Source organism: Euphorbia lathyris, chromosome 1, assembly GCF_963576675.1.
Source record: "Euphorbia lathyris chromosome 1, ddEupLath1.1, whole genome shotgun sequence".
Taxonomy (NCBI): domain Eukaryota; kingdom Viridiplantae; phylum Streptophyta; class Magnoliopsida; order Malpighiales; family Euphorbiaceae; genus Euphorbia; species Euphorbia lathyris.
In genome coordinates this window covers 91,698,364-91,770,452 of record NC_088910.1, presented here as the reverse complement: position 1 = coordinate 91,770,452, position 72,089 = coordinate 91,698,364, and the positions used below count along the sequence as shown (strand labels likewise).

Below are 72,089 nucleotides of genomic sequence, written 5' to 3'. Positions count from 1 at the left end.
CTTCTGACTTCTTTGATTAGGCACTAAATCCCAGACTTTATTTCTTTTGAATTGATCAAGCTCCTCTTGCATTGCATTTATCCAGAATTCATCATTCTCAGCTTCTGAGAAGTTTCTTGGTTCAAGAACTGACATGAAAGCTACGTTGCTGAGATATGTCCGAAGTTGATTTCTGGTCATCAGGGTGTTCTCAGCGGCATCAAGAATGCTACTTTCAGAGTGTCCTCTTGGAACCTTGATTTCCTTTGGCAATGTAGTGTCTTCAGAAGTAGGTGTTTCAACAATCTCTACAGGTTTGAATTGGTCAGTGAAAATGATTTGAGGTTCGTTTTTACCTTTGGTCAGCCCTTGAATTAGTGACTCAGCAGTTCCACTTTGGTCAGCAGATGTTGAGTATGTGTCATCTTCAGTTGATTTCTTTGCTTTTTCTACAGGGTCAGTTTCATCGAACTCAACGTGGACAGACTCTTCTAAGACATGAGTTCGTTTATTAAACACTCTATATGCTTAGCAAGGCTGTCTTTAGTATTTAGAATAAAACATTTGCAACTAAAGGCACGAAAATATCGAATGTTGGGTTTTCGTCCTTTCCAAAGTTTGTAGGGGGTTTTCTTTAATATAGGCCTGACTAGAGTCCTATCGAGTATCTAGCATGTTGTGTTGACAGCTTCACCCCAGAAATACTTTGGAAGCTTATTCTCACTCAGCATTGTCCTGGCTATTTCAACCAAGATTCTGTTCTTCCTCTCAACTACCCCATTCTGTTGAGGAGTTCTAGGAGTAGAAAAATTATGGTCAATGCTGCTGGCTTCACAGAATTCATCAAATTGTTGATTTTTGAATTCTCCACCATTGTCACTTCGGATGTGAGCTAATTTTAGGTCTTTATTATTTTCAAGTTTTCCAACTAACATTGAGAACATCTCAAAGGCTTCATCCTTGCTACTCAGCAGGATGACCCAAGTGTACTGAGAAAAGTCATCTACAATGACCAAAGAAAATCTCTTACCACCCAAGCTCAGCGGCTGGACTGGTCCGAAAAGATCCAAGTGTAGTAACTCTAATGGACGCTTGGTTGAGGCTACATTTTTACTTTGAAAAGATTTCTTAGTTTGTTTTCCTTGCTGACAAGTATTGCATAATTGATCATTCTCAAACCTGAGTTTGGGCAATCCCTCAACTAATTGCTTTCTTGCTAATTTGGCAAGGAGGTACATGCTCACATGACCAAGTCTCCTATGCCATAGCCAGGAATTATCTTCCTTTGACACTAATCATATATTCTTTGAAAACTTCTTTTCTAAGTTTAGCATGAAAACGTTGTCAACACGAGGTGCAGTTAAAATTAACTCATTTGTTTTACCCTCGAATATTTTACACTCAGTGGCATCGGATACAACCTTTCTACCACTGTCACACAGCTGAGCTACGCTCAGTAGGTTATATTTAAGTCCTCTGACTAGGGAGACTGACTCAATAGTAGGATTACCACTAACAGTTCCTGGCCCTACTATCTTACCCTTTTTGTTGTCTCCAAAACTTACATTTCCTCCTCGTTTATGCACAAGTGTGATGAACTGAGTTTCATCACTAGTCATATGCCTTGATCATGCGCTGCTAATGTACCATAGTTTTGACTTCTCAGCATACCTCAGGCCAACCTGCAATATAACTAGTTATCTTTAGGTACCCAAGTCTTTTTGGGTCCTCGTTTGTTAGGGTCAGCAGGTGATACATCATACTTAGTTTTATGACAACACACATTGATAGTGTGGCCATTCTTCCCACAGAAGTCACAATAGAACTTTCGTTGGGGATACCTTACTTTCTGGTCAGTGTCACGGGGCCCATCCGAAGGCCTAACCAATGCCTCGTGTGGCGCCGAGGTTTCCCCGAGTCTCGGCCAGCCAACACCATCCGAAGGGTCTATCCCCTTTTAACCGAAGGCATCCCGTCAATTCATATATCTGTAATCCTTCCTGGGGGGGTTTATCGTGGTTAAGCCTCCATATGTAAATAACTCGCACTATGGGCCCACCCAAAGTGTCCGCCTGCATTCCACCCGAACGGAGACATCCGCCTCCCTTTCCGAAGGTCAGATGCCCGACTCTCCTATTCCCTAGTGGACTAGGGTGGATCACTTAAACCAGTGCCCACAACTGGCCCAGGGGTTGGCGGAGATCCGACGCCTGAGACCCTGTCCCCCCCCCCATAGTGTTTCTTATACCAACTCGGGTCATCCTATCGCTGGACACACATATGCTCCATACACCACAACTTATCCAAAGGTACGTCTAGAGGTTCCCGTTTGTTCTAATCTTTTATGGAGATCCCTTATAGAATATATTAAGCGTATAGCCTTTGGATCATGCGGGGAAAGTTATCCCATTTGATAGAATTGGCGTGGACATAGTCCATGGGCCTGATCTTCCCGCCGCTGCCACAATTCCTCGCCGATGGCCAGATCTTCCACAATTCTGCCGCAAACCTTCTGCGATGCCTTTGCTATGCCCATATTAACACCTTGGTCCAAGCCACGGGCTGAGATTTGCCTACGGCCAAATCTCCGCCCGTGACAATCAGCACCTTGGTGCTGAGCATGCCAACACACTTTTGTGATGTGTCCTTTCTTCCCACAGAGGTCACATTGAACATTCCGTATGGGGTTCCATCTCCACTGACTAGTACATGAGTACTCAGCGTTGTGATGGTAATTCTTCTTATTCGGAACCTTCAGCTGGTTCTGAATAGTTGTGATGTCCTTTCTCAGTTTCTTAGAATCTGATTGGACCTCAGAGACAAACCGATGCATGATTTTTAAATTTTCATCTTGCCTGGTGTTGTCTTAGAGAAGATGTTGAAGGTCACTGAGTTTGACCTCCTCAATCTCATCACATCGCCTGCTAAGTGCTCGTATTTTCTTGTTACACTTTTTGGAAATTGTGTAGAGATCACTCAGGGCATTTATCATTTCATTTCTGAGCAAAGGTAGAGACATTACCTCAGTTGAGTGTTCCTCATGGTCAGACCCCCCAGAGAGGTCAGCTTGCTCAGAACGGCAGAGGTCAGCAGACTCGTCAGCCATGAAACAGATGTTCACTGACTCAGTGGCATCAGCTTCAGACGAGGTTGACTCATCACTATCACTCCACGTTGCCATCATTGCCTTTCTACTGCCCTTCTTATCTCTCTTCAAGGTAGGACAGCTTGACTTGATGTGTCCAGTTTCATGACATTCAAAACAAGTAACGGGCTTTGAGTTGTCTTTCTTGTGTCTGCTGTCACTTGACTCAGCTTTGTATTTGTCACTTTTCTTGAATGACTTTTTGTTGTGTCTGTCGTTCTTTTGAAACAGTCTTTTCATTTTTCTGGTGAACATGGCCATTTCCTCATCATCTGATTAGTCAGCATCAGTTGAGTCAGCTTTCATGACAAGAGATTTTTGCTTCGTGCCTTTAGACTTTTCTTCTGCTTCGAAATTCTTCATAGAGATCTCATGGGTCAGCAGTGATCGGATAAGTTCATCATACTTATAGGTTGACAGGTCATGAGCTTCTTCAACAGCTGTCTTCTTTGCCTGCCAACTTTTGGGGAGACTTTTTAGAATTTTCTTCACCTGTTCTTCCTTAGTGAAGTTCTTGCCGAGTCTCTTGAGCTCATTGATTATCTTGGTGAACCTTGCATTCATTTCAGAGATGCCTTCATCATCATTCATCTCGAACAGTTCGTACAAACGCATATGTTGATTCACCTTGGACTCCTTAACCTTGCTGGTTCTTTCGTAAGTAACCTCCAGCTTCTTCCAGATTTCTTATGCTGACTCACAACCTGAAATCTTATTGTATTCTGCAGCATCTAAAGCACAGTGAATCATGTTTATAGCCGAAGCATTGTTTTGTAATTTCTTAAGGTCATCTTCTGACCATTTAGCCTCGCTTTTGACAGTTTTTACACCGTCAACGATTTCATAAGGAACAAAAGGGCCTTGGACTATAGCCATCCATGCACTCATATTTGTTGCCTGAATGAAATTTTTCATCATGTTCTTCCAGAAGGTATAGTTAGCTCCGAAGAACAATGGAGGCCTTGAAATAGACAATCCCTCGGGGAGTATCTGAGTTGTTTGATTTCCTGGAAGGAAACGAGTGCTATTCTCAGCCATTACAGGGATCAGCTCAAGATAGTTTTATCTTGATTAGTGAGTTGTTGAGCTCTGATACCACTTGTTGGTCCCGTGTAACGTGATAGTATTAGTTCCAAGGGGGGGGGGGGGGGTTAGGAACTATTATAAACTCTTTCTCGTTAATGCTGACTTATTTAAATGTTTACCACTTTAACTTAGTAGTTACGTCAGGACCGCTGAGTAGAATTAAGACAACTTTAGTCAGCCGCTGACTAGAACTATTTCAATCGTGAGTTTAGGAAACAACACTTAAGTCAACTTCCAACTCAGCCCTCAGATTACACAACTCAGCATTCAGATTACTCAACACAGCATATACAAGTTATTGTTTTGTTGAGTAATATTTAGCAAGCAATATATATATATATATATATATATATATATATATATATATATATATATATATATATATATATAAAGAGATAAAGGGTTAGAAGTTACTCAGCAAACTTATCCTGGTTCGGCCTCTCCGCCTACGTCCAGTCCCCGAAAATCCTTTCGAGCTTTTTGAATCCTCTACTGAGCTCTTTAAAGGTAGAGCACAAACCGTTTACAATAGCAACTGAGTATGCAAGAGTACCGTCCTCTATTCGTCTACTCAATCCTATCTCTACCACTGAGTACTATAACCGAGTACTCAGCCTTTCTCTACCACTGAGTACTATAATCGAGTACTCAGCCTCTCTTTTCTAACCTTTTACAAATGATAAGAAATTGTTGTTGATACAACAAAGAACACTTTAGATGAATAAATCAATCTAGACTTTTACACAAAAATAGGAGTTAGTGTAAGAGCTTGCTTTTTCTTTTCAGACAGCTTCTATTTTGGATTTTCCAAATGAATTGACTTGATGAAGATTTTGCTTGTCTGTCTTGTAATGATTTAAGTATGAAGTGGCCTTTTATAGTGATGTGTGAGGCATCAATTATTTGCATCCCGACATAGCCGTTGTGGGGAAACGTTCTTCTTTCGTCATCACTTGGTCAGCACTCAGTGCTGCAAGCCAATCATGTCTTCTGTCTTCGTCAGGTGCCTGGTTTGTCTTCTTGTAGATGTCAGATGGTCCATGCTCCTTTTCGAAAAGTCTTCCAGACAGATTTCCGTGGCTTCTGAACATTTCAGAAAATGGACAGACTTTGTCTTCCAAGTTGACGGATCATTGATGTTGACCTGACGATCACTTAGCTTGACTCAGCAGCTTCGCCTTCAAGCTTTTAGAAGAAGACTTTTTCTTTGTCTAAGCTGAGTTGCACTTTACTCAGCTCTAGCTGTGTGTCTTTCATCAGCTGACTTGGTCTTGACTTTCTCTTATACATTTTTAGTTTCTATTCTTATGAATCAGGTTACTCAACATTGAACAAACACATTAGTACAATTAAATCAAAGCACTTAAATGTAATTGTGTTGGAATATTTTATCATGTAGATCAATTTAAATAATTTTTTCAAATCAAAATCATGTGGGAAGGTGTTTCAACAATCCTTATGTACCGTAAAACAATCTCAAGATTCTTTAGATTTTCTGCTTTTTCCACTGAAAGATTTTTATCCTTTTTACTAGAATAGTTGGTCCAAGAAATATTTTGAAAGAATAGAGTTCGGACATTTCACGAAAAAAGAAAATGAAAAACCAAAATTTTGATCAATCAAATGATGAATTTAGAGTTGTCATTTGCCACTTCGTTTTAGGTTTCCAAAATCTCATGATCGATCCTGTTCTTTTAAAATTACATCTATTGTTGATTGAAACCGAATAAAAATTAGTGCTTTCTACATAAAAATCATAAATAGGTATAATATTACAACTAAATTATATTAGCAAAATTAATACTAAATATGTCACTTTTTTATATATTATAAATAAAATATGATTTTACACTCTAATTTAAAAAAAATATAATATAGATCCAAATTCTTAAACCCTAATCATACTTTATAAACTTTATTCCTTATAATATATTAAAAATAATGATTTTAATTTAACACAATCCAAATTATTATTTGATATTAATATTGTAAATAATTTTTAAAAAATGAATTTCTACGTAGATTTTCCCAAACATTGCGGGAAAATGAACTTTAAGTTGTGGGCTCAGATCTAACGTGGGCTGTTGGGCTGTGAACAGTGGAGAGATGGTGCCTAAAAAACTTGTGATCATTATTCAATGGAGCATTAAGAAAATTTATGATCATTATTCAACATATATGCAACCAAACAAGATAAACCTTACATATAATATAACTCTACGTTTTCCATTCTTTAAGTTACATTTATTTTGTCCCATTCTCTTGGACAAAGCATCTCAACATTATTAATGTATACTATAAATAATTTATTTAACATAGGGGAAAATACAAATAAAACCATTTTGTTCGTAGATAGAGAAATATAGTTTTATTTTTATAATGTTAGTCATGGGCTGTATTGACTTTGATTATGTGATATTTTAATTTACTGACTTTGGTAATCCAGCGCGCCTTTTGGTGATATATAATATGAACTTGATAATATATTATGTTGATTGGATGACATGTCAAACAATGTTAATAAAAAAAAATTGCTATGTAAGAAATATCACTTTAAAAAAAATTAAACTATATAAAAAATTTCTTTTATATTTTTCTCTTAAACGAATATAAAGCTCGGAGTTTTTTAAACTAAGTAATCAAAAATTTAAATTCTTCTAAAATTTAAAATAAATGTAATTTAAAATATGGTAGGATTTTGTTACTATTTTCAAATGGTGTTTATCTGCACTGTATCAAGATAAGCATCAAAAGGGTAGATGCTATGCTTACTTTGTTTTTGACAAAGTAAGTCTTACTTTGTTTTTCCTATCATTGGATGAACTTACTTTGACAAAGTCTACCATCATCCAATGGTAAAAAAATACAAAGTAAGCTTTATTTTGTCAAAAACAAAGTAAGCATAGAAGGCACCGAAAGATAATAATAAAATTATTTTTTGCTTAACTTGATGAAATGGTTGGTTCTTTTTAGACATGTTCAAAGGCCCACTGGCCCGTCCAACCCGTCCAACCCGTCCAAGCCCGCTCTTCAAAGACTGGGCTTAGATGTATATGTTTCGTAATAGGTCCGGTCCGGTCCAAGTCCGCTTAGACCTGCATATAGAGTATGTTGGGTTTGGGATTGGGAAAATTACACAGAAATTCATTTTTTAAAAACTATTTACAACTATATCAAGTCATAATTTTAGATTATATCAAATTAGTAAAATCAGTACATTTAATATATTTTAAGGATTAGAATTTATAAATTAGAAGTCTAGAATATATTTTCTAGAGTTTAGGATTTATGAATTGGAGTCTAGAATTTTTAAATTATAGTGTAAAATCATAATATATAAAGAATAATGACATATTAAAAATTAAGTTTGGTGATATGACTTAGTTATAATTTTATAGTTAATTATGATATTCATGTATTTAACCCTTTGGGATTTATCTCAAAACCCAGGCCCAGCCCGGTCCGAAATTTTAATAATAATTCTAATTTAATAACTTTTATAGTTTAATAAACTTTATATTTCAAAAATAAAAATTTTAAATTTCTTCAACATAAAAATTTTTAAACCATATATTTTTTTACAATTGGTGAACATATACATATTTTTGTTACTATTTTATTTACTACTATCAAAAAAGTATTTTTTTTTTATTTAGGATTGCGTTAATTGATTTTTATTGAAATAATTCTCTAAAATTTAGTTTATTGTATTTTATTATTTATATTTATAGTATACTTTTTTAGTTTAATTTTAATTTTTAAAAAATACAAAGATATTAGTTGGGTCAGACCGGGTTGGGCTTAGGAATTAGTTCTTTTAGCTTGGTCCAGCCCGGTCCAAGCCCGGCCCGAGCCCAATGTAAATATAGTGTGGGCTTAGTTGGGCTTGAACAAAGTAATTATGTGACAAGCCCGGTTAGGCCCGGCCCAAGCTCAGTCCGACCCAACCCATAAACAGGTCTAGTTCCTTCGCATAACACACAACTCATTTATTATTAACTTTATGAAACATTCAATGTACTCTCTTAAATTTTATTTTATGTTATTTATTTATTTTAACTAAATTATTTAGATCATTTAAAAATATATATTATTTAGATCAAGTACTTGGGTTCTTAGGTTTTTATTTCGAATGTTGCTGAGAACTGTTTTTTGATAGTATCAGTTTATGGATCCGTTTGATTTATCCGTTGTTTCTTGTTGCTATTTGTTGTTACAATATAATATGTAAAAGTCAAATAGAATGTCTCTAATCAAACATCTAAAACTCTTCTTTTTAATATGAAAAGCCAAACAAAACGAGAAATGAATTAACAAAGACCTCCTATGTCTATCTACTAAAAAGCTCTTGTCTTATTTATCTAGGTTTGAGGTATTTTTCGATTTTTAGTCGGTAGATAAGCTTCTTTTTGCTTTTTTTTTATTGAAATTTTTTTCGATCGATCTACTATGATAGATTTAGTAGTTTCTTCTTTATTTGTTTTTTTTCCCCATATATGGATGGTTGTGATCTGCCTCCCTATATGGATAGTTATAGTCTGTCTCCTTATATGGATGTTATCATGTTTTCCTTCATGAAAAACAGAAAAGTTTTATCCATCATCAAATTGATCTGATTCATTGGAAGATTGGAAAAAAAAAACTATGAAATCGATTTTGAGTGGAATGTATTTCTCGCTGTTGTGTCTCAAAGACTATCTATTATTGCTCTACTATGATAAAATGCATATTCAAGTTCATTTGATGTAATTTTAGATTAGGGTAATTAATTTATTAGTCCCTATATTTTGACAAAACACACTGTTTAGTCCCTGTATTTTTAAAAACACATGGTAAGGTCCCTAACCTTTTTTTCAGTGAACTGTTTAGTCCTTCCGTCTGTTTGTAAGATTTTTTACCGTTTATGACTTCGGAAATAACTAAATTACCCTTTACTGTTTACCTTCAAACTTTAGAAGACGAAATCCAATTTAGAAGAAGAAGCTATTTGTATGGAGAACACGAAAAAGAACAGACCCAATGCTTACGAATTTGAACGATTAAGAAGAAAATCAAGAAGAAGAACACTCAAAGTTGATTTCAGATGCATTAAAGTTTAAAGGAAAGGAAAATAAGAACGCAAATCCAAATTGACTAACAAAATCTTCATGAGCGTCTAACGGCAGGGACTAAACAGTTCACCGAGAAAAACGTTAGGGACTAAACAGTTCATCGAGAAAAAGGTTAGGAATTTTATCATGTGTTTTTTAAAAATACAGGGACTAAACAGTGTGTTTTGTTAAAATATAGGGACTAATAAATTAATTACCCTTTAGATTATAATATTTTAACCATTTATACATCGGTCAATGAAATAAAAGAAGCAGTATAACATTAAAAAAAAAAAAAAAAAAAAAAATCAGAAATCAATAATGACTAAATAAAATAAGTATTCAATAAGCACCCAACAACTTGTCTGGAACAAACCATCAGAAAAAACATAGCCATGGCTACTTTAATTGTGTACATGCATTATACTTACTAATGATTTAAAGGTTCAAATTTATTAAACTTTAACTTTATTCAAAACTCCACATGAAAGGATCTAAATCTCATAATTATACAAAGTTGGAATATTATTTTCCGAAATATTAGTAATACGGAAGAGAAAACTAGTTCACCTTGCATTATACATGTGTATTTCTAAATGGTGATCAACCATGATTGTTTGTTTCGATCCATGTTCATTGCATCAATTTAATATGATTGAATTTATTGTATTGTGCTTTCATGCTTTGGTGATTTCTCTGATGACTAAAGTAAGACAGAAAAAGGATCGAGGCGACGCCATTGACCAATAGATTTGTGTATATACTTTGATTATGGAGTCACGTTCTATTTATAGGGAGCCCAATAACAGAACCGCCACATACTTTAGATTTCACAGAGTATAAGTGTCATATTTTTAGTAGTATACATATTTTAGATAGTCAGTAATACCTTCCTTGATTTTAAAGTGATTATCCATAGAAGACTCAAAGAACGTCTTATTGGTCCATGTATCTTGAGAGATTTATTCATATTTAGTTTAATCTCACGGCCTTTTCAATATTATATATCTCTGCACGTAGATTCTGATATCTTTCAAATGATATTAAATTTGTTACTGATAACATACAATTATTATTATTATTATTATTATTATTATTATTATTATTATCTCATATAAAAAAATGAATATTTATTTAAAATAAAATATTATGTAGGTTGGATCCATATATAAAGTTATTGATTTTTTTTCATGTGTGACATGGGAAGGGACACATATTTATTCACATGGTCACATATAATAAAACACCTATCTAGAACTGTAAATGAATCGATCCGCTCATAAGCGGCTGGATAAAAAGTCGATATCGTGTTCGGTTCGATTTGTAAAGTAATCGAGTTTGAGCACAACGAAGCTCGGCTCGATTATATGTTTATGAACAAACTCATGAGTAAGCTCGATCATAATGTTCATGGACATGCTCATGAGTAAGTTTGGTTCGGTTATTCATTTAATAAAAAATATTTCTATAAAAGAAAAATGTTAAACAACATAGTTTTGTGTTAAAAAAAATCAAATCAATATAACTAATTAATGATTGGTGGTGAATTCTTGATCGGTGTCCTTCCCTGTGGGGGGCGCCGTTGAGATCGGCAGGGGGAAGCTCCGATGCCAAAGTCAGTATAAAGTAATAAAATAAACTGTAAGCACAACGTAGGGTTAAGGAGAGCGTGAATGTGTACCTCAATAGCTTGGGATGCAAGCTATTTATAGTCATGTAGTTGTAACTCTTGGTAACTAGAAAGTCTCCATTAATGCTTCATTAATTGCGGTTACTGATCTTATTCAAGTATGACTGTTAGCTCATTAATGGGTTATTAGTTGCCTTTATTGGGAATCGGCTCAACCGTTCGATGGGGGCGGATCGAGGTGTGATGGCGGGTCTCCCGTATGTTTGACTACGGATAGCGTATGGAGGAATCTATGTGATCCGCCATCCATGTGACTTGATTGATACGCCATAGCTTTCTCGATCCACGTGATACGCGATCGTTTGGTTAATTTCCCTTTTAGTCCCGTAAATAATATCTTGATGTTATCAGAAGCCCTCCCCCCCCCTAAATGATGCTAAAGTCCTTTAGGGCTTTTGATCTTCTTGGCGTGCTGTAAATAGGCGTCACATTGATGGCTACTCTGTCCCAGGCCATCCACCGATTGACAGGTGTCATGGACACTCCGCTCGAGGTAACTGGCGCCTATCTTTTAAAACTCCTTTCTCTCTCTCTTCCGTTTTACTTTGTCATTTGCTACAGCTTTTGATTTCTTCCTGCATTTTTCCAGAGCTCTCCCTGTGTCAAGACCTTCAAGTTCGTGAGGCTTTCGACTTTTCATATAAGTTGATTTTTCCATTCCGTTCGTTTTGGCTCTCATCTCGATTTTATGAGTTCTTCCTCCGGCTCTACTACCGAGCTCTTCAATTTAACTACTTCCCCTGAGTATTCGCTCAGTTTAACATCTTCTGAGAGTACAAACTCTTCCGAGAGTACTCCGAGTTGCGATTTATTGGAATTGCGTAATACTGTGAGGGAGCATAGGAATCGTTGTTTTGGATTTACAGAAACCCAGAACTCTTCCACCACGGTAGCCCTATTGCTCCGGTGATAAACTTTAGAGCTGTTTCTGGTATGGAGGCTTCTTCTTCAACCCCAACTAGGAAAAAGGGGCCTCGTGCGGAGATCACTTCATCTCGCATGAGTCCCATGGATCTTGCTAACTTGGCAGATCGTTATCCGTGGATGAAAAATTACGAGATCGTATTGGCGGATGCCCATCAGCGACCCGCATGTCCCCCTATGCCATTTCTTTCTGTGTACATAAGTCACGTCGAAAGGGGCTTCTGTCTTCCTCTTCCCCGAGTGATAGGAGATATCCTCGATTTCTTTGGGATCATGGTTAGCCAGCTGCATCCGAACGGCTGGTTAGACGTGGCGTTAGATTGTTTCTTAGCTTCCAACATTGGGGTAACCCTTGCTCCCCGGGTCTTCCGATCTCTCCATAAGTCCTCAAAACGTAAAACTGAATCCTTCATAACCTTTGTTAAATTTAGAGGCTATTCGCCGTTTAGTGATAAGATGTCAAATGTCCATCTCTGGGACGAAAAGTTCTTCTTCGTCAAAGTGAATGAGGGCAAATCTCTGGGATTCCCAATGAACTGGAACCACAAGCCTCAATATATGGCTGGGGATTTGATTCTACTGACCGATATGGAGGAAAAAGTGGCAAATCTCATGAGGAGCGTCAAGACAGATTTCTGGACATACGTCGATGCTCTAGAATTTATGATGAGCGATATTCCCTTGGTCCACCGAGTGGGGGCTGAGATTACTTACGTGAAGACAAGGGCGGCTACTGCAGGCGGAGGGAAGTTGATGGCGGATGCCTCGAGAGCTGGGAAGCCTAGAATGGATTGGTTCGGCATTAACCAAGAACAGGTATGGTTTTTTTGCCTTTCTCTGCTTTTTGCTATGGGTTTTGATCTTTGCTTCTTCCATGTAGGTGGTCAAACCTGACTTGGGGAAATATTGGTTCACCAAGTATGGTGATAAGGGGTCTCTAGGGAACGAATTGGTCGTAAATAAACTGGATGAAGCCATTGGCCAGCTCGGAGAAGTGCAAGAGAGTCAAAACAAGTTCTCTAGATCCGCCCATGCTAAGATGGGAAAGAGGGATCTCCTTTCGGTAAGTTTTTCCTTACTTTACATTTTTGGATGAAAGAGTGATCTCTATGAGGGAGACTTTGTTTCTAAATGATTCTTTTGCTTTGTCAGGCATATGCTCATATACGCGTAATGGAGGCGGATCTACTCCAGGGGGGTGGCTGATAAATCTACCATAAAAAGCCTGGAGAACGAAGTGGCCGTGGTCAGTGCGAACGCCACTGCTGCCATTACTCTCAATGAAAGCAAGGATGCTGAGATCCATGAGCTGAAGAAGAAGATGGCAGAAGATGCCCAGAACCATAAAGCTGCTTTGTTGAATACAGAGATTATGGCTGGTAGCCGCGCTTACTAATATAGCGAGCGGATCATGGCCTATGTTAGACTCGCCTACCCGGAGATTGATTTTGTTGATCCAAACTATGTGGTCCCTGAAGTTGAAGATGCTATCAGATATGATAGAATGACAAATGCTCATGACTTTATTCATGGTCAAGTCCGGAATGAGCTGAAAGGATTGAACAAGGAAAGTAAGCCTGTTGTCAACCTTAAAGCGGATGATCTTAGCGAGGAATCGAAAGAGGCGGGTGACAAGGTTGACGTTGCAGAGATTGATAGCACGGTTCCTCAGGCGAGGATTGTTGATACGGAGAGTGAGGCTCCTCTAAAGGATGCGTCTTTAGAGAAAGATGGCAAGGAGGATGCCATTGTAAACGTTTAGCTTTATTGTAACTAAGTACAATTATTATTTTGATGAATCATTTTGACCATTAATTTCACTTTATGCTTTATATCTTTTAGCAAGTAAATTTCTAGGTTTTAGGACTTGTTTTGATTGAAGGTAGGTGGCCAGCCATACCTCGAAGTATGAGCCTTTTTTAAGGCTAGAAGCTTTTATTCCCTTTGAGGAAGTTAATCTGCCCTAGGCGATCGATTGCTTCCTATCTTTAAGGTAAATCGGTTGGTGACTTCTGTCATTCCATTAGATTGAGGGTAATATACTGAGGCGAATCTATTATGGATGCCTTGATTTCCACAAAAAGACCTGAACTCATCGCAGTTGAACTGCATCCCATTATCGGTGATAAGTGTGTGGGGAACTCCAAATTTTCCAACAATATTGTCCCTTATGAACTCGGCCATTCGCTCTGTACTTATGGAGGAAATAGCTTCGGCTTCTACCAACTTTATAAAGTGATCAACGGCTACTACCACGTATTTCCTTTATCTCTTCATGGGGGGAAAGGGACCGACAATATCGATACCCCAAGTGGCGAAAGGTCGTCCTTCGATGATGGGACTTTCTAGATGCTTAGCCGTGTGAGATTCATTTGCATGGACCTGGCAGTTGTGAAAGGACTCCACCAACTTCTGAGCATCAAGTTCCGCAGTAGGCCAATAGAATCCAGACAGCCTGGACTTCTTGAGAATGGAGGCCGATGCTTCATGGGCTCCACAAGCACCTTCATGCAACTGTCTAATGATCTCCTATCCCTCTTCTATCGTAACACACTTCAACCAAGGCTGGCTAAAAGATTTTCGGTACAGGTGATTGTTTATTATGGAGAAGTATGATGCCTTTCTTACCGTCCGCCTGGCTTCTTGTTTGTCTTGAGGCAAAGTTCCATCCGCAAGATACTGCTGGATCGGCGATCTCCAATCTCCAACGGCGGATGTAAGAAGAGCTATGACTTCTGGGGCGAATGCCGGTCTGGTTTTCACTTTGAATGGGCACTGTAGATCCGCCCACTGATCTTTGCTAGAAGCCAGCTTAGCCAAGTGATCTGCTTCTGTGTTTGATCCTCGAAGTACATGGACCAACTCCCATTTTGTTTCTTTGGTTTCCAAGTGGGTCAATAGCTTCTTGGCCTCTTCTACATATTTGACCAGGGTTTCATCTTTTACATCAAAGTTTTTGATTGCCTGGTTGATCATTAGCTTGGAGTCGCTATAGATAACAACCCGCTCCGGTGTAATATCCTTCAACAGGAGTAGCCCCAGAATCAAGGCCTCGTATTCTGCAGAATTATTTGTCGTGGGGAACTCTAACTTCGCGGCATAATGTAACTTGATGTAATGAGGTCCCTTGATCACTACGCCTATTCCAGAACCTTCCGCTGACGAAGCCCCATCGGTGTACATCATCCATTCTTCCAACTTTGGCTTAGGAAGATTAATGCCCTCTTCAGTGAATTCGTTCACAAAGTCTGCCAAGACTTGACTTTTCAAGGTGGATCTGCCTTCATAGCGGACGTCAAATTCGCCCGGGCGGATTGCCCATTCCATTAATCTTCCTTGGGCTTTTGCAATACCTTCCTCATAGGTATGTTGGTGCGGACGATGACTGTGTGAGCCTAAAAATAGGGTCTGAGGCGAATTGAGGTGGCGACCACAGCCAGTGCCATCTTATCCAATCTTGAATACCGAGTTTCAGCATCTTTTAGGACTTTACTTACATAATAGATTGGATATTGTTGACCACCTTCCTCCTTGATCATGACAGTGCAAACTGCTTTATCAGTGATAGAAACATACATGTATAGATTCTCACCTTCAAGGGGTCGGCTCATTAGAGGCGGTTTTGTGAGGATACGCTTGATCCCTTCAAAGGCTAGTTTGCAATCTTCATTCCATTCAAATGCTTTCTGCTTCTTAATCACCTCATAGAATGGCAGACATCTTCGAGCAGAGCATGAGATGAATCTGCCAAGTGCTATGATCCGCCCGTTGAGGCGTTGCACCTCTCTAACATTTTATGGTGCTTTCATATTCAGTACAGCTTTGATCTTGTCTGGATTGGGGCCTACTCCTTTCTGGCTGATCATATATCCCAGGAACTTTCCATAAGTTGCCTCGAAAGTACACTTCTTTGGGTTCAGCTTAATGTTGTGGTGGCGGAGGACTCCCAAGACTTCTTTTATGTCCTCTGCATGCTTTTCCATTGTGGTGCTTTTAATGATCATGTCATCCACATACACCGAGAAGTTATTGCCCTTTCTTCCTTCGAATATCTTGTTCATCATCCGCTGGTAAGTTGCTCCAGCGTTCTTGAGTCTAAAAGGCATAACCTTAAAGCAATAGGTTCCCTGGTGGGTTACAAAGGAAGTTTTGATCATGTTAGATTGTTCCATGGGGATCTGATGATAGCTCGATTTCACATCTGTGAAGGAATATATGGCATGTCCCGCAGTTCCGTCAACTAGAATATCAATGCAAGGCAAAGGGTAGTTTTCTTTGGGACACGCCTTATTAAGGTCTGTGAAGTCAATACACATGCGATATGATCCGCCTGCCTTCTTAACCAGGACCACGTTCGCCAGCCACTGTGTATAAATAACTTCCTCAATGGCGTCTGCCTTTTTCAGTTTAGATATCTCCTCCTCGATCACTTTATGTCTCTCCGGGCCATGATTCCTTCTCTTTTGAGCTACAGGAACCGCATCTTCAGCGATATTGAGTTTGTGAGTGATCACGTCTGGACTAACCCCTGTGAGGATCTCATCCTTCCATGCGAACACATCTTTTGACTCGAGGAGAACCTTCGTAACATCATCCTTGATTTCAGCTCTCAATCCTTTAGCGATCCGTACTTGCTTTCCATCCGCAATGAGGAACATTTCTGTATCTCTGAGGGCGGCTGTGACAAGCTCATCTTCTTCCTCATCCTTAGATTGTGGGTGAATTGATAAGCATGCAGAGTATGTCTCTTGAGCCACTTTTTGATTCCCGCTGATCATTACTCCTCCTTTGGCCGTAGGGATGTACATCGCCAAATGGCGTATCGATATTAGAGCCGCCACCTCTGAGATAAAAGGGCATCCCAAGATGATGTTGTACACCAATTGTCCGTCCATAATGGAGAACTCAAGATCTCCAATCCATGCCTGATCCTCACTCGCCAACTCACATTCTAGAGTCACTTGCCCCTTCGTTTGGATCGTGTGGCCTGTTACTCCCAAAATGTCCACGATGGTGGTCTCTATTTGGATAGGATCAACTTTGAGTTTGGCGAAGGCTCCTCTAGTGATGACGTTGCATGAGCTGCCTGTGTCTATCATTACTCGCTTTATCTCCCATCCTTCTACCATCATAGTGATAACGAGGGCATCTGCATGTGGAGGAATCGCAGGACCAATGTCTGCGAATGGGCGATTAAGTAATGCTCTATCAAGGGCGGTAGTTCTCGATTTCTTGACTGAGGGCTGATATCATGGTCCGCCAGCGATGACGTTAATGACACCTTTAGCCTTCTTTTTTGGATCATCTCTTGGCTTATCACCATCTCCTTTCTTGTCATTCTGGATGAACCTATCCAGCTTTCCTCTCTCAATAAGCCTTTCAATCTCCTTGGCCAGTTCCCAGCATGCGTCTGTTTCATGGTCATTTCTCATGTGATATTTGCAATAATTTTTGGCGTTTCTCCCCGTATTGGTGTACTCCCCCCCTTTTGGTTCGGGGTATGAAATGCTCCACTTGTGTTGGCTGTTTTCTAGACACATCAGCACTTTGCTTTTGGAGGCGTTTAATGGTGTAAACGATTGTGTATATGCTGATTTGTTCCTGAAGCCCCTCCGCCTACTTCTGGAGGACGAATCGGGGAGCTTTTCTTTTTCTTTATCCCATCTTCGGGATTCGCCTTTCCCTCTTTTGGGAGGAGAAGCAGATTCTCTTCGGATATCATCGACTTCCATGAAATCCTTACATCTCTCCATTAACTCTGCGGTGGTTTTTGGCTTGTACCTGATTAGATCTTCTTGCAAACTTTTGCAGGTCGTATTCTTTATCACTGCTTCCACGGCTGTGGAGATGTCCACATCTACTACACGAATGCATAACTTATTGAAGTTATTGACATAATCTCTGAGAGACTCATCTTCCTTTTGCTTTAACTCGAAGAGCTTTCGCGATGAAACTACTAGCGGGATACTCGCTGCGAACTTCGCGCAAAATTCTCTGCTCACCTGATTCTAGCTATCTATCGACCCTGGCGGGAGAGATTGGAACCAATCATACGCCGGTCCCTTCAGTGTGGTTATGAACATCCGGCATAACACTACTTCGCTGGCGCCATTAAGTCCAAGCAACATGCGAAACTTCCTTGCATGAGCCTCGGGATTATCTTCCCTTGAGTAGCCGGGTATGTTTGGGATTTTGAACTGCCTATCAGTTTCCTCATCTTCGATCCGTCTTGTGAAGGGCGATTCTCTATTGGCAAAAGGATTGTGCCTTGCATTCTCTTCATTCTGCCTATGTATTTCCTCCCTGATCTGCTCGGCTATAGAGCCCTGATTCCTTCTTGGGCGTCTCCTACTATGAGATCTACTCTACTGAGAGGAGGAGGAGCTAGATTCTGATGAGGGATCTGATGGTGACCTTCTTCCACCTCTGCCACATCCTCTTGGTGGGGGACGTCCGCCTCCTCCTTGATCTGGTGCTGGCAGCGGTATCTCCTGGCGGGGTGATCCAGCTCGGCGTCCGCCCTCTCCTCGCTCTGGGGGTGGCGGTGACATTCCCCGGCGGGGTGGTCCAGTTTGGCGTCTATGGTGAGAACGTGATTTGGATCGTCTTTTCTCACGAGATCTGGTCAGCCTTCTGTTTCTGCGATCAATACGTCCCCCTTGCGGGTGACCATGATTCGCGGCCTCATTAGTTTGCACTTGAACAGCCTGCATTCCAGTTTGCACCGGAGGGATTCGAGGTCCGCCAATAGTGATTCCGGGATTCACCGTGTTCCTTGGGGGAGCCTGATCATTCCTCCGACTTCCCTCTGGTACGTCCGGGAATAACCTTCTATTTATTGGTATATCACTTGCTAGCTCTGGGTTGACGACCACCGAATCCGTGGGTTGAGAGAGTAAGAATTCCGAGTCACGATGAGCGCCTGGACTGAGAAAGGCGGCTTGCCATGCTGAAGTGGTCGGCCTAGGTGGGCGACGGTTCAAAGGGGGGATATTCCCTGTTGTGGGTCCAACTAAAATGGGATTCTCCAGGTAGGCCCTTAATCGATCCGCTATAACTGTCCCGTGAATGCTTCCCACTGCGTCTGCACAAATTTCCATAAAAGAATCTGGCGACATTTCCCTCTCATCATGAACAGTCAGTGCATCAGGATCAATATGGTCGGCGCTTGTTTGGGGATTGACTGAAATTGGTATTGATGGTGTTGTCGTTCTAGTTGAGGGGTTAGACCCCCCACTTGCCATTTTTATGATTGTGAACTAAGTCCTTTTTTTATTAGAACTTCCACGCTCACTGCACTGATTGATGACTGGTGGTGAATTCTTGATCTGTGTCCTTCCCTGTGGGGGGCGCGTTGGGATCGGCAGGGGGAAGCTTCGATGCCAAAGTCAGTATAAAGTAATAAAATAAACTGTAAGCACAGCGTAGGGTTAAGGAGAGCGTGAATATGTACCTCAATAGCTTGGGATGCAAGCTATTTATAGTTATGTAGTTGTAACTCTTGGTAACTAGAAAGTCTCCATTAATGTCTCATTAATGGCGGTTACTGGTCTTATTAAAGTATGACCGTTAGCTCATTAATGGGTTATTAGTTACCTTTATTGGGAATCGGCTCAACCGTTCGACGAGCGGATCGAGGTGTGATGGCGAGTCTCCCGTATGTTTGACTACGGATAGCGTATGGAGGAATCTATGTGATCCGCCATCCAGGTGACTTGCTTGATATGCCATAGCTTTTCCGATCGTCGTGATACGTGATCGTTTGGTTAATTTCCCTTTTAGTCCCGTAAATAATATCTAGATGTTATCATTAATAAAAATACTTAATGAGTTGTTTGCGAGCGAAATTCATGAACTGAATTAAGGGTTAATTACAAATAACTATCTTATGCTTTGGCTTATTTGCAGACCAGTCCATGTGGTATTTTTTTTTACAAACAAAACCCTATAGTTGCAAAATTTTACACGTTTTTTTACTTTGCCAAATTTGGGTAATAACGACCTCAAAATGAAAATTTTCAAGAATTAAACTTGTTTGACATCATATTTACTATGGAACCATATTTTTAATTTTTCAAAATTATCATTTTTGGAGGTTTCTTTCTCTAACCATTATCTTTCTTTCTCATAAAAAAAACAACACCTAAATGGCCTCAAACCTAAAAAATTTAGAGTTGCTTAAAACATAATTTAACTCTTGAAAATTTTCATTTTGAAATCGTTATCGATCAAATTCTGACAAAGTGAACTCAAATGCGAAATTTTGCAAACCACAGAATTGCGTTTGTAAAAAAAATACTGCAGGTAAATGTGTGCAAATCGGTCAAACCAAATGATATTTATTTATAATTAACCTATGAATTAATGGACTGTTCGTGAGCGGTCTCATAAACAACTCGTGAACAGCTCACGAACAGAATATTGAACTCGAGCTCATCAATTTAGGTCAAAGCTTGGCCGGATTACAGCCGTACTTCGATTGCATAATTGAAAAGGAAAAGAGTTGATGGGATATTTGGAGTAAGCAATGGGATTAACTTGTGTAATCCAATAAAAGAATAAACGCCACAAAAGGACAGGTTTGGTAATCTCAAACCTATATAGATATATAATTAATATTGTAAAGCTTTTGGAATAATATAGGCTTAATGGTGCCCGTTATGGTTATTTTGTTTTTTACAAAGTACCGTTACTTGGTGTGGTTTTTACAATTGGATGATGGAGCATAAAATTCATCCAATGGTGAAAATGAGCACCAAGTAACGGTACTTTGTAAAATTCATCATTTCCCTCCTGAACTTATCCAAAAAACTTGATTGGCCTCTAAATTTTTAAATTATTCCGATAGCTTCCTAAATTTGTATAAAATATTCAGTTAGCCCCCTGAACTTGCATAAAATGTAATCAATTGATCACTCGGTCGTAAAAGAGTAAATTAAATGCGGAAAATGTATTCCACACATCTTAGAATGTTATTACGTAATTCCAAAAGAAATTAAAAATGAAGTTATTACTTGCTCAACTATACCACTTGTCTTCTCTAATATTAGAACTGCATACCCCGATTTTGGTCGATTTATTTTTTTAAGACTCGTACAATATATCTTCCGTATTTAACTTACTTTTTTGCGACCAAATGATCAATTGATTACATTTTATGCAAGTTCAGGGGGCTAACTGAATATTTTATGTAAGTTCAGGGAGCTATCAGGACTCTTTAAAAGTTCAGAAGGTCAATCAAACTTTTTGAATAAGTTCAGGTGGCAGATGAAAATATAGAAATTCAACTGCTCACTTTCTTATTAGAGTTGGAATTATTGAGCAAACACACTATAACTAGAAAATCAATGTTGTAATATTTGGACCGGTAGGTCTTCTGTTTGGGTCTTTATGAATTTATAAATCTTCAATGGCTCAGTTTCAATCGGATCAATTCGGAACTTGGTGGTCTAACAGAAAACCGGAATAACCCAATTTTTTTATTTTTCAAAATAAATTAAAAATAAATAAAACCTAAAATAAAACGATTTCAGAGGTATTTATATCTATTACAACGCTTTAAATATATTACTTTTAAATGGTGTCTATGAAATGATGTTTTTTGAACTTAATGTTAATTGTTTGTCATTTTAATAAAAAAGAAAAAAGTAAAGTCAAAGTAGAGTTATTGTCTTTGAGAAAAAAATAAGCAAATTAGGAAAGATGACTTTCCCTTTTCCAAAAATATCAGCGTTCCTCCACTTAGGGGTGGGCAAAAAAACCGATCAAACCGGTAACCGAACCGAAAACCGGTAATCCGAACCGGGAAAAACGGTTAACCGAACCGACGGTTTTCTTAATGGTTAAAAAAATAAATGGGCATCGGTTTCGGTTTCGGTTTCGCATAGGAAAAACCGCGGTTAACGATTAACCGAACCGTTTAATAAATATAAATTTAAAAATATATATATTAATGTATAACCTATATTATCAATGTATAAGTTATGATTCAAATTCAATATATTATCAATATATAAGTTATTATCAGTACATTCAAAAAAAAATAAAAGTTATGATCCGTATATTTAATATTATAACATAAACATATATTATATTAATAATATGTAAAATTAAAAAATAAAACAAATCAAAAACCTATTAACAAAAACAAAACAGTAACAACGCCTCCCTCTCTAACCCTATTTTCTATTCTTCTTCTCTCTCACTCTCACCCATCGTTTCTTCTTTTCTTTTTTTTACAAGAACAGTGCCTCCCTCTTAGACAGTTGCCGCCGACCACCGCCTCTCTTCCTCTCCTTTCTCACACCGACTGCGCCGACCGCCTCTCTTCCTCTCCTCTCTCACACCGACCGCGCCGCCTCTTCCAATTCCGTCGTCTCTCTTCCTCTTCTCCTCTCTCACAGCGCCGCCGTTTCTCTTCCGATCTCGCACCGTCGTTCCGATCTCTCACTGTTGGTGGTTGATTAAGAGGTATTTCTGCTACATAGCTCATTTTGCTATTTTGCTATTTGTTTGTTTGTTTGATAGCTTATTTTGCTGTTTGTTTGGTTGTTTGATAGTTTATTTTGCTGTTTGGTTGTTTGATAACATGCTAAGGTTTTTGTCAATGAAAGTTTTTATTCATAACTAATTCAGAGCTTTTATTTTGGTTCCAACAAACTTTGTTATGTGATTCAAAAGGAACCTTTGAAGGAAGTTTCTGATTTTTAGTTTGAAAACTATGATCAGGGACAGGAAGAGATAATAGTAAGTTAGAAACTTTATAGAGGAAAAAAAAGGAATTTGAATGGGACGTCTTAAATATTTTAACAGGTCATGTTAAATTTATTCTGTAAATTTGAGAAATTTCAATGAGTTTGATTGTTCAAAATGACTAAGTTGTAGTTGCTCCAACTTATTGGTCCTATTCTGCTTTGTTTAAATATCAGATGTCTAGCACGGAAGACAATGATAAAACTAAAACTACCGGCGAGGGTACTTCAAATGCTCCTCCGTTAACGGTGGAAAATCTTGAAAAAACTACATCTAAGGATATAACTCAGGAATACACTGCATCTAAGTAACATGAATTTAGTTACTTTTGTTATATTAAATTTAGTTAAAATTTGATATTTAATTTAATTATATGTATTTTTTTTTGTAGAGGATTCTTGTGTCACTGATGATCATCCTCTTTGCATAATTGATGATTGATGATCGAGAAGATGTGATGAATAGGGATTGAAAAGATTTGATGAATTAATGTTGTATTAAGTACTTTGACGAAATATTATTTACGTTTCTTTATGTTTTAAATGTAAACTTGATGGATTGTTTTTTAGTTCGTTGTTTATGTTTGAATTCTGAACTTCTATATGAATTCGTTTCGTTTGAATTATTCTTAATGTGGATTTTTTTTAATATTGTTTAAAAATTTAGGTTTGGATAAAAATTATGGTTAACCGTTGATTTTTGGTTAACCAGTATGAATTGGTTAAAAACCGTTAACCGAAAAATCTAACCGATATTAATGGTTAACCGGTTGTTCGGTTAACCGATTTATCTGGACCGGTTTCGGTTTATAGGATTAAAAAACCGAAGGTAACGGTTCGGTTAATTATTTTCCTTATTGGACCGGTTAATCGAACCGTGCCCGCCCTTACCTCCACTGCCAAAGCTGGTGACAAACAACCGCAAAGATAATAGCACCATGCTCAGGCAAAAGCAAACCTTTAACTCCATCTATAAACCAGTCATGTCCAGGATAGTCAAAGAAATTATTCAGCAAATGGCTCGGAATAATTTCCTTCCACATTTTTTTGCTCTTCTCACAATCTCTAAGAGTATGGCAGGCAGTTTCAGCCTGAGCTTTGCATCTACTGCAGGTATCAGCCTCCACTAGATTGCATCTTTTCCTTTCCACGATCGTGAGCAGTCTGTTTTTAGCCCCAAGCCATAGGAAACTCCTGATGCGATAGAGAACCTTCAAGGCCCAAATGCTCTTCCAAGCGACTGAAGGAGGAGAATCTAAGTTGATATAGAAAGCCTCAAACGCATATTTACAGGAGTAGGCCCCGTTATTTGTAAGGGACCAACAATGACTATCTCCATCACCCTCCTCACTGCTCACTTTAACTTCCCGAATCTTCAGGAGCGTTTCCAGATTAAGGTAAGCTTCAAAGTTCGACCACATCCAATCTCCCTCTGAATCCACCACATCAGCAATACTCCTATTACGAATCTCTAGAGGCGGCGGAGAAGTACACTCCTCTAATAAAGGCTTCACCCCTAGCTAAGTGTCATTCCAAAAACTAATGGATCTGCCATTACCCACCGGAAAAACCAATCCTAGAACAGAACTCAGAGAACACTGCACTGACCCCTTTCCATAAGAAGGAATAATAAGGAACTCTCTCTTTTGGCCCCCCAAAAACCTTATCCTTTCTATATTTACCACACAATAACTGAACCCAAAGAGCCGACGGGGATTGCCACATTCTCCAAAGAATTTTCATTAAAAGAACTTTATTATTGTCTCTGGCTTGTCTAATCCCTAACCCTCCCCTATTTTTAGGCTGGCAGACTTCCTTCCAAGGAACCAGATGGACTTTATTCCCTTCTTCTGAGTTCCCCCATAGGAAACGACGATTGATCTTATCAAGGCCATTAAGAACAGGTTCCGGCAGCTTACAAGCTTGTATTAAGTGAGTAGGAGCAGCACAGTTCACAGATTGGATCAATGTAAGCCGGCCCGCCAGAGAAAGGGAGTTAGCTTTCCAATTTGCACACTTCTTATTAGTTTTATCAAAGATCTCTTTAAACGAAGCCTTTGAAACCCTATAACTGTGGAGAGGAACCTCAAGATAATTGGCAAAAGCCTTGGTTAGAGGGATACCTGAAATCTCACTCAACTTCTTACCTACACTTTGGTTCATGTTTTTCGAGCACAACATCCTAGACTTCTGGATGTTAAGCTTTTGACCGGAAGCAGAATAAAAGTTAGTAAGGATATCCATAATCACACCAATTTGCTCCTCACTTCCATCCACAAAGATCATCACATCATCAGCAAAGAACAGATGAGTGATCAAAGGGCAGAATCTATTAATGGAGACCGGATGAAGCCTCCTAGAGCTAACAGCATCTTGGATAAGATGAGTGAGCCTTTCCATGGCGATAACAAATAAGAACGGTCTCATGGGATCCCCTTGACGGATACCCCGGGAAGGAGTAAACTCCTCAGTCATATCCCCATTAATCAAAACTTGAAAGACATGAGAAGAAATGCAAACCTCAATTAACTTTCTCCACTTGTCTGGAATCCCAGCTTTCTCCAAACTACCTTGAAGAAAACTCCAATTAATCCGATCATAAGCTTTTTCCAGATCCAGTTTAAGAGCCACAATTCCTCGCTTACCCTTCTTTACCTTCATCGAATGAACCATCTCTTGAGCGATAACAATGTTGTCCATCATCTGTCTTCCCGGGACAAAACTTCCTTGATTCTGGCTAATAATCTCATGGAGAATACACTGAAGTCTATTAGCCACAATTTTAGTAACCACTTTATAAATCACATTACAAAGACTAATAGGTCTCATCTGTAAGAACGAGGAAAGCTTCTCCACCTTGGGAATCAGGACCAGAAGAGTTTTATTCACAAGCCTAATATCATCAGAGCCTTCAAAAACTCCTTTAATAAAACTGTAAACTCCCTCCTTAACAGTCTCCCAATGCTTATGATAGAAGTCAGCCGGGAGCCCATCAACTCCAGGAGCTTTAGAAGCACCAATGTTAAACACAGCCTGGCCAATCTCTTTCAGGTCAGTAGGGCGAAAAGCTTCCATAACCTTATCCTTACAAATAGTCGAAAACGTAGAAACAGCCAGAGCACAATCCAAGTCCACCGGATCTTCTTTAAATAACTCTTTGTAAAAATTGAGGGCCAAAAGACGACTCTCCTCCTCCTCATAAACCCAGGTACCATTCGGATGTTTAATAGCATCAATCCGATTTCTCTGTCTTCTAATAACCGTAGAAAGATGGAAGTACCTTGTATTGCGGTCTCCATCCTTGATCCAGGTTTTCCTTGATTTCTGAAACCAAAGTAACTCCTCCTACTTCAGCACAGCTTCCAACTCATTCTGGAGGGATCTAAGAAGACAACTCAGACTATGATCAAACCTGATCTCCAGGCTACGTTGGATACCTTCCATTCTTCTCAGAATCTTCTGCTTCCTTCTGATAATATGGCCAAAAGTGTTCTTATTCCAGCTCACCACATTGGTTCTGAAACCCTCCGTAGCCAGTAAGACATTAGAATGAGGTTTCCAATTATCATGCACAAAGTTCTTAAAATTAGGGTGAGATTCCCATGCCACCAGATACCTAAAGGGTCTCTCCCCTCTCGGCCGAGGAGCTCTCACCAACCTGAGAAGGATCGGGCAATGATCTGAATGACAGAAGGGGAGATTTAACACGGCCGCCTCCGGATAAAAGCTCTGAGCCATGATATTAGCATAGACTTTGTCCAAACTAACAAAGGTATTATTACGCTTCCAGGTAAAATTATGGCCCGTAGCACCAAGATCAGTTAAACCACACACATCCATATCCTTCTTGTGATTAAGACACATATTAATATAGTGATTCCCACCCCCTCTCTGATCACTCATAACTTCAATATCATTGAAATCTCCGGCAACAAACCAGGCCTCCACCATATTCGTATTGAAAGAAAATAAGGCCTTCCAAAGACGTTTACGGTTGACCAGAATCGGATCCGCATACACAAAAGTAATAAAGAGGGGTTTATTACCAGGGAAGGTAACTTTAGTATGAATAAATTGTCTATCTAATTTGACGATATCCAACTGAACCAGATTAGGCTTCTAAAAAAGCCAAATACCACCAGCTCGGCCACAAGCCTCAGACCTGACACACTTCCAACTTCTAAATAACTTCACCACATCATCAGCTTTAGCTCCGCTGATCTTTGTTTCCAAAAGAGCAAAACACGAAGGGTTAAACTATTTAATCAAATCCTTAACATGGATACGGGTCGCCTTGCTTGCCGCTCCTCTAACATTCCATACAAACAAATCCATCAAAAGAGGACAGCAAAACACAGGCCCAACCAACCTAAACCAGATATTTATTAGGGGCTCCTGCGAGCCTAGCAGAGGTACCTGCAGACCCCCTTTTCTCTATGAACCCAAAAGAGGTTTGGCTAGTCTTATGACTACCCTTAAGTTTCTTCATATTCATTTTATTGACCTTGATGGTTTTCCCATTTCTAGCCTCAATACTGATTTTAGAAAAACTAACTTCTTTATTTAATTCTGAACCTTGAAGAATTTGAACCTGAGGACAAATCTGGGACTCTTCTTTGGACTCAAACAAAGGGTTGTCAGTCTCCACATTATTCTCTACAGGATCAGCAGGTTCTAAATCTGGCATTTCCAACTCTGATTGATCATCAATAGGACCTGGGTCTTGCTCTCCATCCACCGGAAGAACCAAAAGCGATATCCAGAACATACCTTCAAAGGGATGTCAGTAGCCACACTTTCCTTAGGGTTGGAAATCTCCTTCTCCCCATAATCATTCTAGATATGGACCTACTCATTACTAATGTCAGGAGGGAGATTATGGGCCACTGGAGCGCGAGTCCTTCGTCTCCCAGATCGCTTTGCCACCATCCAAGGTCCGAAATTCCTCACATCCTCATGGATATCCTCCTCCCTAGCCTTGACAGTTTCCCCTAACTCTACAGTTACCTTCTTCCTTTTAGGGCATCCTTCAAACGTATGACCAAACATCCCACATTCATAACAGATATTATGGATCCCTTCATACTCAATATAATAGATTGTATGTTGAAGATAGAATTTAGACAGAAGGGGTTTTGCTAGGTCGATATTAATACATACTCTAGCAATTTTCTTTAGAAATATTTCATTGTAATACTCAATCGGGAGACCCGAGAATCTTACCCAAGTCAAAATCCTATTCACCGAGTAATCCCTAGGATTAAAGTTAGGAACCCAAGGTCTTATGGCAAGAACATGATTAGATATAATGTAGGGCCCCCATTAATGACCGCTTCATAATCCTCAGCTTGTGTAAACTTAATTACATAGTAGTTATTCTCCAAATCAGTGATATTAATTTTTTCTTTTTTAGCCCACTGAGACCGATTCTCTGAGCAAAGTAACTAAATCCAATTTTTTTACCAAGGACCGTTACAATTAAGGACAATTTCCATTTAGAGCGGATGGAATGTTTGTCAGCCGAGGACAAACGAATCACAGGACACAAAGGGTCATCTTGCTCCTCATCCTCCATGTCTGAGTCAGATAAAAACCCCTCCAAATCATCATCCTCCACCCCTCCATTTAGGGAATTATCCTCCTCCACAACCCCCAATACAGTATCTTTCCAAGTCATCTTCATATTACCCGAAAGCGCACCTCCTTGCACCCCATTAGTCATTTTTTCCCTACCCCTTAATTTGGGAGCAACACGGGAGTCCAATGATAAATTAATTGCCTCCGTAGGGATCCCTGCGGAAGCCTTTTGCACATTACATAAAACCAAATCCGACTGGCCGGACAAACCGACCCCATCCCTTATACTCTCATCGGCAACACCGCCAGAGCTGCTGCCATTAAAGACGGTAGAACCAGCCTTAGGCACCACAACCATACCAGTCACTGTGTTCACAATGCCCCTTAAACAAACAACCCTAGCCGGCGCCCCCACCAACAGACCGCCGACCGAACCCTCCACCCTCCCTTCCCTTGCGCTGCCGGAAGACGCCTCCCCAGAAACTGCAACAAATCCCTGCCTCCCGATCGGATCCGAAACCCTCACCCCAGCCAAGGAAAACCTTGCCTCCTCCGCCGCAAGGGCCGACCGCACCGCTACCTCAATCATCGGTCCTCCGCCCGAACTCGACCGCTCCCTCTGCTCCCCCTCACTTTTCTGATCTCGCTGGTCTCCAATCACATGTCTTGCCTCTCTCGACTTCATCGATATTTTTTATAATCTGACACTTCAATTATTTACTCGAGGCGGCGACTATGGAGAACTTGCTGCTCATATTTTATTTATTTAATTATATATATATATATATTATTTATTTATTACGTCATCTGGTCTGACCAATTTGGATCATTTGGTTGAACAATGACCTATTACCTAATTATAAATCCGGTTTAAACAACATAGAAGAAAACACACTACTTGATCCATGATAAGTGTTGTGTGTCTTGTGAGTCCCACAAGCAAAGTAGGAATGTGCTCCACTCTAACTGAGTCAATTTTTAATTTATTATAGGCACTTTTATTAATTACGTTCATAAACTTCCAATATCAATTAATATCTTTCGATTTATGCTTTCTACTAAAAGCATTTACATGTGAAATGGGAAGAAGGTTCAATGAAAAAAGAGTAATTCAGCAAGTCATACTTTCTCATGTTGGAGATTTCATTTTTTTCTTATGTTCCCTTTCTTTGTGAAGCGAATATGGTCCTCCGACAATCATGTTAATGATCACTTTTAGCTTCTCTATTTTAACTTGGCTATCTTCTCTTGCTAGAATTTCTTTCAATCCGAAAATTGAACAAAACAATCTAGCTTTCCTTTTTCTATCAATCTTTTTATTACCCTCCCTAGCTCAATACAGCTTTCCATGTCATGACCATTGGCCCTATGAAATTTGCAGTAAGCCGTAGGGTTTCTACCATAGCTCCCACCCAGCATATGGATATGATAATGATATCCCACTTCACATTACTCTTTTCTACCCACATAAGTATCTCCTTCTTAGATGTGTTCAACAAGGTCCATTGTTGCGACTGCGATTGGGTTTATCCTTCTCAGATTTCTTGTTGTTCTTCTCTGAAGATTCATATCTAGATCCATTGATGTTTGCTTTCTTTCTTAATATTTGACCCTTCGTCCATGTTGATCTCATCCAGCTCTACAAAATTTTTGGCTCTTTCCATCAATGACGTAAGGTCCGTCAGCTTTTTCAAGATTATCTCCTCTCTTAACCGCTCACATTTGGTGTTCCATAGATGGATTCCTTCGTTGTCATGAAATCCACCTTTTGGGTGTTTAAGCACGTCTTGTTGAACATATCTACATAGTCTGTCAAAGAATCATCCTACTTTTGGCAAAAATGATACAGAGTCCTGTAAATGGTGGCTGGTGGATGGAGGCAATAAACTTCGTCCAAAACTCCCTCTTCAGTTGCTCCTAGCTGCTAATGGATCCTACATCAAAGGCCTAAAGGTAGTATGATGACGGCTTAATCGGGGTGGTTGAAGTTGTTTGCATAAGGATGCCTCTTTTGCTACACACACATCCATCAATTCTTTGTAGTTCCTAATGCAAACAATTAGATTTGTGTCTCCTTTGTACTTTGGGGTTGATTAATTAAGTGTGGTGCCATTGGAAAACCTCCATTGGGATAATACATGTACGAGTTCATTTGCAGAAGCATTTGGGGTTGATTTATCATCTGGGTTTCCACTTTGATCCCCATGTAGCACTGGACAACTCGCTCTTTCAGGCTTGTCTTCCGCAGTTCCCTTGCTCAATTCATCGCTTTGTCTTGCCTTTTTTTCATTGTTAGGAGTGTATTGATTATTTTCCTCCCTTCTAAATTGATATCACGATTCATCATCTCTCCCTACTTGATCGCCCATGGTTATTAATTCAAATCCTTCGCCCATATACTCCCTTATTTTAGGAAACAAGATCCTTGGAGGAATATTAACACCAAACGCGTCAAAACTTGTAGGAGTTTGCATGTTTAGATTAGCAGGGGACATCTCTTGATGTAGCCTCTATTGGTCCCTTAGTTATGTGAGAATTAGTTCCAAATAGGGGAGGGTTAATGGAACTATTAAGGATTTAAAAAATTCTTTATGTTCTTAAGCATTTCTCACAGCACACAACACAGATCAGAGTACAGATGTTTAGAGTCCAGAGACAGTCTTAGTTAACGTGTAACTAAGATTGCTTCTGTCCTTGATTCAGAGAGCAACATTTAGAGGGCTTCTGAATCATACACATTAGAAATAACACTCTGGTTAGATTAGCAGTTTCAGAATAATGAGCAAGCAAATATACAGAGTAAGAGTTAGAAAACAATACTCAGCAGATTTATCCTGGTTCGGCCTCCTGCCTACATCCAGTCCCCGGAATTTGTCTTCTGAGCTTTAATCCACTACTGAGCTCTTTCTAGTAGAGCACAAAGCCTTACAATAGTTGTTGAGCCAATTACAGAGTACCTTCCTCTATAATTCTACACTCTGACTAACTATCCACCTCTGTTTGCTAAATACCGAACAAACAGAGCTTCTGAACTATTCTAGAAAATTGATGATTTTGTTCTAATTCTAAGAACACATTGAATGATCAAAAAGAAAATATTACACAAGAAATGTGGAAGTGTTTGTGTAAAGCAGTTCTTGCTTTGCTCTTTGAAACTTTAAGAGATAGTCGCCCAAAGCTTTTTGCTTGAAGATCGTTCTTTTTCTCTTGTGTGTATGTGGGTCCCCAAGGTTGCAAGTGAGATGACTATTTATAGTTGACACTCAATGAGGGGCTATTTCGAATTTCAAAATAACCGTTGCGAGGGAAAGTGTGTAGCTGTCGTTTTCACTTTCTAGAGGGTAGAGCCTTCAGCCAATCATTTTGTTTCTTGTGTCCGTTGATTTGTCTGTTGCGCTGTTGATTAGAGTTGGTCAGAGTCTGTCTTCTTTGTCTAACCAAATCAGGTAAAGTTTTCAGGTTAACCAGGGGGCAGGCCGTCTATGGTTCTGAAGCTTTCCTTATCAGGTATGGGCAATTGGCAGATGCGAGCAAGTCAACTCTGTCTCTGTTGATCGTTTGTTGATCTTGTCAAGCGTGGCTTGATTCTTACCTTCTAGAACACTTTTGATTTATAGTTGCTAAGAGATTTTCTAGATCCTTCTATGATTAAGGCTTAGCTTATTTGATTCGCAAGCCTTCTTGGTGATGGGCTTTGTTTAAGCCTTTCGGCATAAGTCAAATATCTTTGAACTATTTCTTAAAATTAACCAAACACTTGAACAAATACATTAGTATAAATAAATCATTTTTATCTTTTCATGTGTTTATTACTTATGGAGATATTATATTAATATTTTTATCATAATCAAAATCTATGTGGAAATTGTGTTTCAACAGGCTCTACCACGAAAACGGGAAGGGACCCGATTTTTTCATTCATCGGGAAGGGACCCGATTTTTTCGTTCATTTTTCTAAAAATTATTGCGTTTTACTTTCCATGCGAAATTGATAACCCCGATAGGAGAATTCGTGCAACCATTTTTTAAAATCATTTTTCAAGTGGTTAAGAAAATCTCTTTCTCACTCTTATTTTTGAAAATAATCCAAAAATAACAGTGGGGAGCAATTGATATAACCATAATACACGTAACCCATTGTCTACCTAAATAATTGTACCCACGTTCAGTACGATATTTTACTGATAGCTTACAAGTAACTTCCTCCCTTATTCCTATAAATAGGTTTCAGTTTGAAGGAGAAGGGGTTGGTTTTTAGAGAGAGATAAGCAACATTACATTTTTCGAGATCTAACTTAAGCATCGGAGCGTTTGTGGGAAGACTGCTTCCCACACTGTAACAGGTACAATCATCAAGCAATATATGTTGGTCCCGTGTAATTAGTTCCAAGGGGGGGTTTAGGAACTAATGTACCTTTTTTGCTTAATTATGCTGACTTGATTTAATTCTTTAAATAACCTTACTCAGTTTTGGTCAGCAAGGTTGAGCAAGATGTAAGACAGCTTTAGTCAGAGGCTGACTAGAACCGTTTTACTTGTGAGTTGGGAATTAACACTTAAGGTCAGCTTCCAACTCAGCACTCTGATTACTCAGTGTCAGTTATACAATTTATCCTGAGCGATTTAACAAGCAACACATACATATATATATATTGAGAGAAAGGGTTAGAGATTACTCAGCAGTCTTATCCTGGTTCGGCCTCACCGCCTACGTCCAGTCCCCAGAATCCTTCTAGGCTTTTTCAATCCACTACTGAGCTCTTTAAAGGTAAAGCACAAACCGTTTACAAAGCAATTGAGTATGCAAGAGTACCGTCCTCTATTCGTTTACTCAATCCTACTGAGCGCTATAACCGAACACTCAGATTTTCTCTACCGCTGAGCACTAAAACCGAGTACTCAGCACCACTCTCTCAATCTTTACAATTGATACAAATTTATTCTTTCTAGATGAAGAACACTTTAGATGAATACAAATTCACTCTAGACTTTTACACAGAGATTGGATTTGGGTGTAAGTATTTGCTTTTCTGTTTGTATGTGCTTGTATGTATTGTTTTTCTTTTTGTACTTCGGCCAAGGATCCAAGTGATGAACTTGTCCTTTTATAGTAGAATTTGATGCTTCAATCATTTGAATTTGGACATATCCGTTGAATTCAAACGGTCTTCTTGCGTCATTCATTGGTCAGGATACAAATTTGTAGGCCAATCCTGTCGTCTGAAATTAGCAGTCATCAGGCTTGTCTTCTTGCTCCAGGTTCGTCTTCTTGTGCCAGTTTTGTCTTTTAGCCAAATGCCAGTTGACCCATGCATCTCGAGAAGGTCTCTTGGGGTAATTCCAAGGCTTCTGAATTGGTGCAAATCTTTGTCGGATTTTGTCTTTTGGTTAACGGATCATTGGCGCTGTCCTGATGAACACTCAGCTTGACTTAATAGACATTGCCTTCGATCTTTATCTTTGGCGAGGCTGAGTTACGTTCTACTCAGCTTCTTCGGTCAGCTTCGTCTTCAAGCGTTTGTTCTGAAGAAGACTTTTCTTCTATTATACTGAGTTGTGTTCTACTCAGCTTCTGTGGCTTATGCTGACTTCGTTCTGTCTTTTTTATTTCTGTTCTCATTTATAATTATACTCAACATTGAACAAACTGAAGGAAAATAAGGCTAAGGTATAGCAGCGGAAATATAAAATTTTTAGCCTACTTCCTTTTTAACCATAGGATCCGTTAATCGTTATTTCATATAAAGAGGGATAAGAAGAAATACCTTTTGAAGAACAATCTACCGTTGTTAAAGAAGCGCCCACAATTCTTCTCCGAGTTCCCAAGCACGAAGTAAAACACAGTGAGGATAAGTAAGAATCAACCGTATGAGATGCAACCAAAATAGATTGCCTCTAATTAACCAACACAAGATCAAAGAGAAAAGGAGATGAATGAAATTAATCAATCGACGGAAGCCGTATGAATTCTTGTCCACGAACTAGGGGATGCGAATTCACTTTCTCTCTCTAAAGGAGTATTTCGAAAATCACCAAGAGGGGAGGGATAAGGCTTAGTCGAAATTCACATAAAGAGGGGGTATATATAATTACTTGTATCTAAACCCTAGTTAGATAGGAATAGGTTACTTAATAGGAATTCAATTCGGAATAGGATTCCCAATTATTATCTCATTATATATCTAATATATCTAGGATAATAATAAATAACCTAATTGGATAATAATAGGAGTATATTAATCTAATTAAAACTCTTAACTTAATTATCTCTTAATTAATTTAATTCATATTCCTAATCAAATTAGGATTAATGGAATTAAAATAATTCCTTACTAATTATATATAAATTTCGGCCCCCTTAATTAAATGGGCCTTACTGGGCTCATTTGGGCTTCCATCTATTAATGACATCCATCTCTCTTTTGGTTCCAAGTCTTATGTGTGATCCATTAGGTTGTTACTACTTCTGGCCGTATGCAACTATTAAATTAATTTCTTCAAGAATTATATTTAATCCTTGCATAACGGAATGATGTACTGAGTATGTTATTGGCAAGTCTGTAATCATTCCCCCAGAGTTCGTTAAGAAGACAGGTTGATTCTGTCGTTAACCCTTCCGTATTAGTTACGGTATAATTCGATCCTTTATCAACTACATCCTTGAACTGAATCTTATGACTATGGGTGATGTCAAGTCACATATAGCGAGACGTTCATTTTACTTGTATAGGCCGAGTCAACTCAAATAGATAGGTTAAGTGAAATGTGTATTTCTTACTCTTAAGCTATCACCTTGCAAGGATTTAGAGTCGAGTCTTCCACAAGCGATCCTTGGATGTATCTCCCATTAATCGGGAGTGATAAATGCTCAATCCAATGTATAACTACCCTGAAATTACCTCCTGTGACACCCAACCTTTGCAGTTCACACCCCAGAGTCATCTCTGTTAAGGATCGTGGGACCGCAGGATCAAAGTCTCACATTCAGTAATTCAAGATGACCAATTAATATTCCTTTGAGTCTGAGGATTAGTTATACCTATTAATAACAATGAGATGAACAGGTGACAAGGATGAATCTACCCATCCTGTTATCTCAAATCGGATCCCCAATCCTAATGAACGACGTTTCATCGGATCTATATAATTGTCCAGATATCTATATATATGAAGCTTGTGAGATCAGCTTTCTGTCGGACAGAAGACATTGTTACATACAAGTCTCAACAGTGATATATCAATCCTAAACATATCACTTGACTTGGGGTGGTTTTAAGTTTATTAGTTTATTATAAAGTTTTGTCTCACTTCATGCTTGTATGAACACTTTATAATCACTTTAAACAAACTTACGGATTTCCTTTTATTAGACTTTATTTAGTGCTTAAAAGGGATTGCCTTTATATAGTTATAAAACATATATCTCAGTAAAACAAATGATATAAAGAACAATTCATTTACATTAAGTTTGTATCCTGCAACAATTGACTATAGGACACCAAACCCCAACATACTCCCACTTGGACTAAAGCCAATTGTTTCTAAAACTTATCCCAGTAGAAGTTAAATGACGATCATGTACTTTCTGGGTTAAAGGCTTTGTCAACGGATCTGCAACGTTGTCCTCTGTAGGTACTCTTTCTATTCTCACATCTCCTCTAGCCACAAACTCTCTTATGATGTGGTATCGCTTTAGGTAGTGCTTGGGTGCATTATGAGACCGTGGTTCCTTTGCTTGCGCAATGGCTCCATTGTTATCACAGTACAGAGTAATGGGATTGACAATGTCAGGCACCACACCTAGTTCTGTAATGAACTTTCTAATCCAAACTGCTTCCTTTGCTGCTTCCGCAGCAGCGATGTACTCTAACTCGGTCGTAGAGAAAGCTACGCTTCCCTGCTTGGAACTTTTCCAACTGACCGCGCCCCCATTCAAGATAAACAGGTATCCTGATTGGGATTTAAAATCATTCTCATCTGTGAGATGACTAGCGTCTAAAAATCCTTCAATTTTCAGATCTCCTTCTCCGTACACTAGGAACATATCTTTAGTCCTTCTCAAGTACTTAAGAATGTTCTTGATGGCAATCCAATGCTCGTCTCCCGGATTCCCTTGGTAACGACTCGTTACAGATAACGTGAACGCTACGTCAGGTCTAGTGCATAGCATAGCATACATAATCGAACCGATCGCGCTGGCGTACGGGACTACAGCCATGCGTCGTTTGTCATCATCAGTTTTAGGACATTGATGATTGTTTAACTTTACTCCATATAGTATGGGTAAGTTACCTCGTTTCGATTCAAGCATGCTAAACCGATTTAGCACCTTTTCAATGTATGTAGCCTGTGAAAGACCAAGCAGTCTTCTCGATCTATCTCTATAGATCTTTATACCAAGTATATAAGCTGCTTCACCAAGGTCTTTCATTGAGAAGTTACCGGATAACCATACTTTTACCGACTGTAATAGAGCAATGTCATTTCCCATTAACAGTATATCGTCCACATATAGTATGAGAAATGCTATAGAGCTCCCACTTGCTTTCTTGTAAATGCAAGCTTCTTCGCAATTTTGTTCGAAACCAAATTGTTTTATGGTTTCGTCAAAACGCTTATTCCAGCTTCTAGATGCTTGCTTGAGTCCATAAATGGATCTCTGAAGTTTACAAACTTTATTTGCATCCTTTGATATGAAACCTTCAGGCTGCATCATGTATACATCCTCAAGCAGGTTTCCATTTAGGAAAGCTGTTTTCACATCCATTTGCCAAATCTCATAATCGTAGTGAGCGGCAATAGCAAACATGATTCTGATTGATTTGGACATAGCAACATGAGAGAAGGTTTCGTCATAATCAACACCTTGTTTCTGACGATATCCTTTTGCTACCAACCTAGCCTTGTAGGTGCTAACATTTCCATCCATGTCAGTCTTCTTTTTGAAGATCCACCTGCACCCAATGGGAATTATCCCTTCGGGTGGATCAACCAAAGTCCACACTTGGTTAGTATACATGGAATCCATTTCAGAATCCATGGCCTCAAGCCATGCTTTAGAATCTGGACTAGTAAGAGCCTCTTCGTAGTTTTCGGGTTCGTCGTCTAATACGGGAACCTCGTCATCATCTCCCACTAGAAAACCATATCTAACTAGGAGTTCACGAACTCTTCGTGATCTATGAATAGGTGCCACTGGAGTCTCATCTAATGGGACTTCTTCGGGTACCTCAACCGCTTCTGTTGTTTCAGTCGGTGTTTCTTCCTCTTGAACTTCGTCGAGTTCAATCACGCTTCCCTTTTGTGTTTCTTCGAGAAACTCTTTCTCTAAGAAGGTTGCGTGCTTGGATACTATCACTTTCTGATCATCTGGATGATAGAAGTAATACCCTATGGTTTCCCTGGGATATCCAATGAAGAAACATTTATCAGATTTAAAATCTAATTTGTCGGACGCAATGCGTTTGACATACGCTGAACAACCCCATACTCTCATAAACGAGAACACGGGTTTCCTACCAACGAACAATTCATATGGTGTGGAACTAGCGGATTTAGTTGGTACTCGGTTTAGGGTGAAGAGGGCAGTTTCTAAGGCATAGCCCCAGAACGTCTTTGGAAGTAAGGCCATGCTCATCATGGATCGTACCATATCTAATAGGGTACGGTTTCTCCTCTCGGATACACCATTGTGTTGTGGTGTATAGGGAGGTGTCCATTGTGAGCATATCCCACATTCAGTTAGATAATTCAGAAAATCATCAGAAAGATATTCGCCACCTCGGTCGGATCGAAGCGTCTTTATTTTCTTTCCTAATTGATTTTCTACTTCATTCTTGAAGCATTTGAACTTGTCAAAAGCTTCTGATTTGTGCCTCATCAAGTAGATGTAACCATATCGGGTATGGTCATCTATGAAGCTAATGAAGTATCTGAATCCTCCTCTTGCTTGGACTGACATAGGACCGCATACATCTGAATGAATGAGTCTTAGAGTGTCTGATACACGCTCACCTTTATTGCTAAAGGGTGTCTTTGTCATTTTACCTTTTAAACATGATTCGCATGTTTCCAATGATTCAGAATCGATTGGATCTATAAGCACATCTGAATGTAGCTTTAGCATGCGTCTCTTGTTTATATGGCCTAAACGACAATGCCACAAGTAAGTTGAATTATCTAGCTTATGTCTTTTGGTATCAATTGCAAAAGCAGGAATTTTGTTATCCAACACATAAATCCCATTTTGTGAAATTCCTGAAAAGTAAAAGATCGAATCTTTATAAATATTGCAACTCTTGTCTTTTATTGAAATATGAAAACCGTCGTCAACAAGACGGCTAATAGAAATAATGTTACGAGACATCTCAGGAACGTATAAACAATTCCTTAATTCTATTACAAGCCCAGAGGGCAAAGGTAAAACATAATCTCCAATTGCGAGGGCGGCAACTCTTGCTCCATTTCCAACTCGCAAGTTTATGCTTCCTTTCTTTAGTTCCTTAGTCTGATTTAGCTCCTGCATATTTGTACAAATATGAGATCCACATCCGGTATCAAGTACCCAAGATTCAGACTGCGAAACTGTATTTATTTCAATATAAAACATACCAGATGTAGAAGCACCGCCTTTTCCCTTCTTGAGGGTGGCTAGATACTCCTTGCAGTTTCTCTTCCAATGCCCGTCTTTACCACAGAAGTGGCACTCTCCTTTGGGCTTCTTCACTTCCTTTCCCTTGGACACAGCTTTCTTACCTTTCTTGGGATGTTTAGGATTGAGAAAATTCCCTTTCCTTTTCTTCGATCCCTCAATTACAAGAGCCAGTATGGTCTTGTCTTTCTTCATATTGGGCTCAACTGACTTGAGCATATTTGCAAGCTCTTCAAGAGAGGTTTGCAAGTCATTCATCTGATAGTTCATAATGAACTGTGAATAACTTTCTGGGAGGGATTGAAGAATTAAGTCAACACTTAATTTGTTATCCATCGCAAATCCAATACTAGAAAGTTTGGTAATGTAGCCAATCATCTTGACACAATGTGTCATGACTGATGTGCCCTCTTGCATCCTGCAACGATATAACAGCTTGGATATCTCGTAGTGTTCGCACCTGGTTTGTTTCCCAAACAATTCCTTTAGGTGCATAATGATGGAATTGGCATTCATCTCCTCATGTTGCCTTTGTAATTCCGATGTCATCGATGCAAGTATGATGCATCCGGCATGATCGTCATCAGCCTTGTGCTTCTGATAAGCATCAATTTCCTCGATGGGAGCATCATCTTCAGGGACAGGGGGTATCGGTGTATCAAGTACATACCCAATTTTCTCGAACTTCAAAACAATTTTGAGGTTACGAAACCAGTCGGTGAAGTTTGAACCATTCAGTTTGTTATCGGTAAGAATGTTTTGCAGATTGGTTTTAGTCATGATTTTAAGAGTGTGTGTTTAAACAAAACCTGAGAGTGAGAAAGAGTAAACGTATGTCATTCATTTTCTTTAAAGTATAACAATCTAAAATTATAGGCCTTTTAATTTATTTCAGATTGCTCCCACTATTTTGCCAAATTAATAGCCCTCCATATTAATTCGAAGAATTTCACAAATCCTTTAGTGAGCTAGGATCCTAACTCCTGAGATTTCGCCTTGAGTTTGCTCAACAAGCTAGTCTCATTTGTTAGGTAGATTCATGTAATCAATCACATCTTGAATGTGACTCCTAGGTTATTGGGTTACTAACCACATTAGTAACTAATATGCTATTCACATTAATCCCAACCATATTGCCCATTAGTTTATGACAACATGAGTTTGCTCATCCAATTATCATAATCTAATTTAAGTATTACCCCATATTCATGAAAGAATGACTTTCGATAATTCAGGTGTTACCATAAGACCCTGAGCTTGAGTTTGCTCAACAACCCAAAGGCCCCCAGTACTGCCGGCTGAATTATAATATTAGGAAGGGGCAACCGATTTTAATAACTTGCTTATTTACTTAACTTTTAACGAGGGATTTTATTTAGGTCTCATAATCTAACTTAGTCTTGATTTGCTTTAGCATACATCAGACATACATACATTCACATACATTGGCGTTATGGACATATCATCTAAATTATTCCGTCGAGCCAGAGACGGAATAAAAGGGCAAACCTAAGGAAATACTAACTATTACATATTTCTCTTTAGGTCCTCCGTCTTCTCCATGGCGCCTTGAAATTACATATTAATTTCTATACTACTATAAGAAAACTTCAATTGAATTGAAGGGAATCAGATGAAAGGAGAAATTACAATAGATAGTAGAAAGGCAGGACGCGCATGCCCTATTTCAAAAATACCAAAAGACTAAAAGAGGGTCCAAATAGGTCCATAACTCCAAACATGCATAGACTCAATTAAATAAATTTAATTGGTTGATTACATAACCGGCTTATGTAATATTTAGGTTAATCACATTAACTCGTCAAATTAACTTTCATCCAATTTTACTTCTAATCGTTTTGTATCTTTATATTAATCCTTAGATTAATATAACCATATAAAACGTCGATTATGCATGTCCCAATTATTTTGATTTCAATTCATTTAACACTTTGATTTACAACTTGGTAAAAACAAACTTTTAAACGAATTTTTCATTCGATAATCAAAACAGAAAACTATTAATTTCCGAAACATATATTTATATATACAAATTATATTCAAGCCGATTTTAACAATTAAAATCAAGTGGGATTCGGGCCGGGGGTCCGAAACTGGGCTGCTGCCGTTTGGCAGCAGCCCCGCGGCTGCCGCCGCGAGGCAGCAGCCGCGCGACAGCGGCTGGTCGCGCCGTGAGGCGCGACCCGAGCCGCTGTCGTATTTATTTTTTTTTAAAAAAAACATATATATATATATATATATATATATATATATCAGATTTTAAAACGGTTTTAAAAACGATTTTCAGAAATAGAAAAAATTACAATAGATTTCCATTTTATCTTTTAGAATTAATAACACTAATTTTATTAACCTAACTATAAAACTAATAGATTTCGTTATAATGATTATCAACCGAAATAATTAGGAACATACGCATAATCTATTTTAATTAACAATTAACTAAAATTTATTTATCTTTAGAATTAATTAATCAAACTATTTGTTAATTAATCCTAACCATAAATATTTATTCAATCCTATTGAAAAACTTCTAAATTTTCATATATGAAATAACGGATTTAACGATGGCTCTGATACCACTGAAGGAAAATAATGCTAAGGTATAGCAGCGGAAATATAAAATTTTTAGCCTACTTCCTTTTTAACCATAGGATCCGTTAATCGTTATTTCATATAAAGAGGGATAAGAAGAAATACCTTTTGAAGAACAATCTACCGTTGTTAAAGAAGCGCCCACAATTCTTCTCCGAGTTCCCAAGCACGAAGTAAAACACGGTGAGGTTAAGTAATCAACCGTATGAGATGCAACCAAAATAGATTGCCTTTAATTAACCAACACAAGATCAAAGAGAAAAGGAGATGAATGAAATTAATCAATCGACGGAAGCCGTATGAATTCTTGTCCACGAACTAGGGGATGCGAATTCACTTTCTCTCTCTAAAGGAGTATTTCGAAAATCACCAAGAGGGGAGGGATAAGGCTTAGTCGAAATTCACATAAAGAGGGGGTATATATAATTACTTGTATCTAAACCCTAGTTAGATAGGAATAGGTTACTTAATAGGAATTCAATTCGGAATAGGATTCCCAATTATTATCTCATTATATATCTAATATATCTAGGATAATAATAAATAACCTAATTGGATAATAATAGGAGTATATTAATCTAATTAAAACTCCTAACTTAATTATCTCTTAATTAATTTAATTCATATTCCTAATCAAATTAGGATTAATGGAATTAAAATAATTCCTTACTAATTATATATAAATTTCGGCCCCCTTAATTAAATGGGCCTTACTGGGCTCATTTGGGCTTCCATCTATTAATGACATCCATCTCTCTTTTGGTTCCAAGTCTTATGTGTGATCCATTAGGTTCTTACTACTTCTGGCCGTATGCAACTATTAAATTAATTTCTTCAAGAATTATATTTAATCCTTGCATAACGGAATGATGTACTGAGTATGTTATTGGCAAGTCTGTAATCATTCCCCCAGAGTCCGTTAAGAAGACAGGTTGATTCTGTCGTTAACCCTTCCGTATTAGTTACGGTATAATTCGATCCTTTATCAACTACATCCTTGAACTGAATCTTATGACTATGGGTGATGTCAAGTCACATATAGCGAGACGTTCGTTTTACTTGTATAGGCCAAGTCAACTCAAATAGATAGGTTAAGTGAAATCTGTATTTCTTACTCTTAAGCTATCACCTTGCAAGGATTTAGAGTCGAGTCTTCCACAAGCGATCCTTGGATGTATCTCCCATTAATCGGGAGTGATAAATGCTCAATCCAATGTATAACTACCCTGAAATTACCTCCTGTGACACCCAACCTTTGCAGTTCACACCCCAGAGTCATCTCTGTTAAGGATCGTGGGACCGCAGGATCAAAGTCTCACATTCAGTAATTCAAGATGACCAATTAACATTCCTTTGAGTCTGAGGATTAGTTATACCTATTAATACCAATGAGATGAACAGGTGACAAGGATGAATCTACCCATCCTGTTATCTCAAATCGGATCCCCAATCCTAATGAACGACGTTTCATCGGATCTATGTAACTGTCCAGATATCTATATATATGAAGCTTGTGAGATCAGCTTTCTGTCGGACAGAAGACATTGTTACATACAAGTCTCAACAGTGATATATCAATCCTAAACATATCACTTGACTTGGGGTGGTTTTAAGTTTATTATAAAGTTTTGTCTCACTTCATGCTTGTATGAACACTTTATAATCACTTTAAATAAACTTACAGATTTCCTTTTATTAGACTTTATTTAGTGCTTAAAAGGGATTGCCTTTATATAGTTATAAAACATATATCTCATTAAAACAAATGATATAAAGAACAATTCATTTACATTAAGTTTGTATCCTGCAACAATTGTCTATAGGACACTAAACCCCAACACAAACACATTAGTACAATTAAATCAAAACACTTAAATTTAATTGTCTTAATCATGAGATTAACTTAAATAATTTTATCAAATCAAAATCATGTGGAAAGATGTTTCAACAATATCAACCGTCATCAAGCAATATCAACTTTCATCAAGGAACGTCAACCGTCATCATTCTGATTGGAAGGATCGTCTTCCTTCAGAAGTTCATCGATTAATCTCCCCTCCTACAAATTTATTGTTTAGTTCAGGCTACAACAGTACTTTCAGTTGAACTTACTCTATTTATACTGATGTTGAGCTATAAGAGACGGTTATGAGTTGAGGAGCGGAGTGGGCCACGTGTCTCCTACTGTTAGGAGGAAGTGTGTCCAGATATCGTGTAACAACCTGATCCAATACCATATAGATATTGTCCGTTTTGACCCAAATCCAACATGTTGGATCTCGCGGTTTTAAAACGCGACCTTAATAATAAGCCTCGGTCATTCTTTCTCTCTCCACTTTCAATGTGGAATTTAGTTCATTCATGCCCCCATCGTCATCTCTTAGGGCGCTCCTTGCTCATTACTTCTACCACAGCGCCACCAATTCTGGACTGGATCATTACAAGCCCACTAGTTTCCGCTTGGTTCATCCCTGAACCACACATCGTGGAGAGTCAGCTCAGATACCAACGTAACAACCTGACTCAATACCATGTAGATATTCTCCACTTTGGTCTAAATCCAACAATTTGGGTCTCACGACTTTAAAACGCGTCTGCATGTTTGGATTCACACCTTACTAATAAGCCTCGTTCACACTCTCTCCATTTTTTTATATGGGATTCAGTTCTTTTCTGCCCTTATTGTCTTCATTTAATTTAGCTCCTTGCTAATGCCTTCTACCCCGACACCACCCACTCCGAACCGGATCGTTACAAGCCCACTAACTTCCGCTTGGTTCATCCTCAAACCATACATCATACGTGAAGAGTTGGCTCTGGTACCAATTGTAACAACATTGTTCAATACCATGTAGATATTGTCCGCTTTGGCCAAAATCCAACATCTCGGACCTCACGGCTTTAAAATGTGTCTGCATGAATTGGATTCTCATGTTACTAATTAATAAGCCCTAGTCACACACACACACTCTCTCTCTCTCTCTCCATTTCCGGTGTGGGATTCAGTTCATTCATACCCACATCGCCACCCTTTAGGACTGCTCTTTGCACATGCCTTCTACCCTAGCGTCACTCATTCCAGACCCGATCGTTACATATCGGGACCTGATATTCCTCAAGTCACTAGATTCATGATTTTCATAATCGAGATCTCGTGAGACTTTATGAATCAGACTTCCTGATACACAGTTGTACTACTCTACTTTACTAAGAAGATGCCATATGTTCCCTATCTTAATTCAGACCTCTTAGACGCAGAGTTATATTCGTATGATATCAATAACCATATGATTCGTTATATTTACAACATTGAAAACACTAATACATACAAAACAACAAACTGTCTTCTAAAAAAAATTCCAAAAAAATGTTATTATTTACTTCATTATTTATTAGTATTATCATCTGAAGAGTCATGACATATAATAAAATAGTCTTTTATCACATAATTGAAGAGAAAAAGGGGTTAATGGAATATTTGGAGTAAGCAATGAGATTAACTTGTGTAATCCAATAAAAGAATAAACACCACAAAAGGACAGGTTTGGTTTGGTATCTCAAACCCATATAGATATATAAAAGGATAATTAATTTATTAGTCTCTATATTTTAACAAAACACACTGTTTAGTCCCTATATTTTAAAAAACACACAGTAAAGTCCCTAACGTTTTTCTCGGTGAACTGTTTAGTTCCTAACGTTTTTCTCGATGAACTGTTTAGTCCCTTCCGATAGACTCTCATGAAAATTCTGTTAGTCAATTTAGATTTGCGTTCTTCTTTTCCTTTATTTTCCTTTCCTTTAAACTCTAATACATCTGAAATCAACTTTGAGTGTTTTTCTTCTTGATTTTCTTCTTAATCGTTCAAATTCGTAAGCATTGAGTCTGTTCTTTTTCTTGTTCTCCATACAAATAGCTTCTTCTTCTAAATTGGATTTCCTCTTCTGAAGTTTGAAGATAAATAGTAAAGGGTAATTTCATCATTTTTGAAGTCATAAACGGTAAAAAAATCTAACAAACATATAGAAGGACTAAACAGTTCACTGAGAAAAAGATTAGGGACCTTACCATGTGTTTTTAAAAATACAAGGACTAAACAATGTGTTTTGTCAAAATATAGGGACTAATAAATTAATTACCCTATATAAAATAAAACTTTTGGAATTTGTAATAATTGCATCATTATCATATCATATCATATTGTTTAGAAGGAATTAACACCATGCCATGCATGAAACAAAACAAAAAATGTATCATAAAATACATTTGGTGTTTGACTTTGCAAAAGCTTTTTCAAAGTACAAAAAATAGAAATTGAACTGCTCACTTTCTGATTAGATATGGAATGATTGAGCAAACACACTATAACAAGCAAATACACCATAACCACTGTATCTTCTCCATATCTTCTTCTTCTTCATCATCTTTTAAATTTGTTCAATCAAAACCACACCCACCAACCAATTCAACCTCTCTCTCTTCCTTTTTTTTTCCTGATGTTTGACTTGTTGTCAATATCATTTATTGAAGTATCTGTATTGATCATGTTCTTTTTCTGACCATATTTGACCTTCCTTCCTTTGTTTAAATAGCACAGTTCCAGTTGTAAACTCATTTATGGCGCTTCTTCAATTCTCTTATCTCTATATTTTGCACCCTTTTTAAGGCCTCTTTAAAATACCAACTTTTTCTGATGCACCATCACCGCCATCAATGCCTGCCTACTTAAAATCACCTACCGCAGCTCTTTTATCTCTTAAAATCCATTACTGATACAAGGCAGGCAAGGCAGACATGGGAGGTTTTGTTTTGGCTGCATTTTTTGCTCTACTTGTACTGTTTTATTCTCCTGTTCTTATTACGTGTCAAAGCCATGATCTTTCTCTTCTTTTGCAAGTGAAGAAAGCTTTTGTCAATGACCCAGATAATGTTTTGCATGATTGGAATCAGAGCAACAAAAATTTCTGTACTTGGGGAGGAGTCACTTGTGGGTTTGACTCGGTTGGTTCGGTTGTTCATGTGGTGAGTTTAAACCTATCTGGCTCATCATTATCTGGTTCTATATCACCGTTTTTGGGTCGTTTTAGTGACCTAATCCACCTTGATCTTTCTTCTAATTCTCTCACGGGTCCTATCCCAACTACCCTTTCAAATCTTTCTTCATTGGAATCTTTGCTTTTGTTCTCTAACCAACTCACCGGGTCTATACCAACTCAGCTCGGTTCTCTAACGAGTCTCCGTGTCATGAGAATCGGTGATAATGGACTCAGTGGGCCTATTCCTGCGTCCTTGGGTAATCTTGTCAACTTGGTTACTCTTGGTTTGGCCTCATGCAATCTTACAGGTCCAATACCTTCCCAACTCGGACAGTTAACTCAGCTTCAGAACTTGATTATGCAAGAGAACCAACTCGAAGGACCGATTCCTGCTGAGATAGGGAATTGTGCAAACCTCACTGTGTTCACTGTTGCTCTCAACAACCTAAATGGGTCAATCCCAGGAGAATTGGGTCGTTTACAAAATCTTCAAATTCTAAACTTGGCAAGCAATAGCCTCTCAGGTGAGATACCGAGTCAACTCGGTGAAATGAGTCAACTAATGTATCTGAATTTGTTGGGAAATCATCTTGAAGGTCCAATACCAAAGTCATTAGCCAACCTGGGTAATCTTCAGAATCTTGATTTGTCGATGAACAAACTGAATGGAGGAATTCCAGAAGAATTAGGCAGCATGAATCAGCTCTTGTACCTGGTTTTATCAAATAACAATCTTTCTGGCACAATTCCAGAAAGATTATGCTCAAATGCTACCAATTTAGAGAGCTTGGTTCTATCAGCAACTCAAATTTCAGGGCCAATTCCGAAGGAATTAAGGCAGTGTCAATCACTGCAACAGCTTGACTTGTCTAATAACACACTCAATGGATCAATACCAGTTGAAATCTTTGATCTTCATCAGCTGACTCTACTTTATCTTCACAATAACAGTTTGGTGGGTTCAATTTCACCTTCCATAGCGAATCTCAGCAACCTAAAAGAGGTTGCTTTGTATCACAACAACTTAAAGGGAAACCTGCCTAAAGAGATTGGGATGCTCTCATATCTTGAAGTGCTGTATCTGTACGACAATCAGCTGTCTGGAGACATTCCTGTGGAGATTGGGAATTGCACAAGCTTACAAATGGCTGATTTCTTTGGAAATAGTTTCACTGGAGAAATACCAATTACAGTTGGAAGATTAAAGGGATTGAATTTGCTTCATTTGAGGCAAAATAAACTTGTGGGTGGAATTCCCTCCAGTTTGGGCAACTGTCATCAACTGATTATTCTTGACTTGGCTGATAATGATCTCTCTGGTGGAATTCCTGCTACTTTTGGATTTCTTCAGGCTCTGCAACAGTTAATGCTTTATAACAATTCTCTTCAAGGTAATATCCCTCTTTCACTTACCAATTTGAAAAACCTGACCAGAATCAACCTCTCCAAAAATAGATTCAATGGTAGCATTGCTCCATTGTGTAGCTCCACTTCCTTTCTTTCTTTTGATGTCACAGACAATGCATTTGGTAATCAGATTCCTCCACAGTTAGGAAATTCCCCTTCTCTTGAAAGGTTGAGATTAGGGAACAACAAATTCAGTGGCAAAATCCCATGGACACTGGGGAAAATTCCACACTTATTGTTGTTAGATCTTTCTGTGAATATGCTTACAGGTTCAATACCTGAACAGCTTATGTTTTGCAACAACTTGACTCATATCGATCTTAACAACAATCTTCTTTCCGGGACTATACCTCCATGGCTTGGAAGATTGCCACAATTAGGGGAGCTGAAGCTCTCCTCCAATCAATTTAATGGATCCCTTCCTAGAGAGCTATTCAATTGTGTCAAGTTGTTGGTACTTTCTCTTGATGGAAATTCAATTACTGGTAATCTTCCTGTTGAGATTGGAAAGGTGGAATCACTTACTGTTCTCAACCTCAACAGCAACCAATTATCAGGTCCAATTCCTCAGTCCCTTGGTAACCTGAGCAAGCTGTATCAACTTCAGCTGTCAAATAATAGCTTCAGTGGTGAAATACCAGCTGAGCTTGGACAGCTGCAGAATCTTCAAAGCATGTTGGACCTTAGCATGAATAATCTCACCGGTGAAATCCCGACTTCCATAGGAGTGCTGTCAAAACTAGAAGCTCTTGATTTGTCCCACAATCACCTTGAAGGAGAAATCCCTCCTCAAGTAGCGAAAATGAGCAGTCTAGGCAAGCTTAACCTCTCCTTCAACAATCTTGAAGGAAAATTGGGCAAACAATTTGCACATTGGCCACCTGAAGCATTTGAAGGCAACCTGAATCTGTGTGGAAATCCTCTTAATAAGAGTCCTTGCAAGGACTCTGATTCTGGCAATCAGCGCTCCGGTCTAAGTCAATCAGTTGTGGTGGTAATATCAGCATTGACAACATTAGCTGCAATTGCACTGCTAGCATTTGTAGTTTCTCTCTTGTTGAACCACAGGCGAGAATCATCGAGCGAATGGAGCAGCATATACTCTTCCAGGTCTTCAAAAGCTCAGCGCAAACCATTGTTCCAAAATGGTGTTGCCAAGAGAGATTTCAGGTGGGAGGATATAATGAAAGCTACGAACAGTTTGAGCGACGAATTCATTATCGGCTCAGGAGGATCAGGAACAATCTATAAAGCTGAATTGTACAATGGAGAAACAGTAGCAGTGAAGAGAATTGTGTGGAAAGATGATTTTCTTCTAAACAAATGCTTCACAAGAGAAGTGACGACACTTGGGACGATTAGGCATAGGCATCTGGTGAAGTTGCTGGGGTATTGTACAGACAGAGGAGCAGGTTCGAACCTGTTGATATACGAGTATATGGAGAATGGAAGCGTGTGGGATTGGCTGCACGAAAAGCCTGTAAACAGCAAGAAAAAGAAAAGCCTGGACTGGGAAGCCAGATTGAAAATAGCTGTGGGATTAGCTCAAGGAGTGGAGTATCTCCACCATGACTGTGTGCCAACTCTCATTCATAGAGATATCAAATCAAGCAATGTGCTGCTGGATTCCAATATGGAGGCGCATCTTGGTGATTTTGGTCTGGCAAAGGCATTGGTGGAAGATTTTGACTCGAACACAGATTCGAATTCGTTGTTTGCTGGGTCTTATGGCTACATTGCTCCAGGTAATCCACATCATTTTCTGCTTTGAATTATCCTTACCTTTCTGTAACATAACCTAATATATTTGGTGGTGGTGTTGTAATGTTGCAGAGTATGCATATTCGTTCAAGGCATCAGAGAAGAGCGATGTTTATAGCATGGGCATCGTGTTGATGGAACTCGTTAGTGGAAGAATGCCGACAGATGAATCATTTGGTGTTGATATGAATATGGTGAAATGGGTAGAGAAGCATATTGAAATGCAAGGATGTGGTGGTGAAGAGCTGATAGATCCTGAAATGAAGCCACTTGTACCAAGTGAAGAATGTGTTGCACTTCAAGTGCTTGAAATTGCACTGCAGTGTACTAAAAACACCCCACAGGAGAGACCCTCATCTCGTCAAGCTTGTGATCTCCTCCTACATTTGTTCCACAATAGGATGGTGGATATGGATTGTCAGAAGAGGAGTGCTGATCCTTACACCCATTTTTAGATAGTGAAGTTGAACATTTATCAAAATATTACAGATGCACCAAGTTTTTACATATGTTTCTTTTTCTTAATTATTGCTCCACTTTTTTTGTACCAATCACAAAAGCTGAGAAGAATAGCCATGATTATTGTGAATTTGTTTGGCATGGCTCCCACGTTTTATAAGGTGGAACACTAGGACATATAGCTGCAATGAGCTACACAAATATCACTAAATGACAATTTGTGAAATAATTTGCCATATTTTCAGCAGCATCATTTCATGGTATTTATGGTGAATTTCCAAGATCTTAACTCAGTACCAAAGTCACCTAGTTCAATTTTCGACTCGAAGGTTCAACAGAATGTGATAGAAAAACTTGGTGGAACTCATTATCTGGTAAACCTTATTGTGCTATCATCACAATGGAAACAGAATTTTTAGCAGTCAATCTCTGTATCCTTTGAGATTATTACATAACAGTTGAAAAAGAACACAGAAAATAGAAACCAAATTATACAGCCCATGATCATATTGGTTCAGAGGCCACAGTTTTCTAGAAACAAGAACTCTGAGAGATGCCAACTTCTGTCATCATTCGTCTTCATCTGTAATAGAAATCAAAACACATTTTGAGGAAGAATAAAAAAACCAATTTATCACAATATGAACTACACATACATGCACATGAATTACACTTTAAAACTTAAAGCACACAAGTCGGGCAACAGTATCAGCCAAATCTAGGACTATGATATGAAGTGATACAGTTAATTAAGTTGAGAAAAAGGAATTAGAAACAAGGGATCAGTTGGAAGATAACTAGCAGGAGTTAACTATATATAAGATAAAATGCCGCCGTAAACAAGATAAAAAGGTTACAAAATTTTGATTAGAAAAAGACACCTATAACACACTTGAAAGTATCTGCTGGTTTAAAATTGGGGGGCTATTGAGCTCATAATCTTTTGAACAATTGCAGAAAGCTCTACAATCAAACCAAATAGTATAGGGCTTTAACAGTATCCTGGTCAATGTTCAAGAAAGTCAATGCATACATATCTTTAGGGAAGAGAGAGAAAGAGAGACCGCACCATCAGCAGTAAGTTTTACTGAAATATACTAGCAAATATCAAAAGCTTGAGCATGGTTGCAAACCCAACTTAGTAATAACGGGAAGTGAATATCTTGTTTGATAATTGACAACAAAATAGACAACAGTCAAAAACAAGAGTAAAAGGGGACAAAGGAGAATATTAATGTGCATATCATTCTCTCTTTTTTTCAGTTTTTAATTGACTAATCTTTAGAATGTGGAATTTAAATTATATCCTGAACTGATGGGATGCGAGAAAATTGTTGTATGGTAACAGAGAAAATCAGAAAAGTTAGATCAGCACTTATTTCTTCTAATAGGAAACAAAAGCAAAAGTAAGGTTATGACCTGAATCTAAGCAATAGTCCACACCACAATAAAATGTTAGGTAGAGTCCTAGGTAGGTAACATGAATAAACCTTGAAGGCGTAAACCTTATCCAGAAAAATGATACTTGCAAATTAGACCTAATTAATAGAGGAGGCCAAAATAATATTTCATAGAAAGTTCTTTCACTTTTTCACATTCCATTTGGTTGAATCTGATTCAGCCTTAATTATTTAATACTATTAGAATCACAATCACCTTATAATAACCCTAATTGTTGACTTGAGATCCAAATAGTCCTGTATCATATGCCATGTCAAGTGAAATAAAACCTCAGAAAAATCTGGTTCCTGACAAGTATGCATGCAGAGAATCCTATTGATAGAAATTTGTTTGAGAGATATTGATGCACACCTAAAGCACACAACAGCTATTTTGAAATCAAGGATATCAGAACCTAAAATAGATCCATTAAGCAGTACTTTAGATGAAGTAACATCTAAAGATGTTGGAGACTCTCAGAAGAGTGATAGAGAAACAAAAGTGGTTTAGTGCTCTTAAAGCTACAGGTAGCAGCTCTAACAAATTATCATTTGTTGTGTTTCAAGTGCTATGGTTCTATGAACAAGAACAAGTTTTGTATTCTTGCTGCAACGTCTATGTTAATTTAGTGAACGCTGTAACCAATACAACAAGTGGCTTTAAAAAGAAAGTTTATAGAAAGTATTTTACCTAAGGACCTGTTGATCCTTTTGCTCCCAATCAGCGTAGTCAGGATTACGGGCACCACCAACAAGAGTTCGAGATAGGGGAGGGATTGAGGAATCAATGTGATCAGCAAGTTTGTACCCCTGATTTGTGTTTTCCATAACAGAAAGTTTGTGGGAGTAAGTTTCAGAGACAAATGGTGAGATAAACTCACAGGAGGGACTGCCGACATGGTGGAGAGAGAAGCAGAATTACCTGGAGCTGCGGTGGTGCCATTGTTTGCCATGATCAGCGTTGAAAGAAGGAAACACAAACAGAAACAAAAGAGTTGAACACAGTAGGGAAAGGAATGACGTTTACAGTGAGGAAGAGAGAGGCAGAGTTGTGAGATCGCTAGGGCTCTGATACCATGAAAGTGCTTGAGTTTCAATTGAGTATTCTATTCACAGTATAACAACTTATAGATTTATGTCATGTAACCAATAACTAAAAGCTTAAGCTAATAGTTGAAGGCCCAATTCATATTAATATCTGATACACCCTACAAGCAAATGCCAACTGGCTTGAAGTGTGAACAACACAAGTCCATCTTACCATGTGTTGAAATTAAATTAACAAATGGGGTTGACAAGAATAGAACGCTCTGATACCATGTCATGGAACCAATTGAACTAAAAGCTTAAGCTAATAGCTAAAGGCCCAAATCATATTAATATATCACAATTTACAATTGATAGGATCTACAACAACTTATTATTTGAATTTAAAAATTATCCTAAAGAATAGGTCTGCCGCATATCCTTATGAATCCAAATATAATCTATTTGTTATCAGAACTTAGTGTCCAAATAGACAGTCTTGCTTACAACTTCTCAATTCAAGAACAAGATGATTGACAAAGGCATATTTTTTTGTTGTTGTGACGAAAAGAGTAAAGAAATGGCTGTTACCTGGAGCTGTTATTTTCAATTAAATGACTGATGCTTAAACAATGAAGACAAAAAAAATAAAGATTTTTGCAACATTTGAAAGAGAAAGATACAAGTAAGAATAGCTATCTTTTCAAGTTCAATCAATAGGACATAATTAAGTAGCTAGGGGAATTAGTGTCTGAATAATATAGACATTTTGCCCATGCAGAAGAAATAGGGATAGCTGAGACAAAATGATAGAGAACATCTCAAGAACACAAAGGAAAACAGGAAAATACTTTCATATTGATGAACTTACTGATCCCGAGGTTCTGGAATTATCAAACAAGAACTAGACTAAATAGCAGGAAGAAAACGAAATCAGCATATGAACAAGAAAAGAAAAGATAAAATGACAGAAGAACAACTTCTCCCACAGATAAGCCGAGACCCAAAAGATAAGTTACCAAAATATATATGTTTCGCCCCCAAAAAAAAGCCTCCCCTCTCTCACCATCCCCTTCACAGACAAAATTCCCTCATGCTTTACTGACTCCACCAATCCATTTGTTACAAATGGTTCCACTCGTTTTTCTAGAATTCTCCTTCCTTGTCGTAGGCCATAGGTAACAGGTCCAACAATTAGCCCTTGGCTATGCTGTTGAACAGCTATTCTCTATAACACAGCTTCTCAAGCAATGTTCAGGAAGTAGTCCATGAATTCTATAGAGATTATGATGAGTGTGCCAGTATAAAATGGGTAAAGCAGCCAAAAGACGAGTAGTTTGGTTACTGAAACTCTGAAAGACATTTATAAAATGAAGATTAGTCACTAAAAATTTCTGAGTTTTGTGAAACAGCTGATTACTCCTAGGAGTCAAGTTAATCTGAACTAAGGGAAATTGATGCAGGAGCATCGAAGCCAAAACATTATTTTTAGATTATTGTTTCATTCCATTTTCACTATTTCATTTGGTTGATGCTTTCAGTCTGAATTTGATTTAAGAAGATTTTTTGTCAAATTCTATTCAATTTATACTATTCTAATCCAAACATTTAAATCTATCCATAATTGTTGAGATCTAACTGCCCCGGACCTACCACTAGTTTGGCTAAATTGCATTCAACATCATATGCATTATAGATATAAATTGAGTATTAACTATTAAGTAACATAGCCACAAGTTGTATTAGATATTTGCAATGCATCAAAGCGTCATGATGAAATCCAATATCAAAGCAAGTTGACAGACAGAATTACTTTTAATAATCAACAACCTAATTGAGGATTCAGATCTTATGAGCATCATCTAACCCTAACATCTAAGGCAACTTTTACTCATAATATATGGGTGTCCAGAAATCTTGTGGATGCTCCAAAATCCATCACAAAAGCAACTTTTAAGTACTTTATTCTTTCATCAGTATCTTGTGGATTCTCCAAACTTCTCCCAAACAGCTGCTTCTAATTACAATATTCTTTCAAGAATTACTTCAGCCGATAACAATACTAATCCTCCCTGTTTTAATCCAGAAGCTCAAGTAGTTGCTAATATTACTTCTATGCACCAATTCCCTAATTGATTTTTTACTTTTCTCACGATCTCATTTCATTTCTAAGTCATGTCTCAACCTCTCCTTCTCATATGCATCCTCTTCCTTGTGTTCTGCTTACCTCTACGCACCCATTTCAGAAGCTCTCCTCTCCACTTCTTAGGTATTTATTGAGTAGTAGATAGTTATCTCTTTCTGCACTCAATCAATTCCCCAAATAAAATATCCCCAAGTAACAAATCAACGATAATACCCTTGTATTCAAGGGTTGGCAAGAAAGCACAAACATCAGACCCACAAAATTTCACCATTGCCCTAACTGGTGTACATGACTGGTGAATGAGAGAAAATGAGTTTATAAATGATAGAAAAGCCAAGCAATTACGGTTAAAAAAACAATTAAACTGAACATAATCAAATAGAGAACTAAAATGAAGGAGAAAAGGGAAGGATAAAAGATTACCGAAGTAGCGGCGCTCGTTGGCAGCCTTGGCTTTCTCGAGCATTATATCGAGGTCCCGTTGGAGCTGAGCATCCCATTTCACCAGCTGATTCACAAACACTACTCCTAATCCCATTCCAATCGCATGCTCCCATGGATCTGCATATTCATTCATTTGACCCATTAAACAAATTCAAAAATATACTAGGAAGAAGAATTCATAAAATGAACCTGAAATCAATTTTAATAACATACGGCGCATGTAGGGGAGTTTCCGTAGGGCATTAGAGTACATCTGGGTGCCCAGTCCTAACAATGCTCCGATTACCGTCGCACTCAACGCCATTTCTAACCCAACTCGCTCTAATCGCCGCCGGTATTGCCAACTTCCTTGTACCCTTCACTTTCAGTCCTTTCCTCTTTTCAGATTTTAGTATTTAACTGTTTTAAAAATAAAATAATTAATTACAATAAAATAGTTTTCCTTCTTCTTCTTATAAGGGCCAAAGCTTAACCCATCCTAAAAATATATATATATAATATTTTATTAATCATTCAATCACTTTTTAAAATTTTTATCTTCCAAAACAAAATAGTTTCCACCTTAATTTATATATAATTTTATTTAATTATAAATATTATCAATCAATAATAAAATAAAAAATTTATTAAAAAATACACCAATAATAATAAAATAAATCATTTTTTATATTAAAAAAGTTTGACAACCTTCTTCAGAACATTTCCAATAGAAGGTGTTTAAAAATAGGACCGGTTTTCGAGGGAGGCCGCTTAGGCGGCCGCCTAGGGCCTCCGACTTACAGAGGTCTTCGATCGAATTTTTTTTCAAATTTGATAATTATTAAAATTACAATGGTTAAAAATATATAGACTTTGATATATAACAAAATATATTGTTAGGCTGATTGGTAAAGGCATAGTGGAGCTATTTGTGAGGGGGTGCGTTTAATTCCTATAATTGTATGTTTTGGTTCTCATTTTCCATTTTCTTTTATTCCTGATTTTCTTAGTAATAAGAAGAATATGTTTCTTATTTTTTTTGGTAGGAACATGAAAGAAAAAACAAACAACAAAAAAACTAGCCAGGGATTAGCCTAGGGAAGCTAACCCCGAACCTATCCTCTAACAGAAGAGACGAGAGAAAAAGAGGGGGAACTGAAAGGGTAGTAACACCTAACGACCCCTCATGACCAGCAGCAGCCAACCAATCCGCTACACGGTTCTGCTCTCTAAAAACATGAGTGAAGTCTAAGGACTCAAAGGAGGAGCGAAGCCTATTAATAGCTCTGATAAGGTTGCGGCTTCTGGTACCAATGGCATGATCATCATAAATCAGTTTGATGGCCTCCATAGTATCAGACTCCACAGAGAGCCTCTTAATGCCCAGCCTAATCGCAAGTTTGATACCAGAGAGAATACCCCAGAGCTCTGCAGAGAAGGAAGAACCCAACCCCAAATTCTGGGTGAACCTCGAAAGCCAGGCTCCCCCCGCATCTCTAAGCATACCTCCAGCAGCAACCTTACCATTGATGAGACAGGAGCCGTCAGTATTCAACTTAGCAACCCCCTCTCTCGACCTGCTCCATCCCACAAGATGGAAATTTCCACTCTAGGAAGGCCTGGCCAGGGAATCCCCTTTGAAACTCTCAATAATAGAGGAAAGTTTATTCGAGAAGAACTCAGCACAGATTGGCAAGAACACAGATTTATTACCAAAAACCTCCTCGTTTCTCCACTTTCAAACTTGGTGACTGACGATAGCAAAGAGAATGTCACCATGCTCCATGTAAGACAGTAACTTCCCACTAATACCATCAGAGAACCATTCATTCACAGAGTGGGCCATGAAAGAAGAGAGGATATGGTGTGGAAGAATTTGTTTCCAAATCTCCTTACTTTTAGGGCAGTCCCTAAGGGCATGGCACAAAGTTTCAACATGGCCTCTACATCTACTACAATCTCCAGAGACCGTCAGATGTCGTCTGTGCCTATCTGAATTAGTAAGCAACATGTCCTTAACTCCCAGCCACAGGAAACTCCTAACACGGTAAGGGACTTTGAGAGCCCAGATAGACTTCCAAGTGTTCGAGGGAGGATCGAACCTATTAAGGGTAAGAGCTTCAAAGGCAGACTTGCAAGAATAAACTCCCTTATTAGTCAGCGCCCAGCAATACCTATCCATGTCTTCCTCTTGATTGCTAACCTTCACTCCCTGAATTCTAAGGAGGGTCTCAAGTCTTAAGAAACTATCAAACTTAGGCCAGATCCAGTCCCCTTCAGAATCAACCACATCTGCTATCCTCCAGTTACGGATGTCCCTAGGCGGGGGGTGAGAACACACCTCTATTAAAGGTTTGTCCCCAATCCAGGTGTCAAACTAAAAACTAATGGATTTTCCATTACCCACCTCCAGACCCACTCCTAGGCAGAACTCATCAAAAACGGCGCTGAGGCCTTTCCAGAGGAAAGAGCAATTGATGACTCTCTCCTTGGGGCCCCCGAAGATTTTGTCCTTCCGGTACTTACCACAAAGAAGGCGAACCCAAAGAGAGGAGGGGTCTTGCCACATACGTCAAAGGAGCTTCATTAATAACACTTTGTTATTATCCTTAGCTTTCCTTATGCCCAGCCCACCAGAAGCTTTTGGCTGACACACCTCACTCCAAGGCACAAGATGGATCTTTCTTTCCTCTGCGGCTTCCCCCCACAGGAATCTACGGTTAATCTTATCGAGATCATTAAGCACAGGACCCGGAAGCTGACAAGCCTACATGATGTGATTGGGAGCAGCACAATTAACTGATTGGATTAGCGTGAGTCGGCCAGCGAGAGACAGAGTCTTGGCTTTCCACGAGGCACACTTCGTATTGGCCTTATCCAAGGTATCTTTGAAGGAAGCCTTGGACACTCTCTCACTGTGGAGGGGAATACCCAGATACTTACCAAGAGAATCAGTAAGAGGAATACCTGAAAGATCGCTTAATCTTTTACAGACTCTCGGATTCATATTCTTGGAGCACATCATTCTAGACTTCTAGATATTAAGTTTCTGACCAGAAGCTGAACAAAAACAATCAAGAATCTCCATAATGACATTTAACTGCTCCTCATTCCCATCCAGAAAGATGAGGACATCGTCTGCAAAGAATAAGTGAGTCACCTGGGGACAGAAGCTATTGATCGCTGCTGGGTGGAAACTCCCATTATCAATCGCATCTTCAATCAGGTGAGATAACCTCTCCATAGCAATAACGAAAAGGAAGGGGCTCATAGGATCACCCTGACGGATTCCCCGACCCGGAGAGAACTCCTCCGGCATATAAAGTTATTTTTCTTTTTATTTTTCATATGTTTTGTTATTATTATTATTATATAATTTTAATAATTATTTTTTTATAATTTTAATTTTTCCCTTAAACCAAAATGTTAATATATATATTCAATCTAAAATGACTAATATATATTGATTTACTTGTTACAATATATTTTAGAACACAATTAATTTTGACTAATTTACTCATGCTATTGAGTTAATTACATAACAACTTGTATCGATCAAACTTTTTATGGTGAGTATTTTTACAAAATCAAAATGAAAATTATAATTTAATAGGACAACAATTTATAAGAAGGTCCGAATATTTATGGACCACCGCAAAACGTTATGGATCACCGCAAATCATTTCTTATCCTTAAGGATAATATATTTTTTTGGACTTATATGGAATGAGCTCGGTATTCGAGTTTTATGATGTGATTTAATAAAAAATATTTTTTTTTGTAATATAACGTGTCGGTGGCGGAGATGCGTATGTTGAGATGGATGTATGGTCATACGAGAAAGGATCGGGTGAGTAATGAAATAATTAGGACAAAAGTAGGGGTTACATCGATTGAGAATAAAATGAGGGAAAACCGACTAATGTGGTTTGGCCATATAAGACGAAGAGCGCTTGATGCGCCGGTTAGAAGGACTGAAGAGTGGCAAACGGATGTAGTGGTGAGGGGTAGGGGAAGACCTAAGCAAACTTGGAGGAGGGTGATCGAGAGTGATATAAGTTTATTGGGGATTGAGGAAAATATGGTAGTGGATAGGAAAGAGTGGATGGAGAGAATTTGTATCGCTGACACGACTTGATTTCACGGTTTTATATGATGGTTCATGTTAGCCGACCCCGAATCATTTCGGGACTAAGGCCTTGTTGTTGTTGTTGTTGTATAACATATTGAGTTAATTATATAACAATCTGTACCGATCAAATTTTTTATGCTGAATATTTTTACAAATTCAAAATGAAATTATAATTTAGTAGGAAATAAATCATAAAAAGGTTCAAATGTTTATGGATCGGTCCTGAACGTAGGCTATGAGTGCGATCACCTAGGACCTGAGCTAAAATGGTCTCAAATTGGTTTTTACTGTATGTATAGTAATTTTTTTAAATGACCAAATAATATGATATTTTAGATATAAAATATTTTCAAATTTCTATTTTAAACTTTTAAGTACAATTTTTTTTATTAAGGGTCTTTATCTCTTTTTTTCATCTAGGCCTATAAAAAAAATTAAGACTGACTCTGCCTAGGGCCTCTAAAATACTAGAGTCGGCCATGTCTAAAAGAGTGCCAAAACTTAACACATAATCCCCAAATATAATATTTTATTGTCTCTTTTATCTACATCACTTTTGGCAACCTTTACTTAAAAAATACTCCAATATAGGTTGCTTGAAAAGTTGTCATTATAATCCTACAAATTATTATTTTATTAAAAATATTAAAAATAAAAGGCTCCAAATTTTATTATTTCTAGGAGAGGGATGACCACATTTTTTCTATTAAAAATTAATAAACAAAGTTGCCAAGAGATTGCCAAAAATTGATAACTTTCCTTGGCACCCACAAGCACTCTAATAGTGGACATCTTTAAAAGTTGTCAAACCTGATACCACATCAGTTGGCACTCTTTTGGGCACCCTCTATTGGAGATGCTCTTAACACTTACCATCACTGTAATAATAGAAACTCTTTAAAAATTATCAAAGTAAATATCACATGAGCTATCACTCTTTTAAGCACCCTATGTTAAATATGCTCTAATCATGATTCATCAACATTTTTTATTTTTAATATTAACATGAGTTGAAAATATAATAACAAACACCTTCTAATTCACCTTTCATAAAGTCTCAAATAAAATTAAGTTTTAAAACTAACTCTATTCTATAACCTACTACAACCTTTTTATCCTTTCTGTCATATCTCTCCAACAAACATGGAATAAATAAACTTTGTATTTTTTATCCTCATCTCATCCAATTTATCCCACATAACAAACAACCTCTTAAATTGAAGATGTCGTAAAAGTAATATAATTTTTTTAAGCCTAATACATCACCAGCTCTCTAAACTTGTCCATAAAAGTAGATTGACTCCCTAAACTTTGCAAGTGTCTAACAAGTTCCTTAAACTTGATTATTTCGCATGAACTCCCTGAACTTGTCCATAAAAGTAAATTAGCTCCATGAACTTTATAAAACTCCCACCAACTCCCTAAACTTGCTTATTTTGTAACAACTAAATACAAAAATTTGTTAAACCTAAATTCTAAAAATAAATCTTCATCTATTCGAGAGGTAATTTTTTCTCTTCTTTTACCTTTCAACCTATTATAAAAGTTAGTGTTACAGGTTTGAGAGATCAAATGAATGAGGATCAAGAGTTAGTATTATGATTTTTGTATTTAGTAGTTATTAAGTAAGCAAGTTTAGGGAGCTAGTGAAACACTTGCAAAGTTAAAAGAGCTAATATATTTTTATGGACAAATTTAGGGAGCTAGTGATACGAAATAAGTAAGTTTAGGAAGCTAGTGAGACACTAACAAAGTTAAGGAAGTCAATCTACTTTTATGAACAAGTTCAGGAAGCTAGTGATGTATTACACCTTTATTTTAATAACAACTAATATTTTAACTCTAATATACATTTTCTTTCATAAATAAACTCTAAACCCGTTTGGTTCGACATGTCTTGTAAACTTAGTTATTTTTCAGATTTTCATGATATCTTTAAGATTAGCAACGTGTGTAATTTGTCTCATGCTTGACATGCAATTATAAGTCATCTTTGATCTACACTTCAATATGTATGAAAATGAAAATTTAGGTTTTTTTTTTGTGTGTTTAGGTATTTTTTTGTGTGCTGATATTTTCATATCCTTTTGTTATATTTTAATGTCCAAGCAGGGCCGGTCCTGATAATTTAAGGGTCTTAGGCAAAATAAGTAATAAGGGCACATTTAATGATAAAAAAAATTATACATAACAAAATAAGACTTTAAATTTTTTTTTTATCAATGGCCTTATAGAAAGAAATAGACTCTCCTATATGATTTTATCACTATTTATATTAAAAAAAAAAAAAGAAGATTTCGTATATATATAAGGCCAATTTTTTTTGGGCCTCCTCCAGCCCTGGGCCCTAGGCCGGTGCACCACGGGCCTATGCCCAGGGCCGGCCCTGGGTCCAAGCTTACATTTTTATTTTTGTAGGAAGGAAAGAGGATTGTAAATAACTTTTTTTTTTTTGGAATGAACTAACATGTTTGCTTCTCTATGTTCTCTATATTGATTTCTACCCTTTTTGATATTATTGTGAACATAGTTATTAAAGACACGACTTTGACGAATAAGCCGCTGGAGAAGAATGAAGTTTAGACTATCTCGCTGTTGACGAGCCGCAAATCCGCCGCCCTCACCTTCCGCAGATCTGCCGCCCTCACCGTTTGCAGATCCGTCGCTCTCACCGTCCGTCTGTCCTGTTTCGCCGGTCTCTCCCCGTTCTTGCTCTGTTTTTTTATTGTTCGACGCCCTTACCAGTTGCGGCTCGCGTTTCCGTCTCTGTTTTTATTTTTCCGGTTTGGATCCGCCGTCGCGGACTTGCTCTGGTCGCCGGCCTTTGTTCCCTTCATTGATGTGGTTGTTCGCCGCCGTTTCTGTCCGATTGCTTGGCCTTGTTTCATTCATTGTTGCGATTCCACCGTCGGCAGCTGGGTTGTGATCTAAAAAAGTATTGATTGTGTTTCACGGTGGTTGTCCTTCCCTGCCTTGTTCCAGTTCCGTCTCCGGCTGCCCTATAACGTTACACCTATTTGTGACCTAATTTTTTTAATAAAAGTTAATTAAATTTAATAATTAATTTTAGTAAAAGTTAATTAAATTTAATAATTAACTTAATTGTTGCTGATGGAAGAAATCATTGATAGGAGTGCTCTAATCACCCTAGAGGAGGAAGTTCAGTCGGGATTAGTGATTCAACCGGATGCCACTGAAGTTCAATCCCGCCCCCAAACTTGGTGTTTGATAGGGTCGTTTCTAACAAACAGGCCAATCAAAACCTCTTTTATGAAATCCACATTAGCTGATGTTTGGAGTCCCTCAAAAGGGATTTTCATTGAAGATATAGGCCCCAATTTATTCCGTTTTGAATTCTACCATCCATGGGAGCGGGATAGGGTAATTCAGGGTGGGCCATGGACTTTTGAACAACAATTACCGATGCTAAAGAAGCTTGAGGATGATCAAAATCCTATGGATATTCACTTGTCTCACACTGATTTTTGGCTGCAGGTTTATGATCTTCCAGTTGGGTTTATGTCTGAAAAGGTTGCTGTCAGTATAGGTAACTTTGTGGGTACTTTTGTGGAAGCTGACCCGAATAACTTCACAGGGGTCTCTCGTACCTATCTACGAATTCGTGTTTCGATTAATGTCCTCGCTCCGCTTAAGAGGAAAATGCAGATAAGTGTTCAGGGAGGTACTGTTTTTTGGGTAAACTTTAAATATGAACGGCTCCCAACCTTTTGCTTTGTATGTGGACATATAGGGCACACAGATAAATTCTGTCACGCTCTATTACAAGTAGCTGATCCAATGAAAGTAGAGAGAGCATATGGGGCCTGGCTTAGAGCCCCTACTCGTCGTTCCCAAGTTCCTAAGCAATCAAGATTTTTGTTTAGCCGACCTCCTCAGAGCCTTACTCAGACAAACAACGTAGTCATTTCAGGTTTTGTCTCAGGGGCTGGTTCAGGGGAAAGGGAGGTTATTATTCCGAAAATTGCTACAGTTGTTCCCCCGGGTTTTAAGGCACTACAGAGTAAGACAACTTTTCAACATAAGGAGTATACCCATCAGACTCCAGAAGATATTGGTGTTGTAATTTCTGACCCAAAACGCAAGCGCTCAGGATCATTGGTCGAAGATACACAGGGAAGTTCAGAAAATCTTATGGATTGTGAGGAAAACAATACAGTGAGGTTGGGGGCAGTTATTGAAAATATCCAAGAAGCGAGTCGTGGTAGCCCGACTCGCAAGATATCATGAGTATACTGTCCTGAAACTGCTGGGGGATAGGGAACACCCGGACAGTTCGTCAGCTGGTGGATTTCTCTACCAATTTACATCCCGAGTTCATCTTTCTAATGGAGGTTAAATGTAGTCGACTCAAGGTGGAAGCATTGAAATGAAAGCTTTCCTTTGAGGGCCTGTTTTTTGTTGATCCAATAAACAATGGAGGGGGCTTAGCGCTCTTGTGGAGAACTGTTAATTCAGTTCAGTTGCTTGGTTATTCTTCTAATTTCATTGACTTCAGGGTCACTTTGTTAGGTTTGCCGGAGTATCGATTAACCGGTTTTTATGGCTTTCCCGAGAGATCGCGTCGGGCAGATTCTTGGCAGTTACTAAGGAGTCTTAGCTTGATTAATTCTGATCCCTGGGTTATCATTGGGGATTTTAATGACATGCTCTCTCATTCTAAGAAGAGAGGGGGTAACAGACACCCACCTACCTTGATAAGGGGTTTCAGTGATGCTATTACAAATTGTGGGTTGTCAGAAGTCAGTATGAAGGGTTATCCGTTCACGTGGGAAAGAGGTCGTGGTTCAAAAAATGCTATAGAAGAGAAACTCGATCGGGCCCTTGCTAATAACAGTTGGTTTATGCATTTCAGTTCGGCTTCTGTCTTGAATGAGGACGCTCAATGTAGTGATCATACGGTACTCTTCTTGTCTCTAATTAACACTATGGGTTCTATGTCTCGCCATTTTCGGTTTGAAAATGCTTGGATCAAAGAAGCTGATTGCAGAGATCAGATAATTTTGGCTTGGCAACATTCAAATGCCAGAGGAATTTTGGTTAAACAGGAAAAATGTGGCGAAATGCTTGCAGCTTGGGGAAACAACATTCGTAACCGATTTAAGAAAGAAATTCATTGCTGCAGATCAGAAGTTATAAGACTAAAATCTTGTACTGATAGGCTGGCAATCGAAGCACTATTGGCTGCTAGGAATCGCCTTGATGAGCTTCTCCTCCAACAAGAAGCCTATTGGAAGCAGAGAAGCAAGACACTTTGGCTCAAAGCTGGGGACCAGAACTCAAAATTTTTTCACTCGGCTGCTAACAGTAGGCGCAAAAGGAATGAAATTCGACGACTGAAAGATGAGGAAGGAAACTGGATCGATTGGGAGACAGGGTTACCTTCTCTAATTTCAGACTATTTTACAAAAATCTTCACATCTTCAGGGAGTCGCTCTGAACCTATTTTGAATAATATTCAGCCAAAAATCTCGACGGAACTAAATGCTGATCTTCTTCAACCATATACTGCAGACAAGATAAAGAGGGTGGTTTTCTCAATGCATCCTGATAAAAGTCCCGGTCTTGATGGTTTTAATCCATGTTTCTACCAACAATATTGGGACTTGGTAGGCCCTGATGTGATTCAATCATGCATTCAATGGCTGAATGAAGGACTGTTTCCGGAGAGCATCCATGACACAAATATTGTTCTAATCCCTAAGAAATCTTCTCCAGAAAAAGTTTCAGATCTCAGGCCCATAGCATTATGCAATGTTATTTACAAGATTCTGGCGAAAACAGTTGCTAACAGGCTAAAAAAGGTTCTAGATATTATTATCTCGCCCACACAGAGCGCTTTCATCCCGGGATGACTGATCACGGATAATATTATGCTTGCGTTTGAAGTAAACCATTTCCTGGAACATATAACTCGAGGTAAACAAGGATATGTTTCTCTTAAGCTTGATATGGCCAAGGCTTATGATCGGGTTGAGTGGGCGTTTTTGGAACAAATGATGCAGAGGTTAGGCTTTGATGACCGGTGGATATCTCTGGTTATGCAGTGTGTTACAAAGGTCAGATATAATATTACCCATAATAATCATGTGATTGGGCCAATTCTGCCACAGCGTGGCCTGCGTCAAGGTGACCCTATCTCTCCCTACCTTTTTTTTATTTGTGCAGAAGGTTTATCAGCATCGTTGCAAAGATAGAAGCTCAGGGTCAGATCCATGGCTGTCGGATAGTTCAATCAGCCCCGTCAATCTCTCATCTCTTCTTTGCAGATGACAGCTACTTGTTCTTCAAAGCGTCAAAGGAAGAGTGCTTAGCGGTTCAACAATGTTTGCAAGAATATGAAGCAGCTTCTGGACAGAAGGTAAACTTCTCCAAATCCTCAATCTCATTCAGCAAAAATTATAGTGCGGGTCTTCGATCGATCTTAAGTTCAATTTTTGGAGTACCATTGGGGCTGGGCACTGCAACATACCTTGGTCTCCCGGCTTTAGTTGGGAGAAGTAAAACACAAGTGTTCCAATACATTGCTGACAGAGTCAGATCTAGGGTCACAACATGGAAGGCAAAAATGTTATCTCGATCTGGTAAGGAGATTCTGTTGAAATCTATTATACAAGCCCTCCCCTCCTATGCTATGAGTCTATTCCTCTTACCTCAACTTCTGTGTGATGATCTGGAAAGAATGATGAATTCTTTTTGGTGGGGATCTGGGTCTGAGGAGAGAGGCCTGAGTTGGAAGTCATGGGAGAAACTGTGTGTCCCGAAGAGCTTAGGTGGATTGGGTTTTCGAAAGTTACATTTATTTAATCTTGCTCTTCTAGCTAAACAAGGGTGGAGGCTACTAACCAATCCAGATTCATTACTTGCACGGGTATATAAGGCTAAGTATTTTCCCTCTTCTTCCTTTCTAGAGGCGGATTTTGGTAATCAGCCCAGCTTTATATGGAGAAGCATACATGCTGCACATTCACTTGGTATTTCTGGAGCTAGACGCGTTGTTGGGACAAGGGAGTCTATTAACATCTGGGAAGACCCTTGGCTGCCTGACCCTGACCACCCTTTTGTAGAAAGTGCGCGACTCCCGGGCCTTGAGGTGGATACTGTGAATAACATCCGACAGCCTTTAGGGGAGTGGAACTTGGAATTAATTAATGGGATCTTTGTAGATCGGGATACAGAACTTATTCGGAGGATTCCTCTAAGTCACCGTTTGGTGTCTGATGCGTGGGGATGGTATTGGGGAAAGAGAGGCAAGTTTTGTGTGAAAAGTGCGTATAAACACTTGTGGTCTGAAAAATATGGCAATAATCCATCATTGACAGTTGATGGAGTTAATTGGGGTTCAGTATGGGCACTTCAGGTTCCGCCCAAGGTAAAAAATCTAATTTGGAGAACCTTGGCTGGTTGTTTACCGTCGCTGAGCGCTTTATCTGCTAGAAGGGTTCCGATCAATAACTTGTGTCCTTCATGCCTACAATCTGAGGAGGATGACTTCCATGCCTTAGTTGGCTGCAGTCAGGCTCGACTTTTCTGGGGTCTGACTAGTGTTGCAGGTCTGGGAGATTCTTGCTCTTCATTTAGAGAGTTCTGGGAGAAGTTGGGGTTGTTGTTCCCGTCGGAAACTGGTACGGTGGCAGTCTGCTGCTGGTTCTTATGGCTTAACCGGAACAATAGAGTATGGTCAAAACAAGTCATGACACCTACCATACTCTTCTCCACTGCCATGCAATTTATCTCAAGTTGGAAAGCTGCCCAAAGCCAGGGAAGTGGTGCGGTGGTGACGACTGCTGAAGTAACTCAGAAATGGTGCAAACCCCCGCCAGGTATGTTAAAACTTAATATTGACGGGGCCATATTTTCTGCCTCGGGTACTGCTAGTTATGGGTTCATCCTGCGGGATAGCGATGGCGGGTTCCAAGCTGCAGGTAACGGTACTATTTACTGTTGTCTTGACCCTTTTCTAGTTGAGGCGATCTCGTGTCGCGAGGCGTTGAGATGGCTGAAGGATTCTGGTAGACAAAATGTGTTGGTAGAATCGGATTCACAATTGCTAGTGTATGCTATTCAGCGAGAAGCTAGTGGCAATTCGGCTCTAGATCTAGTTATTGAAGACTGCAAAATCCTTATTAAGGATATAGGTAATGTGTCAATCTCATTTATTCGTAGGTCAGCGAATTTCGCTGCTCACTTTTTAGCCCGTGCAGTTACACCTGCTTTTGAGAGGAAGGTCTGGATTTCAGTACCTCCTTCTTGTGTCTGTACTGCTCTTGCTGCTGATATTTAATAAAACTACCTTTGTTGTCAAAAAAAAGACACGACTTTAACGCATGGTGCAACAGGTGCATACCTTAGCACTATGACAGTCCCATAGTGTGGCGCAACCACCATGGCGCGCTATGAAGGAACAATATATGTAGACAACATGATTACAAACAACTATCTCACAGGTTTGACCGAATTTCACTAGGTAATTAGGTTGTAAGTATAAATTTGTTCTTTGGAGTAATTAATGGTCTCTAACTTTTTTCTATATGCATTTGTTTTGATATAGTAGAGAAGTGAAACCACTATTATTATTATATTTATGAGAGTTTGTATGATTGATCAAAATTAACAAGGCTTAAAAGTTGTTCTTTTAATGTTATTTTCAAAAAAAAATTACAGTTTATGAATTAAAGTTAAGTCCTATTTTAAAAATATATAATTGAGTTTACACATTCAAAGTTTGTTCCCACGAGGTAAAGTCTTAAATACATAATCTTAGACCTTGTTTGATAAAGCACTTAATTGCTTAAATTAAAATGTTAAGCACTTATTTAATTTAAGTGCGTTTGATAACGGTTGTTTTTCCACCACTTAAATTAGTTAATTAAGTTAAAAATCACTTATTTTGATAAGTCAAAATATTTAACTTATCATTTTAAGTTAAACATTATCAACTCATACTTTTTTTAAAATTAAATCATTCAATATTTTCAGCACTTATAATATTCAGCACTTAAAATTCAGTACTTATTTTTTCAGCACTTAATTTTCAGTTTTATCAAACAGCACCTTAATGTTTTACCTTAAAACTTAAAATCTGTTAATCTTTTTTTTCTTAAGCTTTAATTTTCTTAATTTGGGTTCTTGTGTTATGCAATAGTTTTTATTTTTTTTCCTTTTTTATCTATTTATTTATTTATTTATGGTAATGCTTCTTTGTTTATGTACTTCAATGAATTCTAGTCGATCTCTTAGTTGGTGGCTACTCTTATCTTCATTTTGTTATTTGTATTTTTCTTTTTAACTTTCACCTGTTACTTTCCATTTTTAGTTTTGGTCCTGATCTATCTTCCTTATTTTATAAATTGAGTTTTGGCTATCAAAATTTCTGAATATTCTTTGAGAGTTTTTTTATGTGATAGCTTTAATTATTTAAATGGAATTTTGTGTTGTGGAGTATTGAATGATAGTTTTATTATTATCATAATGTAATAACATTTTGAACCATATATCGCTTGAAATGAACTCTGCAATATTATTCTTATAAATTTGAGCAAATTTATGAACTAATCCTCATTTTTTCCAATTTGATTGGTACTTTATAGTAAAATTCTTCATGCACTTTTTAATTTGAACTGTACACAATATGTCATGCAAAAGCAAACTCGATGTAAGTTTTAGACCTGTTCAAAAGCCCATTGATCCGCCCAGCCCGTCCAAACCCGTTCTTCAAATACTGGACTTGGACATATATGTTTCGTAATAGGCCCGGCTCGGTCCAAACCCGCTTAGGCCCGCATATAGAGTAGGTTGGGCGTGGGAGTTGTCTTAAAACCCAGGCCCAGCCCGGCCCGGCCTGAAATTTTAATAATAATTTTAATTTAATAACTTTTATAGTTTAATAAACTTTATATCCCAAAAATAAAAAATTTAAATTTCTTCAACATAAAAATTTCTAAACCATATATTTTTTTAGAATTGGTGAACATGTACATATTTTTGTTACTATTTTATTTATTACTATAAAAAAAAGTATTTTTTTTATTTAGGATTGCGTTAATTAATTTTTATTGAACTAATCCTCTAAAATTTAGTTTATTGTATTTTATTATTTATATTTATAGTTTAATTTTTTAGTTTAATTTTAATTTTAAAAAAATACAAATATATTAGTTGGGTCGGGCCAGGTTGGGCTTGGGAATTAGTTCTTTTAGCTTGGCCCAGCCCGGCCCGAGCCCGATATAAATATAGTGCGGGCTTGATTGGGCTTGGACAAAGGAATTATGTGAGAAGCCCGGTTAGGTCTGGCCCAAGCCCAGCATGAACAGGTCTAGTAAGTTTGAAGAACAAAGTTCCCTTTTTTTTTTTTTTGAATCAACAAAGTTCCTGATATAGATGCATATGGAAAACTTGCTATCAAATGTTTTATGATTATAAAAGAAATTTTGAATCGCATGAATATAATATTGGAGGATTACTCTGGAGCTTGGAATTAAGATTTCTAGTGTCTTTTTTCCCACAAACATGATGTGTAAAGAAATGTTATATGTATAATATTATTAAATATATTTATTTCCTATAGTTTTCTAAGTTTATTTGCATGCAAAGAATTACCATTACCATTTCAAAATCTGAAATATATTTTCTCCTATAATTATTCTCATTCAAAAGATTAGAAGAAGGTGCAAGGGCATTTGTGAGGTGACAATCAGCCATAACTACAGGGAACAAAATTGGATCGACGATTATATGGCTAATGTTGCTCACCTACTGTCTCTCAGTGTTTCTGTTTTTCTAGGCCCTCTTCGTAGGGTTACAAGCTTATTCAAGAAAATGTTACTAGTATCTCTTTTCCTAGGTTGATTTCAAATCCGTTCTTGATTTTTGTGTTTCTTAGCTTTCCTTTGTTATGAAAAATAAATTATGCAAAGGATTATGATTAATCAATAATTATAGAAAGCTAATGATTTGGTGATTATGAGGTTTATATTTTCAAAGATAAAAAAAAATGTTAATTAAAAAAAAATTTAGCATCAAGTGATGTATCCAATTGAAAGAAAAATGCGATCAACTGAAAAAATTATTTGTAATAAATTTGTTTAATTCATTGTGACGCAATGAAATTGAACTACAATCACTTTCACATGTTAGATTTATATTATTTTTTTTATCATTCTATGTATAACTATTGTTAAATAAAACATGTACATCACACAAGGATTTACACTAATTAGATATAAATGAACTCTTTGTACTTTTAATCTATAAATATGAGGTTATAAACTTTTTCATAATACCTTGTGGAAAGTTCAAATGAAGGTTTCTTATGTTTATGAGAATATGCTTAATCACATTGTTTTTTTTTTTTAACCAAATCAAGCCTTTATTAATGAATCATGTAATTACAGAAATTTAATAAAGAATAAGACAGAAAGCTAGGAAAAACATCAAAACAACTAAGGTCAGAATTTGGTTGAACCGACCTAGCAAGAGCATGGGCCAATCCATTTGCTTGTATTTTCAGATAACGGACCGAAAAACCGTTATTATTACTCAGAATGAGTTTGCAACGATCAATTATGTCCCCGGACTCAGAATAATCATCCTCTCTCCCTTCAATCCCTGCACATACCAATTGGGAATCTGTTTCAAACACCACTTTTGAAAGCTCGCGCTCAGCCGCCCACTTTAACGCCTGCAGAATTGCAAGAGCTTCCTCTTCCTTGACTTCCATTACTCTAATCAACTCCGATGTTCTGCCCACAATGACCTGTTTCGCTTCATTTCTTAGTACCGCACTAAGCCCTGTAATCCCTTGCCTAGCAAACAACGCCACATCTGTGCAACATGACAGGGTTTTCGGAGGGGGATGATGCCACAGTGAAGAACAGTTCACAGAAACAGCCTGGTTCGCTCTCGACGGCCTCTGGTTACATTGTATATATCGCCAATCATTCAAGCAATGATTTGCTTCAAACACCGTTTCCTCAGCAGTCGGCTCAACATTAGGCGAAAAAGGGTGAGAGATGCACATTCGATAACCACAATTGATGGGATTGACTTTATGGTTTCTCAAAATAAGATATCATTGGACAATATACGGATAATATGGGTGATAGTGTGAAAGTAGGTGAACATGAAAATGTGGTTGAAGAATTCTTGACTCCTAGCGGGATAAGAGAGCAAGAATTATTTGAAAATCTAACTTCATGTAGATCCAAAAAAATGAAAAAAAAACTGAAATTTATGAAATTACTTCTATGACTAAATCAATGGACAGTGTGGCTAAAGCTATAGCTAAATCGAGTGATGATTTGGTACGCATTTTCAAACTCAATGAGCTTACGAAGGATTTTGATATGTGGAAATATGTAGAAAAGATTGGAATAGACTCACGTCTATATTTTGTTGCTTGTACGTATCTTTTGAACAATCCACAAAGGTTGGACTTCTTGAATTCAACACCTATAGCTCATCGAAAGAATTTGTTGATGTTGTGGATTGATAAGGTTGGTTGGTTAAAGAGATTTTATTTTATTTTTATTTTAATAATCCAAAATTCAATTTAACCTTTCTATTTTTGTTTTATAGGTTTTTGATATGGGATCAAATCATATTGAACGTGCTTTTTGCCATGGATCATGTCATTTTGGATCAAGTTATTTTAAACTGTGTTATGAATTCAGTGTTCAATTTTTTCACAGACTTGTGTTATTACTTAAGTCATTAGAGTGTTTATTGTTATGA

At 38.1% G+C, this 72,089-nt stretch overlaps 2 protein-coding genes and 1 long non-coding RNA gene across 3 annotated transcripts; 2 read left to right on the top strand and 1 right to left on the bottom strand.

The window, feature by feature from the left end:
* Window positions 1-22,040: 22,040 nt before the first annotated feature.
* On the top strand, window positions 22,041-23,234 carry LOC136211394 (uncharacterized). Its single transcript, XR_010678603.1, has 3 exons — window positions 22,041-22,384; window positions 22,843-22,973; window positions 23,058-23,234. It is a non-coding gene; the product is annotated as an uncharacterized lncRNA (long non-coding RNA).
* A 22,681-nt stretch (window positions 23,235-45,915) lies between these two features.
* Window positions 45,916-50,401, top strand: LOC136206686 (LRR receptor-like serine/threonine-protein kinase GSO1). The gene is made up of 2 exons (XM_065997834.1): window positions 45,916-49,698; window positions 49,787-50,401. The coding sequence occupies exons 1-2, from the start codon at window positions 46,305-46,307 to the stop codon at window positions 50,167-50,169; spliced, it is 3,777 nt and encodes a 1,258-aa protein (XP_065853906.1). The 5' UTR covers window positions 45,916-46,304; the 3' UTR covers window positions 50,170-50,401.
* A 114-nt stretch (window positions 50,402-50,515) lies between these two features.
* On the bottom strand, window positions 50,516-55,646 carry LOC136206696 (uncharacterized). Its single transcript, XM_065997842.1, has 3 exons — window positions 55,442-55,646; window positions 55,208-55,345; window positions 50,516-50,756 (listed from the first exon to the last, which is right to left on the bottom strand). The coding sequence occupies exons 1-3, from the start codon at window positions 55,530-55,532 to the stop codon at window positions 50,743-50,745; spliced, it is 243 nt and encodes an 80-aa protein (XP_065853914.1). The 5' UTR covers window positions 55,533-55,646; the 3' UTR covers window positions 50,516-50,742.
* Between the last annotated feature and the right edge of the window lie 16,443 nt (window positions 55,647-72,089).

Bases quoted from the DNA above. Each gene is read 5' to 3' on its own strand.
- LOC136206686 (XM_065997834.1), top strand. From the start codon at position 46,305: ATGGGAGGTTTTGTTTTGGCTGCATTTTTTGCTCTACTTGTACTGTTT. The intron at 49,699-49,786 runs GTAATCCACATC...GTAATGTTGCAG, and splicing joins TTATGGCTACATTGCTCCAG to AGTATGCATATTCGTTCAAG.
- LOC136206696 (XM_065997842.1), bottom strand. From the start codon at position 55,532: ATGGCGTTGAGTGCGACGGTAATCGGAGCATTGTTAGGACTGGGCACC. The intron at 55,346-55,441 runs GTATGTTATTAA...ATGAATATGCAG, and splicing joins GAAACTCCCCTACATGCGCC to ATCCATGGGAGCATGCGATT.